Below are 56,490 nucleotides of genomic sequence, written 5' to 3'. Positions count from 1 at the left end.
TGCACCAACACTTCAAAGATTTCCCTTAAGCTACTCGGGCAACCATCTTCATCTTCTTGCTATGAAAGGAATTAGAGCACCTATAATTTCATACATAGTTTGAAAAGAAATAAGATGACACCTAGAAGAGCGAGGGATCTTGTATATGTTCATATCAATCTTTTCCCATTTCAAGAAATTCCTCAAACTACAATGAAGAGGAAAATAGAATGTGAGATATTGCAAGAGATAGGTTTTCACTTAGTGATGATGGAATCCTTGAAATAGCCAATTTATCTCTTGATGAACCAATTTTAGAAGTTGTCTTTTTCAATGCAGATGACCAAGGGCTTTGGTAGACTAGTATTTAAACTTTTTGTTAGACTTGATGCCTCTTAGTCTTAGTACTTTTTCTTAGATTTATTATCATATGAATATATCAATTTTATTGTCATGTTTGATCATATTTAAATATTTTTCATATTGATATTGATCATATTTTACACACACACACAGTACACACACAGGTGTTCGTCGTGTCCCCATGTCCCATATATTTTATTATAGGCATGTCCTTGTGTCTGTGTCCATGTCGTGTCTGACATTGTATTCGAATCCATGCTTCTTAGGGCTGCATTATATTGGAGTTACCAAAATATACTCTCCATCTTATGCAATGGAGGCCTACCAAAAAGATGAAAAAAATTCCTAGGTAAGTCAATCAATCCCAAGAAGTCAACTACTCAAGCACCTATGTATTTGAGAGGGAAAAAAAAAAGAAATGGGTAAGTCACAAAGACTTAGTGAGAGCATAAAATACAAAGTAGAGAGAAAAGAAAAACTAAAAAGCAAACCTAGCACAAGTTTTTACATTAAAAAAGAATTTAAATGATATTTAATAAAAGCAAAATAAACACAACTCACTTCTAAAAACTATTATTTACTCCCTTGGAAACCTTTAGAAATACATTTAAAACCGTAATCAAGAATAACAAACTTTATAAAAAATTTGATTCTACTATGTGCACATACATTGCATTATTTCTTTGTTGTGGCGAACAATAATTATAAAACTATGACATTTAGCTCGTAGGCTGAATTCTCTCTTCGCTGCAGTGAACAAATCTTATAGGAACTATGGATATTCAACACATATGTTGTATTTTCTCTTCATTGCAACAAACGAAAAAATATATATCTATTATGAGTATTTGAGTCGTAGGCTATATTATCTCTTCGTTGTAGCAAACAGAAAACATATACATTATGAGTAATCAACTCATAAACTACATTATCTCTGTTTTAGCAAAGGAAACCAATCACAAACTCATAGTGGGAAAACCAATTTCCACCTTTTAAATACATTATCAAAACTATTGAGAATCTTCAAGAATAAATTCCAATCAAGCAAAATAAATATTTTACTTCATTCTTAAGTACTTCTAGAAATCAAGATCACAAAAAGAGTATATTTTGAAATTTACTTGCTTTTCCTAAAAGAATTTAAAAGTGTCACTAAGTAGATTAGCTACGCACAACCAAAGAGAACACAATGTCTTCCACTGTTGTTGGGTGGATTAACCAACATTTTTTCCACAAAATCTAGGCATTAAAATAAAAAGAATGAGAAGTTGGTACTCCCCAAATTTAACATGCCTAGAGTTTTGAGGAAATCACAATAATCCTACTATTTAATTGTTCCAATCCCTCTCATACAACTCATAACTAACTTGTGTCATAAAAATGTATATATCTCAATGGGTTATGGATTTACCTCAAGGAGCTCAAGTAGAGAATTTTAAAGTGATGAGTATTTTTCCTTTTACTCCAACCACATTCACTTGCTTGAGAGTGTTACAAGAGTGTAACAAACTTAATGAATTTTGGAATAATAGAGGAAAAAAGTGCAAGGATAGGAGAAGAAAATGATGCAAATGGGGATGAAGAGGGAGGGCTCGAGGGATGGGGTGTGGGTTCTTAAAAAAATAGGGGACGGGAGCTTTATGATGTTGTTGTTATTATTATTATTATTATATTTATTTATTTATCTTTTAGTATACAATACATTTTAATTTAGCGGCTAATTATTATTATGCATTCACTCATAAATTGGTTTCTTGTTTATAATATAATTTAAATGGTAAAATTGGTAAAAGAAAGGTAAAAATTATGAGGGATAAAGAATGAAAATGAAAAAATATGATAATGTTTATGTTAATATACATGTAATATAAGAATTAATTAAAAAATTGGAAGTGATTTTATAGACCAAAATGACCAAACGTCATTAAATTTATGAACGAAAATGTTAGGAAATAGTTAAGTTTAATGAGAGTAAATTATTAATTTTAGATATCAAATTGAAAAATCAACTTTTAAAACACATAAGTATTACATAACAATCACATAAATAATACAAAACAATCACATAAACGATGAATGTCAATCATAAACTATCATAACATTACAGGTGTCATGTAGACACGTATGTTAAAGGTTAATAAAGATGAGTTAATACCATGACTAATTTGTTATAGTATTTGTACACTTAAAAATTAAATTTAAATTTTTTATTTTTTAAGATCAATTTATCAATATCATACACTTTTTGAGAACCAAAATAAATATTTATTCTTAATCAAAGTAGAAATGAATATCACTATTGTACCGTCATTACATGTAGTAGTGCAGTACTGCCTGGTCTTATGCTGTAGTGCTGTACTAGTGTTACGCCCGAGTAGATTAGGAGAGCCAAAAAACTTTTGAAACAGCTCACTCGGAAGCAGAGCAGAATAGATGAATTTGTTATCGCAATCCACTGCCCCTTCTACTTCTCTATCACCTTCCTGTTTTCTTCCACGCCACCCTCATGGTTCCACCTGTATCTCTCTCTCTCTCCTCTCTCTTCTCTTTTTCTCTCTCTCCTCTTCCTCTCTGACTTGGGTTTCTTATTTGGTTAGCAGGGTTCTCTTCTGGTACCTTCAAATTCTTGAAGAAAGAGGTTTGCTTTCCAACCATTATACCCAGCACACAATTCTAACATTTTAAGAATTTTTTTTTATTTTTTTTTATATTTTTTTAAACAGAAGAAGAATAAAGTTAATTAATTTTTGTTATATAATGTCATGTGCCTTTTGCTGTTGCTGTTTTTACCAGTGGTATGTTTGTAAGAACCAGAACCCATCTTGAAATTCAATTCTAATAACAGTTTTTCCTAATTAGATAGAGCGCCCCTTTGGTTGAGGTCTCATAAATAAGTATAAACTTGAAACCCTTTATTTCTGAGCACAAGAGAAAGGGTTAGGAATAATATATTTGTTGTTGTTTTGGGCTTCTTAGTCATGAACAAAATGCTTAAAAGATTCCCAGTTGGTTTGATAATGATATTTTAAATATATTAGTGTGGGATGCTGTAGGAAGAGCATTTTCTTTACAATGACATTCTCATTACTTACTTAAACCTGTTAAGGTTCCAACATTTGAAAGAGGATATTGGAATTTTAACCTAGTGGTATTACCATTGGTCTATTATTGTCTTCCAGAATGTATTTTAAGGGTTTTCAAACCCTCTTCAAAATACGTGTTCATTTCTGGGCTCCAGATAGGCAATGTGAAATTTGTGATGCTAGAATAGATGTTGGTTTCTTACGCACTGATGGTGGTTTACAATCCCTTGCCTACATCTATTCATGTGAAACTCAAATCAGTTAGCACTTGTTGGCCTAGTATCCTTTTCTGTCATATAGTTGTTATGTTGTGAGAGGAACACTTCAAATCTAGAAACCAGATTGAGTCTATAACTAAAAGGAAAACTTCCAAACCTATGGATGCAAAATCGGAAGTAATGTGATAGGTACCTGTTGGTTGAGGACCTTGGTTAGTTAATTGTTAAATTCAGTTAGTTTATTGTAATTAGGGGGCTGGATAATAAGCATAAATAGGAGGAAGGATTGAGAGAGGGGGTATCCTGTTAATTGAGAAGAGTTAGGGCCTTTGGGCATTGGGAGGTGCAGACCCTCAAAGCTCTACGATCGTACTGAAATCAGGAGATTTTGACCACTGTCTCTATAATTCTGACCCAGCTTCTATCATAAGGTGGAAACTGACCTATTAGCAAAATGAGTTATCGAAAAGATGTTAAAAAATGATATGTTGAATGAGTGATTGAGAATGACAGTTTATTTCTCAATAGTTCAACGTAAACCTCAGAAGGTAAACAAAAAATAATCTTCAATAAATGGCAGAATTCTGCACAAGTTTTACTGCCAATATAACCTTTTTATGGATTACTACTAGATTTTCTGATTATAAGTTACTAACAATGTCTGTGATTTATGGTATTTATGAGATTGGACATTTCACTTTATTTTACTGGCTGGAAAAGCATATCCTGTTTAAAAATTTGCCTATTTAAGTTACTCCTCTCCCACCCTTTCATGTCTTTAAAAGAAAAAAATTGTAAGGATAATCTTGTTTTCTTGGCCTTTTATTTTAAGAAAATATGTTCAATACTGCAGAGTAGATGTCTAAGGAAAGCTGGACGTACTAAAATCACTGCAAAGTTTGAGCTGAAGCCACCACCATATCCTTTGGTAAGATCTAAAATTTGCCCATTACTCCAATTATTACCTGTTAGAATTAATTGTGCTAGCTTTGATGGTGTGGTTCTCCCATTCTTCTTATCAAATTGTCCTTTAAGTTGGCTAATTTTTAATGGGACCTATGTTTCAAATGAAAAATGCCAATTGCCATAAAATTTGATTTGGCTTGGCTTTATCATTTTCAAATTTATATTAGAAATTTTTTGTTATGTATTCTTTCATCAATATAGAAAGTTAATAACTCTAGAAATGAAGAACTCAGGCATATCGGTTTGATTTATTGCAAGTGCACAATGCTTATAAGTTTACAGCTCAACAAAATGTCATTCTTTGAATGCAAATTAGGAAAGTATGAATTTTATATCCTTAGGTATTATGACTGTACAATTGCTATGAAATAAGACTAAGTTTTACAGAAGTAAGACTTGGGTTGCTTTTGAAAACTCAGTTTGCAAACTTTAATCCAAGCATGGACTTAATAACATGTTTTTGGTACTGTAGATTGTATAATTAATTACATATGCAACACTCACTCTAACACTTTCTTTTTAACACTTCATTGTCTGAAATTTATTAGAAATTACAAATTTTAGTGGGTCTCACTTCTAAATCAGGAAAGACTCGATAAATGAGAAGTGGGACACAAAAGTTTGTGATTTCCTATAAATTCCAGTCAACAACAGAGTATTAGAGAGAGTGTTGATAGCATTCTTGTATATACAATATACAGACTGCATGTGAAAGGTTATCAGTTTGGAAAGTATGAATTTTTTGAACCTGTGTTAAATGTAATTACTTTGTGCTTACTGTTTCTTGGTTATGTTTATACCGCTAAGATTTTTCTGAACCTGTGTTAAATGTAATTACTTCCCCATTTTTATTTTACACAACTAGTACTGTACAAGTAGCCATTTAATTTCTTTCTGTGCAACATATCAATTGCACCGAACTAATTATTAAACAATGCTACTGAGTTTCATGTACTTTTTTGTAATGACCTACTGTATGTCTTGTACTTGTGGAGATTTGGATGTTTATGTTGGACTGGTAATGCATATTTTCCCTATACTGTATGGTGAAAATTCTCAGAGTGCTTTGGAGCCAATTATGAGTCAGGAGACACTCGAATACCATTGGGGGAAGCATCATAGGACTTATGTAGATAATCTGAACAGGCAAATTGATGGAACAGATCTAGATGGGAATTCACTGGAGAACACTATAGTTATTACGTACAATAAGGGTGACATTCTTCCAGCTTTCAACAATGCAGCGCAGGCATGCATGCTTGTAATCATAAATTCTTATTGAGGTTTCTAAACCATTGCTTAGCAATCTTGTTTAACTTATTGCAGGCATGGAACCATGACTTCTTCTGGGAGTCCATGAAACCTGGTGGTGGTGGAAGGCCATCTGGGGATCTTCTAAATCTGATTGAAAGAGACTTTGGTTCATTCGAAAAATTCCTTGATGAGTTCAAGACTGCTGCTTCAACACAGTTTGGTTCAGGATGGGCATGGCTTGCATGTGAGTAAATACCCTTGTGACCATACTCTAATTTTCTGGCATTCATTTTTTATTTTTCTTGGTATTTCTAACCTAGCAAGTGGCTTTTACCCTTCCTTTTCCCTTTCCATTTTAGATAAAGAAAGCAGACTTGACGTGGAAAATGCTGTGAACCCTCTTCAATCTGATGAGGACAAGAAGCTAGTTGTGGTGAAGACTCCCAATGCTGTAAACCCCCTTGTTTGGAACTACTATCATGTAAGTAGTAAAGGATTACTTATAATATCCATTATTCATTTTATGTTTTCAAACATGAGTGCTAGGGTAAGGCTGAAGCATCATGGTTAGAATGCCTGACAAGGTTTCATTTTTATTTCTTGCAGCCACTCCTTACCATTGATGTTTGGGAGGTACTAATCAAGTTTACTTTGTGTTAGTGGATTTGAGGCCGTTAAAACTATTATTTCATTTCATTGATAATAAATTGGCTGACTTTGTAATTATGTTTTACTTTCACTTTTATACAGCATGCTTACTTCATTGACTTTCAGGTGAGATGTAGTTCAGATTATTATATAGTGACTACTATCTTTGATAGTTCTGTTCAATAGATAAAATATATCTATGACTGCTTTGTTATCTTTGCTTCTTTTCAGAACCAGCGCCGTGATTATATATCAGTTTTCATGGATAAGCTTGTGTCTTGGGATGCAGTCAGCTCAAGACTTGAGCAAGCCAAGGCTCTAATCAAGGAGAGAGAGAGAGAGGCTGAGAGGAAAAGAAGAGAGGAAGAAGAGAAACGGACAAGCAGTGAAGCCATTCCTGAGATATATTCTGATGGTGATGCTGACTTGGATGCAGAATGAGTAATTTTATTTGCAAATAGATGTAGTTTAAAATTATGTATCCTTTGCACTAGCTAGGTGTGGTATAGAGGCTCAATCACTTCAAGCTGCAAATTTTGTTTTATGATAAATGTTGTAATTTAGTGTTTCTTAGTTCATTCATGCATTGATGGCATAAAGTCTGATTTTATAGATTGTGTTTCAAAAACCAATTAGACTTTGAGGTTGTCAGAAAAAAATTTGTATTTCTTTCTGAAAGGAAAAAAAAAAATCTTACTCAGTTGAGCATTGATAGCAGATACCTCTCAAGCCTGTCGTATTTCATTGCCACCACTTTCTCCTTTAGCCAAAAAAGGAGCATTTGCCGAAGCCTGTTAATGCTGTACTACTAGTAATTGTCCTTTACTGAAACAGTTCATACTATGTTCAATTAATGATGTCATGTCTATACTTCAAGGACAAAATACAGATTTAGTAGAGTAAATTAAGAATAAACTACCGACTTCATCTTCTAAGTATCATCCTTTTTAAGTGGTTCTTAAAATAAAACAATTATCAATAAATTAGTTTCCCATTAATATTACAGAAAAATCAAAACCAAGAGCTACGGCAAACAGAGAAGCAACCTTCATGCCGGTCGGCTTGTAGAAATTTCAAATCCAATATTAGAGCAGAAGGAAGGAAAACCACTCGCAAACATAATTTTTAAATACAAATATTCAAAATTAATAATTAGTTTGAGTTTTAAATATTTTTAGCACTTATAGATAATTAATTAGTGTACTAGATATTTTTTTAAGAAAAAATAAACCATTTATTATTTTATAATTGAAAAAAATGTTTTTAAACACAATTATTCAAATTTAAAAATTAACTTTACATTAAAAAGTAAACATTAAATAAATTTTTAAAATACATATTTAAATTTTTTATTAAAATTTTTAATATAACTTTTTATTAAGTTATTGAATTTTTTTTTTGCCTGTACTGCCCATAGTAAATCTTAAGCATATATAAATATAAAGTTTACATCATGAATATATTCCAAATAAATTTATATAAATATGTAGTGTTGCATCAATATTGAACAGATTTTTAAAAACAATGTATATTGGTGTGTATAAAGAATACATCATGTGGTACGTTTTATGATTAAGTGTTACTTAGGCAAATACTTTTGTTATTTTATCAAATATTTGTATCATTTTGGTAAAAAAATATAGAAAATTGTATCATTATACTGTAGAGGAACTAAACTCGTTACCAAAATGAATTAAATAAATAATAGAACATTCTTTGCCTTACATAAAATTTCTTTTATTTTTACGAAAACCACTACGAATTTGTTAGTTGTTTATATTTTTTTTTCTCTTGTAAACATTGAATGTCCGTCTTCCAACTTTTTCTCGATTAGAGTGAAATCTCATTTGGGGTGAAACAAAATTTATTGCTTTAACTATCCTGAGAAGTCCTTTAGGTTGGTGGCGCCTTGTAGCTATATATGGAGGTCAAACAAGATAGCATTACTAAAAGAATAGTAACAATTAACAAACGCAATGTGTCTATGCAAGCAACTATGTATAACAGTCCCGCATATTTTCTTTTAGCTCCTCCAAAAACTTGATTTCAACTTATGCATAAATTAATTTATAGGAAAAACTTATTTTATTTTTTCTTGTGCTTAAGAAGAAATTTATCCAAGACCTTAATCAACACCTACCTATATATTTGTACAATATTCCTTTCTCATCCACCAAACAATATGGTAAGCTAGTTTGAGTGAACTGTTTCAGTTTCACTATTTCACTATTCTTTTGCCATATAACAAATACAGGAATCTTTCTTCACCAATACAGTATGTACTTCTCTTTCTCTGAGTAAATCTTATACAATGTTACATAAAAAAAATCACTGTTATATTAAGATCAATGTGACTATGTGAACATTATCTTATTGGGGACATCTTGAGTGACAGAATTGTCTTGTTTACACAGAAGAATATAATCATGAGTGAACAAAATTGTCTTGTTTCCATCATCTTATTGGGGACACCTAGAGAGACAGAAGGTTATCAAGGTTTGAGATCTCAGAAGTATTATTGACAGGTGGCCCAAATACATCCGAAAAGCGAAGAGTTTTATCTGCCCCAACTGACACCACCGTTAACCCATCTGGACTCTGCAAAACATAAGAAGAATCTAGTGTCATTTGGAAGAAATAATTGCCTGGTCAAAGTTGAAATTGTTTCATTCATGTTTATATGTTGACCAAATTTGGAGCCATCAACATAATGTTATTGATATTGCTATTTGCTTGCCTTACATTGCTATTACTAATTGTGTAGAAACAAAAATCCAAACACTAACATCAAATGCCATATAGCTAATTGCATGCCATACATTACAAGCTTAAAAAATTCACATTGGACCATGGGAATTGGTGGCTAGAGTTTAAATTGTGACTTGCAGCATACCTGACATAGATGGAGGACTCTGGAAGCGTGACAGTCCAAGCCTCCCACCTTAGTCATGGATGGATGCGTCCACATACAAAGTTGGTTGTGATGTGCACTTGTACTAAATCCATGACCACTTAAAAGCTCCTTGTGATGTCTATTCCATTCTAATCCACAAACCTGCATAGAATACTAGATTACTTACTGCAGATAATTAGGTGATCTATCATTCAGCTAAAAAAATTTGATGCATGACGCCAAAGGACTAAATATTAAGCGATTAAAAAAATGATGACTAATTATTTTTGGCTAATTACAATTGCTTAATTCATCAGTCCAAAGGACTAAATACTAAGCAATTAAGAAAATATGTTGATTAGTTCTTTTTGGCTAATGACAATGCTTAATTCTTAACAAACTAATGTAACAGATAAGGAGTTACTGAAACAAGGAAAGCAAATAACTATCTTGCCAATGCTTTGGGGTCTATGCTGCAAATGATGGTTCCCTTTTTTACATTCCATAACTTGATACTTCTATCTTCAGTGCCACCTCCAGAAGCAAGTACACTTGAATCATAAGGGCACCAGGAAAGGGCCTTGACTGCGGCACAATGGTCCTTAAAACAATGCAAAAAATTGGATGAACTCCTTTTAGCCAAGTCCCATACATAAACATGATTTTCATTTCCACCACTTGCCAATATGTTGCCCCTTGTCCATTTCAAACCACAAACTTCTGCTTTGTGTGCTTTTACCCAAGAAATCACGTTATTTGTCGCTCTAACTGCTTACAAGAACATGAAACATCAAGATGTTATATTATCTCATTTCAACATCAGTATCTTGCTATACTCTCAATACATCTAAATGATTAAAAGGAAAGAGTAATTACATCATGATTGATTATATATTTGTCATGGCTTTGCTATCCTATGTCCATGACCTTGCAGGATCCTTATCTGAAACTTAAAAACAATGAATTATGTACACCCTGTATTACTAACTACTTGCTGATCTTAAAGAAGCCAGATAAATACAAAGATGCATACTGGTTTGGAAGTTTCTGCATCCCAGAGTTGAAGTTCTGAGTTCATATATCCTATTGCCAAGTAATTGGTATCCTCTGACCAGGAAACACTAGTAGGAAATTTGTTGTTAGTGGCCTTAAACAACTTAAATACATTGCTATTCTCGGAGTTCCAAAGGGTACATGTATGAGTCAAAAGCAAACAGCCAGAATGTTGTTTTCCCCCCAATCCATGATGTTTGAGTAGAAATCATTTCTAATATTTTGTGCATCCAATATCCTTGATTCTTTCTGCAAGTGTAGTTATTCACTTTGTTAATCAGAGTACAGCATGAGATCATGGATTTGTATATTCGATATTGTAGTTAATTTGAGGTAAATACACAAGTTAGACTTCTTTCTCTCCCTAATTTTTTATAGATGGTTTATCATCAGCAATTATTCCTCTTATCACTCATTACGGGTTTATAAAACACAGTCATATTAGGATTTACTTGTAACATGATAATACTAATAGGGCCTACCAGAAGCATTAAATTATCTCAAATAAAAAACAAGAAAACTAGAATCAGAAGACATCAAATTCAGCCTTCTTTAACATCAACTCCTTTAGCCAATGCTATAATGTCTTTATCTTCATTTATGATGTAATACTATGACTTATTAAACTGATATGATTGCTTTACCCCAATCCAAACATGAATGTTCATATAGTGAAAAGGAATTTAATAGTTTTGCAACGGCTGGCAGTCATTTTATTATAATATTATCTTGTGTTTGGATCAGGAATTTCAAAATTTCAAGGAATTTGAAATGTCTAGAATTTGAATTGCTTTGATTTTAATTTTCTTCATTTTTCAAATGCTTTGTATGGATAAATAAATTCAAATTTCTTCCATTTTAAATTCTTTGTTTGGATAGGGCAATTCAATTTCCTCCATATACAAAATTTCAATTTTATATTTTAAATAGATGAAATTTTAATATTAAACTTTATAGAAAATAAACACAATCTAATTTTGAAATATTAATTAAAAAATATTTTCAATTTTTAATAATTTATAAATACAAAATATTGATAATTTTAACTAGGGTTGTTTTGTTTGACCACAACTAGTGATGTTTTTAAACCGACATCAATCAAGGCTATTTTTTGGTCGACATCAAATAGAATTTCTTTTTGTCAAAGTATGCTAGGAATATTTGTCAGTTGTCGTCAGTCGGGGCTATTTTTTGGCTAATGTTGGTTGAGTCTATTTTTCAGCCGATGTTGGTTAGATTTTTTTAATGACGTCGGCTAGGGTTTGTTTGGCCGACACCGGCTAGGGTCTTTTCGAACGACATTGACCAAGGCTATTTTTAGCCAACGTCGGCCTAAAAAATCCTAGCAGGTGTTGAAAAAAAATCTACCCAATATCAACTAAAAAATAGCTTGGTCGATGCCGACCAATAGAACTTACCTGATGTCGGCTGAAAAGCATCATTGGTTAACGTTGGCCGAAAAATCTCTAGTCGAAGTTGGCTAAAAAATAGCCCTGACCAATGTCGGAAAAAAAACCCTACCCAACATCGGCTATAAAATAGCCTTGGCTAATGTTGGCTAAAAATAGCTTTGACCGATGTCGACTATAAGAACTAAAAATAGTCATGTCCGATGTCGGTAAAAAATGCCTAGCTGGTGTTGGCAGAAAAAACCCTAGCCAACATCAACCAAAAAACCTAGCTAATGTGGTTAAGAAATAGCTCTGGTTGATGTCAGCCAGAAAACCCTAATCGATGTCAGCAAAAGAATACTAACCAATGTCGGCTAAGAAAATCTAGTTGACATCAGCCAAATAACCCTAGTCGATATTGGCTAAAAAGTAGCTTTGACTGATGTTGGTTGGAAAAACCTAGTTGACGTCGGCTGAAAAACCCTAACAGGTGTCTACTCAAAAGTTAGTTATGACCAATGTCAGTAGAAAAAATCTAGCCAATGTTAGAAAAAAAAATCATTGGTCAACATGAACTGAAAAAACTTGGATGACAACGACAAAAAAAATCCTTGGCTGACGTTAACAAAAATTTCCTATGACTGACGTCAGTGAGAAAATAACCCTAACCAACATCATATAAAAAAAATCTTAGCCGATATCGGCAAAAAATAGCTTTGGTTGACATCATACAAAAAAATTCTGACTGAAAAAACCTCGACCAACGTCAGTGAAAAACAACTTATTTTTGTTACATACATGCATATCCAAGGTATCTTTCTACCTAAACATATATATATATATATTTTGTGAGGTATGACTACCTTCCAAGCTTGTGCTTGTTTTATTTAAATTCCTAGGATCATGAGCAACTAGGTGTGTCCTGCTATGACTTGAGAAACAAAAGTGATCAAATAACAAGCAGAGATTTAAAAGGTACTAGGTTGCCTCCTAGTAACGTCCTGAGCTGGACGCGTGATGGCTTGTCGGTCACAGACCTAGTACTTTGCTTACCTTTGGCTTTGGACTTGGTCGCCTATTGGTCGGCCATGGGTCGTAAGCAACGCTCTAACCTTTTTGTGGATGAGCTGAGGTGAACTCTAGAGGTGATGGCAGTGCGTCTGTTGCCCATTGCCGGCCATCCCCAGGCTGCTGTTGTGTTTCGCCCTGCGCCTGCCTGGGGACGCAGTACTTCTTGATGAAAGCTCAATTAGTAGGGGGCCTGATGACCTTGCTGGGGGCGACATGCACTCCGTAGAACTGACAGAGGCCTGTAATTAGAGCTTGACAACTCCAAGACCCTGTTGGACTTCTTCGGGTCCACTGGGTGTCTTGCGGGCGCGATCCCTACAAACAATAGATGACATTAGAAATTAGTTGAGCGATGTGCATACTTACCTATGTCATGATGACGTGACCTTGCCGGGGGGAATGGGCACCCTGTAGGACTACAGAGGCCCGTAACCAGAGCTGGAAACCCCAGGGCCCTGTTGGACTTCTCCGGGTCCACTGGGTGTCTTTGTGGGTGCGATTCCTGCAAACAATATATGGTATCAGAAATCAGTTGAACCATATGTATACTTACCTATGTCACGATGGCATAACTTTGCTGGGGGGACAGGCACCCTGTAGGACTGACAGAGGCCCGTAACCAGAGCTGGAAACCCCAGGGCCCTGTTGGACTTCTTCGGGTCCACTGGGCGTCTTGTGGGCGCGATCCTTGCAAACAATAGATGACATCAGAAATCAATTGAGCCATGTGCATACTTACCTATGTCATGACGGCGCAGACCAACTAATACATCTGCAGGGGGAGATTGGCATTGTGGTCGCTGGGCAGAATGTTGCTAAATAGCAACATCATCCATATCCATGTAAGAGTGGTCATGTTGGTGCGCATGATCCGCACTCGTCTTTTTGCAGCGACACGGGTGAAATCTTTCCCCGGTATGCATAGTAGATGCGTGATAGCCTCCCTCTCTGGATGTGCTCGCACAGTTGGTCGCCCTCCAATATCAGGGGGTGGCCTAGGAACTGATAAAAGGAAACTACTGACCCCTTAACCGGGAGCACAAGTCTCGGTGAAGCATCTAAGGGCAAAGGACCTTATATTCTCTTAAGGTGTGGATATGGAGCACACTGAAAATGAGGACGCGTAGCCCTCTAAAGGCGAGGGCGTGCAGCCCTCTACAGATGAGGATGTGCAGTCCTCTGATAGCGAGGACATATAGTCCTCTAAAGGTGATAGGTACTAGTACCCAAGGGTCCACCTTTATGAGAAAGCAAGAGATCGACTCATCAAGAGGGTCGGTCATCCAAAAATATTGGACACGAGATGTAGGAAATCTATGCAGTTAACATGATTTTTAGGGATGCAGATGCATGCAACCTTTGTCGTGAAATTTGGTAATGTTGACCTCATATGAAACAATGCAATGCAATGGAAATTTTGTACAATGTTCATGACATTCTTTCCTTATTTTGTGATTTTGATTTTGATTTAATTTTTTTGGAAAACACAGATTGACTGTCCTTTTGAAAAAGGTGATAATTCATGCAACCTTATCCTATCTTTTGCAAATCTCTCCGGGAACTCTCTCAGAGTGTATGTTTTGTTTGATTTAGTCACTTGACCATTTTGGAGTGACGGCAATGGAGCCGTTTGACGTTTAATCAATCTATTGAAATTTCAGGGTTTGTCTCCCCCCCCCCCCTTTTTTCTTGTTTAAAAATATTGACGGGTGAGAACTTTTGATCTGCCCCTATGTTCACTTGAGGCTCATGCACGATGCCCCTCATTGCCCCAGTGTAAGGCTTTGAGGTACCAATTGTTATCTTTCGTCATGACCTTGTAGCTGGGAACCTATTGGGTGAGAACTTCTAATCTGCCCCTAGGTTCGCTTGAGGTTTTTGCATGGTGCCTTTCATTTCCCCAGTGTAAGGCTTTGAGGTACAATCATTGTCTTTCGTCATGACCTTGTAGCGAGGAACTTATTGGGTGAGAACTTCTAATCTGCCCCTAGGTTCGTTTGAGGTTTATGCATGGTGCCTTTTATTGCCCCAGTGTAGGGCTTAGAGGTACAATCGTTGTCTTTCATCATGACCTTGTAGCAAGGAACCTATTGGGTGAGAACTTCTAATCTGCCCCTAGGTTCATTTGAGGTTTATGCATGGTGCCTTTTATTGCCCCAGTGTAGGGCTTAGAGGTACCAATTGTTGTCTTGTTTTCAAAACCCCGTAGTAAGGAAGAATGAAAGAAGCAGTTGATTCTTGCAAAAAGAATTTTCCAAGGACGAGAAATAGTTGAAGGATTTTTCAGTTGATGGATTAAGTCAAATAACTCCTATGTAGAAGCAAGATGTTTTGATGTCTTGATGATGCTAAAGGATCAAGTGCTTCTAAGTTTTATTCAAGACAAGAATCCAAGAAAATCAAGATATATGATCAAGTTGATCTCTAGAATCTTTAGGAAGAAGTTTCCAAATTGAAAAAACAAAAGGTTTGACCAAAGAATTCTATCATTTCAAATTGAGATTTGCTCTTTGGTAATCGATTACCAGCAGCAGAAAATGTTTATAACAATCACTAGAAATTTGAATTCAAAATTTATAACGTGTAATTGATTACACATGGATGGTAATTGATTACCAGCAGTTTATTGAACGTTTTAATTCAAATTTTTTAAAACCTGTAATCGATTACACAAGTCTTGTAATTGATTACCAGAGGGGATTTTCAGAATATAATTTCCAAGAGTCCCCTCTATTCAAATGTTTTATGAATGGCCATCAAAGGTGACTTGGAAACACGAATTTAAAGAGATTTTTCATTGCCCAAAAAGTTTTATCCTCTCGAAAGATTAAGAGTTTTTCTTAACTGAAATGTCTTGGTCAACCACTTGCATATTCAATAAGGAATTTTGATTGATCTTCATTGTACAATACATCTCTTTTAAGAGAGATTTCTTCTTCTCTTCTTCTTATTTTTGAAAAGGGATTAAGAGACTGTGGGTCTCTTGTTGTAGAGGATTCCTAAACACAAGGGAAGGGTTGTCCCTGTGTGGTTCAGACTTTGTAAAAGGAGTTTTACAAAGAGAGTGGAAAATCTCAAGTGGGTTGCTTGAGGACTGGACGTAGGCACGGGAAGTGGCCGAACCAGTATAAATCAAGTTTGCATTCCTCTCTCCCCTTAAACTTCTTTTATTTATTGCTATATATCTTTTGTTTTAAAGAAGTTTATTTTGAATTGTCTTTTGAGTAATTCATGTTAAGGGTGCATTATTAATCCAAAAAAACAAAAGGAGAGTGAAAGTTTAATTGGGGAATAGTCTTTGTATCTTAATTCAACCCCCCCCCCCCCTTCTTAAGATAACGGAGGCCATTTGTCCCACATCCTATTCTTGATAACTCACTTCTCTCTAAAAGACAAACTTTCTGGAATGATAAAATGAGGTCACATGAACGTTCTGGAAACACAGTCAATCAAATGCTTTTTTTTTCTTTTTCTTTTTGAACCTTTTTTTTATTTTGAAACTTATTTGTTTTGAACTTTACTCGTTGTTTTACGGCACCCCCACCAACGTGCAAGACGAGTAATCTCTTATTGAACGGTCTTGGAAGTCCAAACTCAGGAGCACAGGTCGCTTGAGCAAACAGACCAATGGCTTGCACCCACATTCCGGAGAAAGTTGAATAAGCAAAGATGCGTTTGTGAGAGGATGAGGGACAAAGATATCAACTTTATCCATTTCATTTAACATTGTAACTGTGGTTTACAATAATGGTACAAACTTGAAAATCCTGATGAGTCATTAGAGACATCTAACAACAGCTTTCAAAATTTCCCCATGTGTGGCATCTCTTGTCAATGTCAGGATTTACACGCGATTCTTCTCAAATTTCAGCCAGCCCGCATCAGTTAGACCTTGCACCTTACGCTTCAGAGCCCTACAATGCTCAATGGAACGCCCTGGGGCTTCTCCGTGACAAGCACACGTTGCGTTCGAGTCGTATTCTCGGAGAAATGGAGGTTGATGAACCTTGGCTAGGGTTATGGCTACCATTGAATTATCAAGTAGATATGGGAGCAAGTCAGCATAGGACATTGGAATTGGGGTGAATTCTACAGGCTTTCTCGCTGCAAAATTCATTTCTTGGTTGGTGTTTTTGGTTTGTGCTAAAGGTGGTGTTCGTCATTGGAAGTGTGGTAGACAGACTTTGTGGTTGATTTAGGGATTGCCTTTGTGGATAATTGGGCGATGGGTAAGGAGAAGGTTTGTTATTGGCTGAGTAATGACACTGTTGGGTTGGTGGGACACTTGGCTGTATAGGAATGGCAGTCACAGCATGGGCTTCTCCCTCATTCTCACCCTCTTCATTTGCCCTAGTTTTTTTTTTGGCATTTATCAAAGCATGATGATCAGATTTTCCTTTTTTTAGACCCACTTTGATCCTTTCGTCGGTGAAGACCATATCATCAAAGCTTGAAGGTGTGTAGCCCACCATCTTTTCATAGTAGAATACTAGTAATGTGTCTAGTATCATTGTCATCATTTTTTTTCTCCGTCATTGAGGTGCCACTTGAGCTGCCAGGTCTCTCCACCCTTGGGCGTATTCTTTTGAAAGATCCGTGCCCTCTTTTTGCACATGTTATGTAGTTGCATCCTATCCGAAGACATTATACTGACACTGCCTAACGAAGGCAACCACTAGGTCCTTCCAAGAATGGACTCGGGAAGGTTCCAAGTTAGTGTACTAGGTAACAGCTACCACAGTAAGACTTTCTTGGAAGGAATGTATCAACAATTCCTCATCTTTTGCATATGCCCCCATCTTCCGATAATACATCTTTAGATGGTTCTTGGGGCAAGTAGTCCCCTTGTACTTGTCAAAGTCCAGCACCTTGAACTTGGGAGGGGTGACGATATTGGGTACTAGGAACAACTCTTATAGGTTAGCAAAGGCATAATCTTCACCTCCTTCAATGGCCCTGAGCCTTTCCTCTAGATGATCCAACTTTCCCATTTCAGCCATAACATGAGGGTTTTTACTTGTTATGGAATGCAAGAGGTGTAGCTGGGGATGATACTGAGGGCCCTCCAAAGGGTTTTGTAGGGGTATATCACCAACTGCTTGCCCTCCAGTGGCATATCCGAGGTAAGGCTCGAAGTCGGCTAGATTGTGGTGGGGAATTTCATGTGTCTCCCCCACAGTTTAAGAGACATGTGCATGATCAGTTTGGGGTTGTTGGTTCTCAATGGGTATAGGAGTGGAGTTATTGACATTCTTATTGGGAGTGTACGCCACATTGGGTGGCGTATAGTTGAGAGGCAAGCCATATGGCAGGAAGGCGTGCTCGTTTTGAATTTGCACATCATGGAGGCCACCCGTACTTCCCAAATCTTTGCCTACCATAGCTGAGGTTGGATGATTCATTTGGTTAAGGCCAGATGGGGGCATCGGGTTCACCTTAGCAACAGTGCTGGTAGCGGCAACTGCAACCGCACTGACTTCCATTATCTTCTTCATGATCATCATGGCCTCCATCATCGTAGCCATTTGCTCTTTCATGGCCTCCATGTCGGCCATCATCTTCTCTTGTACCTCCTCTATTTCACCCATTACTCTAGCTCTAGCACAGGTTCGATGAGGGCACCGTAAAGCATGTTTTTTTTATAATAATGATTAAGTTCATTTTATTTTATTTTATTTTTCAAGGAAAGAATGTAATGAGCAATGCAACCAATGAAAAGCATGGACGTATGCGAATGATGCATAGTTGAAGTATTGCTAATTTTTACGCAGGACATGGGGTTGAATCAATTTAGATTTTCAACATGGTCCATGACATCTTTGTCAAGGTGAAGCTGGAAGTAACAAGGATATCAACAATCCTAAACGTGTTTGGCAGTAGACGAAGCAATGATGTAACACGATCCATCTTTTGCCCCAATTTTTGCAAGATGGTTACTTTCATACTTCAACTTGACTCGATGAACCTTTTCGTAAAAGCACGAGCTTGGTTCAACCCCATAACCCAGGGAATGGCAATTTTGATCGCCAATACTTCAACAACATTTCATAGGGATGAAAGACTCGGGAATACGCATGCTATGCATGGAAAATGTAATTATGAGATTGAGATGCCCGAAGAGACATCCTTTCTTAGTTAACCACGCATTAGGTACCATTCTCAATCATTTTGTTTTGTTGTTTGTGTTTTTTTTATATTTTAGAAATGGGTTTATGATCCCAACATGGTTGGCTCATGGTACCTAACACATGCAACTAAGAATGCATCATGAATTTTCATGCTTCCCTTTTTTTGTTTTTGTTTTGTAGAAGAAAACACAAGGATCATGTATGAACAAACATGTAGAACAAAAAGTATGTTGAACGCATATGCATGATGATGCAATGATTCATGCAAAATGTGAGGCTGGAATGTGATAACGGACAAATGCAGGAACAATATGTTCATTATGATGCTGAAGAGATGTTTGTGCGATGCATGATATGAATGCATTTACGGACACGAGAGCCCGGAAAATCATCTCTCCTTACATGCGCATTTGGGGGCGCAGTGCCCCATGTGTGCAGTTAAGAAGACGATATGGATCTTCCGACTTCCCACGACAAAAGATGAGACCCACATACAACGCATGTGTGATGGCATGATGCAGATGCGCAAAAGCGCAACAGGGGGATTTACACAGCATGGCAATATCTTCAAATAATCATACAACAAAGGCGTACATGACATTTAGGTTATATGCATGACAGTGTTTAAAAGGCACGCAGCGTGTTCGCTTCGTGCCCCTATTTTAGGGACCTATAGGATAATATCTAGGGGTCTCTAATAACTACTCCCAACGATCCATATCTCACATGGTTGTTTTCTAGAGGTATCATCACTCAAGATAATAATATTGTGGCGATATGGAATACCAGCGACAACACATTATAAAGAGAGAAAGCTCTAGACAAGGTTTCACTATTATCAAGCAAGTCGGAGACCTAGCATGACCATAGATTCACCTCCACTCCTTAAATTCCCATGGACCCGGGTATAGGGCCCCTTTTTTACTCAAACCCGTGGGTGCTTAGAATGCGGTGTAAAAATGTGGAAAAGACAGCATTTATTATATTTACACAGTTCAAAAATGCACACACAAAGTTTCACAATTCCACAATTTCCTAAAATAGGCCTAACTCACAAAAATAGTCCCCAGTGGAGTCGCCAACTGTCGCAACATGCCCTTTTGCGGGTGGGCGAGGCGAGGCTCACGGGTGGGGTGGTCGACAAAAGCAGGGCTTTTGCTCCTACGTACCCTCCATCGAAGAGGAAATCAGACCTACGTAGTTCTTTTAAGGGTGAATCAAGCGATTCTTTTTTACTTGGAAGGTGATCATTTTAAGGCGTTGGACCTTAAGAATGATCCATTTACTTGTTAAAAATGATCCATTTACTTGGTAAGGAAAACTGAGATATTGAACTTTCAAATCTTTTTTAGTGATTTTTTTTTTGTGGATGAGCTTAACTTTGCGGGTTGATTTTAGCCTTAGTTTCACTTTAGTTATTAGTCAATTCAATTAAGAAAGAGAAATCCCAAAGAGAAACGTCTAATTGATTTTTCTGCTTTATTTTACTAAAAGGTATTTTTTTATTATTATATTATTATTTTTACCTCTTTTTTTATTTCCAACGTGGTTACGGCACGACCGAACGGTCGGATTTCATTTTAATAGAAATTAACGGATATTACAAATCAAATGATCGGTGGAAATTTATTTTATTTTTTGATTAAGCGAGAAATGACTTAAATAAATGACTGAAGCACGTCAAAAGAGGGTACGGAAAGTAAATGAAACGAGAATAAAAGTACACGAAACAAATGGGGACCACCACGGGTACATAGAACGAATTGAAAAGCTCGATTTGGGGTACTTACCGGTTGAAGATCGAAGAACAATGAAGAACGAACGATGAATGACAAAGAACGGTTGAAAATCTTCGCGTAATTACCCACGGAAACGTTACGAAAATGTTAAGGAAGCGCCTCAGCCTGGATTTTTTTCATGGAAACAATTTTCCTCATCAATTTCAAGTGAATACGAAGTGCCAAGAAGGCTGAACCCTTTTCTTCTTCACTCCTCCCCCTATTTATAGCAAAATAGGGGAGAAGCTTGTCACCCAGCTCGCCCAAGCGAGCTCAGCTTGCCCAGGCGAGCCAGGTTGCTTCCTCCAGAAGCAACCGCCTTCTGGAGGAAGAATCTGGAAGGCCCAAGTGGGTCTGGTTTCTATTTGCACCCCCTTTTTTACTAAATACACCCCCTTTACTTTTTTTTGTGATTCTTTTTTCGTAACGTTACGAAACTTTACGAATTTCGTAACGATACTTATTTTCTTTCCGTAGGTTACGGAACCTTACGGATCATGAAATTACTCTTTTTTAGCTTTCGAAAAAGTTACGAAAACTCACGGATTGTGTAACAATACTTCCTTTTGATTTCTGTCACGTTACGGAATTTCACGGATTGCGTAACAACGCTTCCTTTTTATTTCTGGCACGTCTCGGGACTTCACATATTGTGCAACAAAGGGTGCCAAGTACTTTGAAGCGGTCAATTAAAGGTTGTATGTCATCAAGCAATAGTCCCTGGACGAAATTAGGGTATGACACTCACAAACCCTTCTTTAGTGGATGTAGTGGTGGAAGAGACTTCCTTACTCCACCCTACTCTTCCTCCACCATAACTTAGGGAGTTCTTCTTTTCCTATCTCCTTCTTTGCTTTTATTACACTTGTTCGATTCTATTTGATGGTTTAATTGTTTTTAATCTTTTAATTGTGCTACATTGAGGACAGTGTGTTGTTTAAGTATAGGGGGGAGTGTTCTTTGGTTTTGCTAGTTTTGTCGGTTTTGTTAATTTGTTAGTTGTGTTAATTTGTTAATGTTGTTAGTTTCGTTGGGTTTCTAGTTTAATATTTTGGGTCAATTCTGTGTGCGTGTACGACTTTGCATGTTTTTCTTTGAATTATAGGATATGTTCAAGAAATGGGTAATTGTTTTGAAAATAAAAGTTTCTTGACATTTTGTGATTTGAAATCCTTGATTTTCCTCTACATGTCATGATAGTTTTGAAAGTTCAATTTGAATGTGATGAGTTTACCTTTGTGAGAATTTGAGCCATCCATCATCATAATCATTTGGTGTGTTTTGCCCCATTGATTGCTTGCATAATAGCCTTGGCTTGATTCCTGTTGATGCTTCCTAATTCACATGCATATTTGGAAATGATTGAGGCAATTTTGTTCTTATAAGCTTCTAGCCAAATGGACTTACCTTGAATTAATTCCTTTGATAGCCCTTTTGAGCCTTGTTTCTCTTTCCTTGTTTTGAAGCTCACTACATATTCTTAAGGAATTTTGGAGCTTTGGAATTGTTTTGGGAATAAGTGTGGGGGGTTTTTGTTTCATTGGATAATATGTTTTGTTGGCTATGCTTCATGATGTATTTTGGATAATATGTTTTGTTGGCTATGCTTCATGATGTAAGGAGCACATGGGGTGCTAATACCTTCCCTATGCATAAACAACTCCCGAACCCTGATTTTCAAAATTTGCAGACCTCTCCTTGGTTTTTCTAACATTTTCCTCGAATAAAGGTTGGTGGCGACTCCCACGCATTTTCTTTTTTAGAAGATGCACCTTTAGCTTTTCGCCCGCACTCCCGTCGTAGGGTAGGTTGTGACACCCCTCTATTTCGTGGCTCTACAAAAAAACCCTTACTTTTTGGCAGTGCATTACACTTGGCCCCCTTGATGTTAGGAACATTAACAGAGAAAGTCTTGTGATTGGCACATGAGTTTTAATAAACTATTTTTTTTTACCAAAAATGGTCCCATCTCCCTCTTTTTAAAATATTGCACTAGTTCTTGTGAAGAAGAAAAAAATGACCTTTACACAATGTCGCAACCTACCATTCGACGGGAGGGCGAGCGAGACTCAAGGGTGTGTCTTCCAAGAAAGAAAAACGCGCAGAGTCACCATCAATGTTTATTAGAAGAAAATGTTAGAAAAACCAAAAAAGGGTCAACAAAGGTTAAGAATAAGGGTTCGAAAGTTGTTTACATGCAGGGAAGGTATTAGCACCCCACGCATTCGTCACAAAGGACGACAACCTTTAATCAAATGTGCAAAACCATGACTTCAATATTATTTATTTTTCCCTTTTTTATGTTTTTTTTATCTTTTGGGGTTGACAAGAGCATGGCTCTTGCTCCTACGTATCCTCAAGTGTGGTGAGAAAATTAGACCTACGTAGTTCTTAAAGAGCAAGAAAGTTACGCGTGGGGTTGATTTTAAACTTTTGAAAGGTTCATTTTAACCAATAAAAGTAAAAGAGACAGTTAAGGCGTTGGAACTTGAATGGATTCAAGCGATTTTTATGGATAAAAGCTTGTTTATGTGTTGATTTTAACTTTGGTTTCACTTATTTACTTTCAAACTCATTAAAAGATGACTTGCAAAGTAAATGACCGATTGAATCTTTATTTTACATTGATAAATCGAGGTTAGGGCACAAACGATCGATTGTGTATTTTACAATGATTAAGTGAGATTACAATACAAATGATGGGTTGAAATTTTATTTTACAGTGATTAAGTGAGATTCCAGCTCAAACGATCGGTTGAAATCGCTTTACACAAAGAAATGAGATCACTGATGGTAAAAGAATGAGATGAAGATATGAAAAGAAACAAGAGGGACCCCTAAGGGTGCATAGATTGAATTCAAAGCTTCAAAATAAAAACTAACTGGTTGATGAACGAAGAACGAACAAAAATGGTGAAGAACGGACGATGAACGATGTAGGAATTGGTCACAGAAGCGATTCGAAAGCGCCTCAGCCTCATTTTTTCTTCTTCTTTCTCCTTCTTTTCACTAATTTCACTAAAATGCTCTTAATGTAAGAAGCTGAACCCTTTACCTCAACCCCCTCACGCCTATTTATAGTAAATAAGGGATGGAGGTTGCACAACAGCTCGCTCAAGCGAGTTGGTTGCTTCCTCCAAAAGTAACATTGCTCTCCCAGGCGAGCTGGTTACTTCAGCCCTAAGCTTTTTGGTGGCCAGGCGAGCCAGAGGCTAGCCTGGGTGAGCCAGGGGCCTGAAAAAGTCACCAAATGGCCATTTTGCCCTCCCTTTTAGGTATTTTCCGTATTCTTTTTCGAAACGTCAAAAAGCCTTACAGATTGCGTGACAACTGGTGTTAAAAAGCTCAATTCGGCTAGCAAGAATCCAAATGTTTGCAAATGATCCTCCCCGAATGAAATTAGGGTATGACACACAACAAAAAGGTTATTTCTAGAACCTCAAGAACACTATAAATATTATGAATCTCAAACAAATCCATATCAATTATCTTTTTTATTAAAAAAAAAAGAAATATTGCAAGGATAACAATTGAATTGGCCCACAATTTGATTGACATTTAAACAATTCACATAATAGAATTAAAAGAAAAAGGTTACAACAAGAATCTTCTAAATGTCTTTTTTCTTTATGTCTCAGCATAAAAGAACTGAAAAGAAAAACATAGATTTGTGATATCAATTGAAACATGAATTATCGAATTGTGCAAATCAATTTTTAATTGTTGAAGATCACCACAATTGAAATCGTAGTAATTATACAACACAAAAGTAGTAATCAAGAGTAATTGCTATTGAACAAAAACACAAATTGAGATTTAACCTAATTTAGTTCATGTATATATTCACTAAATTGAAATCAAAAGAATGTATAATAATTAGCAATGGTGGCTTGGGAGGTTTCAACGGAGTGACGACGACAGCGGCTTGAAAGCTTTTGACAAAGTGTCCAAGGCAAATAGTGCAAGGGCCCCCCAACCAATGGCGTTGTGACGTCGAAATCATACGCCATTGGAATCGTGACATGCAACAAAATAGTTGTCGTCCTCCCTCTTCTCCTCCTTCTTTGCTCCCTTCATCGTCAAAAACCAATTTTATGTTCTCAGATCTAGGTTTTGTTGTTAGAGATCTAAATGAGGATAAGGAGAAAGAACATGTCATTTTGGTGGTGTTTGGGGGAGAAGAGAGGGGCAATTACGGGTTATGACAAAGCTATATTTTATTTGATTTTTTTGTTGTAAAAATTTAACGGAAGTTAGACATCATTTTAGATAAGGGGTTAAAAGTAATATTTATAAAACAATGGGATATTGAGTGTAATAAGTCCAAATGCAGGGGGATGATGTAATTAACTCAAAATAAAATTATAAAACCTCAACTTACAATCCGTGGGTCTCATTTGACCTAGTAGAGTCTGCTCCTTAATCGCGCCTCCATTGAAGAAACCATTCATTTGACCTAGCCTCGGTCGCACCTTCACTGAGCAATGAAGAATTCTTGGTTGCACCTCATTAATCTGTAATCACACCTCCCTCACTTGATACAAATTAACTTGGTCTTTCTCAGCATCTCAATTGGTTTCAATCACTTCCAATCCCTAATCGCGCCTCCAATCCTTGGTCTCAACATTCTCAATCACTTTCAAACTTGGTTGTTCTCAATCACTGTCAGACTTAGACGTTGCTGATCGCTTTCATCGAACATTGAAAAGGTATGTCTTTTGTACTATGAAGGAAAATGTATGAATTTTAGAATTGAGTTTGTTGAAAAGGTAGTTTGGAATGTGAATTTGTCTTCTCCCTTTGAAATTGTGGACAATTTTTCCAATGTTTCATTCATTGTTATTATGATTTTTACAATGAAGGAAGGGGTGTTCACAGATTTGATCAATTTTGAAGAAAAATCATTCGATCCAATCACTTGGGTTTTTATTTTTAATTTATCATCCAGTCAGTTGTGTTCAAAACTTTGATTTGATCCAATTTGATCCAATTTGATGCACTTTGGATTGGATCGATTTTTGGTTTTAATTATGCTTTTATTTTTCTGATAAAATATTAAATAAATGGTAAGATATATAATAGATATAATAAAAATTTGTTTAAAATATCAAATATTTTATTTACATGTCATTATAGAAATATATTTATGCATCTTAACTCAAATAGTTAGTAAAAAATGATCTTTTATTAAATCTATTTTTATAAATAGACATAAGTTAATGATAAATTTTACAAATATATAAGAAATAAAAATATAAACATGATTGATATTATCCAATTATGAATAAATTCGGTTTGGATTGGTCAATTTTGAAAATTAAATTCGATATAATTCAATAAAAAATTAATTTTTCAAAATCCGTTAAGTTTTCAATTTTTTGATCGATTTTTTTCAATTTTCATTGTATTAGATTGGTTTATGAACACCTCTAAATAAAGGCATGCCTTTTCTTCCTTTGTATTCCTTAACCCCTTAGTTGCCTTTTTTTTTAACACAATAATGACAATGAAGTTTGAACTTAGATCCTAATGAAAACTATTTGAAACCCTCATCATTAGGTTGACCTCAGGATATTTATGTAGTTTTTCCTTTTAAATCAACCTACACTTGCGTATGTAACCATGTTGTGCTTATATTTGTGTTTCTTATGTGGCATTTCAATGTTGAAATCGTTCCTAATGGGCTCTAGTTCTACTATGGTTAATTTGCCAACAATGGTCAACTTTTTAGCCCAATTGAATAAATAAACAACCCTTTTTTGATACATTCTAATTCCTTTTTGATACCTCTAAGGAGAATTCTGAATTGAAGTAACTCTTCAAGTGATTTGTTAACCTCTATTTGTTGAAGCACCAATATTAATGTGTTACTTTGTGAGAGTTCATAACCTACCACAAGTTATTGTAAACTTGGAATGTGGACATTTTCTTTGTTTTCGATGAACTTTTAAAAGGTTTGATGTGATCCTCCAAGTAGAAAATTGTATGAGTAAGACAAAATTATTTTCATCTCTTAAAAAAATTAAAATAAAACAATTTTATTTTAAATAAACATGAATTATTTTCAAATTTTCAAATTTAGAAATAGAAATTAAAAGTAAAAATTCCTCTCAAATCAATGTGATCATTCTTCTTACTACCATTACTATTTAAAATTTCTAGGTCCATCACTAATGATTGTCTCCTTAACTTCTTTCTTAAACTCTTAACAAGCCATGTGTTGAATATTAAAAGATGATATCAAAGAAAAATAAAAGTTAAAGAAGTACTTGATTTCTTTGTATGATCTAGCATTACACCATGTGTCACCAACCTTTAGGAAAGACTTTTGAATCTATATTGTTTTCTGCCGCCATCAGATACTTTGTGAAAGAATTTCATATTTCAATCTTTGAATCACATTATTTTTTTTTTTGGAATTTTCTATGAAAGTAATTATTGCAATTCTTCTAATAGTATTGCACTTTATTATATTTACTATGTAATTGCCTTTTCAAATTAATTATAAGCAAGAGGGTCACCTATACCACCATGTTTGATTTATGTTTTTTGTTATCTATAACTATTAACAAAAATAATTATTCCCTTTAGTGTACGCATTTCTTTATTTCTTTGGTAAATCTTCGATATACTTGATGACACTTTTTCTAAAAAATTGTTATCACTACATGTTTTTTTTAACTATTTTTATTTTTTAAAAATAAACATAGAGGAACATTTTTTTTCATTTAAATTCCATACTAATAATGAAAATATGACCTCATAATCTCATCACAATTTTTTTTTCATTTAAATTCCATACTTAAAGAGAAATAATTTACATTTCTCTCTACTCCACTGGCAATCAGGTTTCATAATTAACAAGTTATTTTATAAGACTTATATTGAAAGTATACTTACGGTATATTCTTTTATATTGTTTTTTTTTTCATTTTTAATTTTTTTGTAAATTCTTTTTATTTTATTTTTTATTTTAATCCATAACCTTTCCAAAGGATTAAAATTTTACTCTTCCACTCCCTTGAGCCATAGATCATAGATGACATTATGTTTCCCTTTTTCGAATTATCTTGAACAATCTTATGATAGTCATTATAATAATGTAGTAATAATTTTAATTTCAAACGACATTCCTTGTATAACACTATAAATTGAAATGTCGAATTCCAGATTTTCACTTGCTAATTCACTGACTTGATAAGATAGTTCCACATTTTACCACCATCCGTGGTCCAATAATCGATTGCCACGTAGCAAAAAGAATTTAAACGCCCAAAACCCATGCTCTTTCTATTGGTGGTGACGGACACCTCCTACACCACATGTAATCTTAATGAAGCCGCTAGTTGAAAAGCGAAAAGGACAAGGATGAATTATACCCGGATTTAAGAATCGTGACTTTACTTTCTCTCTCTAAGCACACATTTTCTATCTCTCTCTCTAAAACCTACGCGAAACCCTGAGCATACTTTTCACTACAACAAACACAAGATCTAACCCTGGTACTCACTCTTTTCTTTTTTGTTGTTCGTTTCTTTTTTATAGGTATCAAAGTTTGAATTTTATGTTATTTTCTCTTCTGGGTTGCCAAATTGTATTTTTTTTGCACCCTTTCTATCTTTGCACTCGCAGTGGAGAAATCTGTGCAGTTTTTTTTTTCAGCTGGGTCATTTACATTTTGCCAAATTCTTGGGGTGAAAAGAGCGGTTATATTTTTTGTGTTATTGAATGTTTGGAAGTTTTAAATTTTGTTAGATACAATATCCATGGAGGAACAAGAGAAGGGTTTGTGTGGAGCATCAGAAACCACAGTGACTCACGAGGAGAAAGTGAGGATTGAAACCCTAGAGGGGTCTGTGGATTGTGGGGGTGAGGTTCTGATGGAGGGTTCATTCACTGAAGACTTGGTTGGGGAGGGTGGTACATGTAATGGGAAGGATGTAATGGTGGAGGTTTTGGGGTCTGATGTGTACATAGACGGTGTTTGCACTCATGAGAATGGTGCTGAGTTGAGTGGTGAAGTGGGTGGTGGTGGATCAGTTGAGTGCGGGGAAGATTTGGGTAAGGATTTCAGGTCTGGAGGAGTAGGTTGTGGGGACTCTCATGGTGTGGAATCTGAAGAAGGTAGGAGCGAGAATGTGGCAATGAAATTGGATAGTGTGGTGTTGGGGAGGGAAGATAGAGATGAAGCAGTAGTTGGTAGTGGTGAAGTTGGTGCCGCATCTTTTCAGGGGGAGTCTCTTTTGGATAATAGAGCTCATAAAGAAGTGTGGATTGAGGTTAGCAATGTTGAAGATCTTATGGTGGCAGATGTTGGGGTTGAGTGCACAAATGCACCGGATGCTGAGACCACAGATCACAAGGTGAATAATGCTGTAGGATTCCCGTTAGGAGGAGAGAATGTACAGGTTAGTTCAGATACAGGGCAGGGAGTTGATAAGGATTCAACAATAGAAGAGGAATTAAACAAGAATGTTTTTGATGCTGAAAAATGTGATTTGCGTAAGGGGGTAGAAGTAGAAGCCGAAGGTCAACCAGAAGCAGAAAGTACTAAAACAACAAACCACACTTCAGATATTGAAGGTAAGATCTCTGTTGATCTCATAACTGCTTATTTTCCTGCTTGATCAGTGGTCGAAAATGAAATTGTAACCGTAAATAAAAAATATCTTTTGAGATGCTAATGTAATTTTGTGATTGTAGGAGAAGACACTCAAATTGCTGACCAGGATAACCTTGCACTGATGGATGCTGGACAGGAAGAAGTCCATGATGAGTCTAATATTAGGCAAAATGTTGAAGTACATACTGGCATTTCTGAGCAGCTTGGTTCAAATGGAGGTCAGGAAGTTGAAGAGTTTATTAAAGCTGAACAGAGAAAACTAGAGGGAAGAGTCACGAGACGTACATCATTAATGAAGTCAATGAGTTCGGAATCATTTCATCATGCAAGATATTTGCTACCAATAGAAAAGGAAGGTGAGTTTTCTGTGTCTGATATGGTTTGGGGAAAGGTGAGAAGCCACCCATGGTGGCCTGGACAGATATTTGATCCCTCAGATTCATCTGAGAAGGCAATGAAGCATTATAAAAAAGACTGTCATTTGGTAGCATATTTTGGGGATAGAACATTTGCATGGAATGAAGAATCCCAGCTAAAACCTTTTAGGACACATTTCTCCTCTATTGAAAAGCAGAGCACTTCAGAATCATTTCAGAATGCTGTAGATTGTGCTGTGGATGAAGTCACAAGACGAGCAGAATATGGGCTGGCATGTTCTTGTATACCTAAAGATACCTATGACTCAATTAAATTCCAGAATGTAGAAAACACTGGGATTCGACCAGAATTAAGTGTCAGACATGGGGCGGATGAATCTCTAAATGCCAACTCCTTTTCACCTAGTAATCTTGTAGAATACTTGAAAACACTATCTGCATTGCCAACTGGTGGGTTTGATCGTTTGGAGCTTGGGATTGCTAAGGCTCAACTGCTTGCATTCCATCGCTTTAAAGGTTACTCTTGCTTGCCAGAATTACAATATTGTGGAGGCTTTGACGATGACATGGACTCCTTAGTTCATCATGATGAGAATAATCATGCCGCTCCTGTAAGCAAGAATGATGGTCCAGCTGGTTCTGCAAATTTAAAAAACCAAAGCAGCTCTCGTCGTAAACGGAAACATAATCTGAAGGATATTATGCATGAAAAGAAGGAAAGAAGCTTGTCAGAACTAATGGGTGGGACTCTAGACTCTCCTGATGGTGATTATTGGTCTGATGAGAAGGTAACTGATAATCTGGTTTCACCTGGCCGTTCCAAGAAAAAGAGGACTGTAGATCACTATGCTGATGACTTTGGGAAGCCAGATGGAAGAAAAACAATTTCGGTCGCAAAAGTTTCTAATACCACAAAGTCGTCATTTTTAATTGGGGACCGTATTCGTAGGGTTGCTAGTAAACTTACTGGTTCACCCTCTATGGTGAAGAGTTCTGGTGATCGGTCTCAGAAGACCGATGGAAGCGCTGATGGTTTTTCTGGGAATGGACCTGATTTTTCTTTTGAGGAGGCTCAGAGGTCAAATATGGTTGCCCCAACAGAGTATTCATCTCTGGACGATTTGCTATCTTCACTTCGTTTGGTGGCTCAAGAACCCCTTGGAGATTACAGCTTCCTGAATCCTATTGTAAGCTTCTTCTATGATTTCAGGAATTCGATAGTTGTGGCTGATGATTCTGTAAAAGATATATTTTGTAAAGAAAAAGTTGGTACTAAAAGGAAGAAACCGCTCACGGCTGGATTGCCCGAAACATTTGAATTTGAGGATATGAGTGACACATATTGGACAGACAGGGTCATTGACAATGGTAGTGAAGCACAACCAGCGCAACCGTGTCAACCACCACAACCAGCACGGAGAAACCGGAAAAAAGACCATCAACTTGTTCCTACTGAGCCAGGGAAGCCTGTTCAAGTTAGTCGTAGGCCATATTCCAGGAAACAGTATTCTAACAACAATCACATTGAGGCTCCTGCAAAACCTCCTGGTTATATAGATGAGAATGCCCCTGCTGAACTTGTTATGAACTTTGCTGAGTTGGGTTCTGTTCCCTCAGAAACAAACCTTAATAAAATGTTTAGGCGTTTTGGACCTCTAAAGGAAGCAGAGACAGAAGTTGATACAGTAAGCAGCCGAGCAAGAGTGGTTTTTAAAAAGTGTGTTGATGCAGAGGTTGCTTGTAGTAGTGCTCAAAAGTTCAACATATTTGGCCCAATACTTGTAAATTACCAGCTTAATTATACTCCTAGTGCATTGTTCAAAGCTTCATCTGTTGCCACAACACAGGACCAGGAGATGCATCTTGATCTCTCCAATTTTGAGGTTAATATAATTGGTAAGTAACTTTAATTGCTATTTCATGCACTATATGTTGATTGGTTCGCTTGTATAGGTTCACTTTTCGGCTATAGTTATTTTATGCTTTTGTGATGGGGTATGCACTAGCTTCAAGAAAAAAATATGCTTGGGGATCCAGTTATCATGTAAAAGTCTACTTTAAGTGAGTTTGTTTGTAAATTGAGAGAGTAATGGTGAATCCACCCATACTTAGATCTAAGTTGCTTCTGATCTTAATATATAGCTGGATGCATCCTTGCTTATTTTAAAAGACAGACCCACTTTAGACTTAGAGGAGCCTTTATCAATCATCTTAGTTATTCAACTATAGTTATGATTTGATGGTTGATTGAATTATTCCATAACCTTAATTGGACAAAGATATTTAGGGAAAATAGAAACTTATAAAGAAAAAAGCCTGCAGACTATCAAAATAGAACACAATCAGGAAGAGGATCAGGATTTGAATTTAATTTACATGCATTTGTCAGTGTAAAACTTTTATGCAGGAAGCCAATTGAAGTTTACTATATTGCCATATTGTCCAATTGAAATCCTATTGGATGTTTGTAAAAAAATTTACATTGACAGTGCATATAAATTAAGCTCACAAGATTTTACCCACCTTGAATCATTTAAGGAAAGAAATGATTGTCTTGTGACAATCTGAGACCACTGAAGAAAAAACTTTCGAAAAGAACAAGGGTCTATTATGTGCTTGGAAAATTTGTTCATTACTATTTGACTTTCTTGATGCCAGTGCATCCTATGAGTTTGTTTTGTTTGGGAGCAGGCATTCTTGGAAATTTTGATGAGTAAATAAACTGGTTTCTTTGGTAGAGAAAGGAGTTTGAATTGTGTTGTCCCTTTGTTTAGCTGCTAGCATGGTTAATGGTAAATGATACAATTGTGACTGCTAAGAGTTGGGATTACTTTAAAGTTAAACTATAAAGGGAAAAAATGTGTTTTATTTATTTGCACCATTCTTGTGTTTGGTTTGATACAAACTGTACATTTACTTGAAATTGGCAATATTCTATATAACAATAAATGATATTTGTAATTCTCATTCCAGGGAGTGTTGACGATGATGTGGCGGCTAAGTTTGGCTGAATGAATTGCTGAAGCAAAATTTTACCTAGTGGCTGCTGAAGTAGGTAGGTAACCAGAATGTTAATTCATCTGGTCATCCATTTTTCTGTTAAGAGATATTTTTGGTTGTAGGATTCCTTTAGTTGTAGTTCTGGTAGTTTTGTAATTCATTTTCTAGTTTTCTGTATAGCCTTGTCAACTGACCCTCTTTTGTAGTTGCCATCATTCTCCATCCGGATCATTTTGAATTCTCTAGTCTGAACACTGGTTCTATATCAAGATCTTTCGAATTCTCTAGTCTGAACACTGGTTCTGTATCAAAATCAATAGTCATTCGGCAATTATAGTTAACCTTCAGAGGGATAGTAGTTGATGCTAGTCATATTGGTTATATGTGTCATTGTGTTAGTTTTTAAGCGCAATAATAGTATGTTAATCGTTAGCTTATGCTTGTCTAAATTTTCATATATAAGATATTCTAATACATTGATGAGTGGTAACTGTGCAATAGGAATGTGAGAGAATCCAAGTACCTAGCAAATGTTTGGTTGAGATTATTTTTGATGAAGTGATGGCTTATTTTTCAAAAGCTTTCTCTAGAAGCTAGCACAATTGAGTAATTTTTTTTCTGTGAAATAAGTTGAACCTAATATGTACTTGTTATAGTTAAGTGTAAAATGGTTTTTCAGATTTCTCTTCCTTTTTAGTTTGCTGAAAGTTTGTGCTAATGGATCTAGTGTATCCTCTATCCTCCCTATAATTTCAGTTGCGTCTAGGACTTTTCCAAAAAAATTCCATAAATTCAATGAAAAAAGTAAGATTATGTTATGTGGTGTTCAGAGACCCGTTTAGATGATTTTAACAATTACAGTTGCCTGTGAATGCCTGTCATGAAAATTGATGTGCAATGGACTCGAAACTAGGTATTTGAAGTTAAGATAATGTGCACTTGTGATTGTGGCATACCACTAGGTTGAAAGTTAGTGTGTTTTGAAATTCATTGATTTCAGCTCACCCTAAATTTTATTATTCAGTCCTTTTACATTTGGTGCATTGGAATGTCCAAACTTTTTTAAGGATCCACATAGATCTCCAAATATACTCAGTTTTTCACAAAATTAAAATGGGCTCTTCGTACTTATTTTGTTTGGTGCTCCATGGGATTAGATCAAAGTCAATTTCCTCTTGGCAGTTGCGTTTTTACCCCCTCTTACTTGAACAATCCATATTTTTTAATATATTTCAAAAATTAGTTTTTGAAAGTATGATTGTATTAGAAAATAAAGCCCTTGTTCGGTAGGTGAGAAATTAGGGGGAAAGGTGGATAGAAATAAGGTGGTGTTTGTAGGAGGGAAAATAAGGTGGAAATAATTTTTAAAATAGAGAAATAAGGTTACATACCTATAGGAAGTACCGGTGCTTATTAGGAAAGCTTAAGTTCCAAATTGATTAAAAATGTTATTTGAATATTATAAGTTGGTGATAATTCTTATCCTATAATATAGTTTTTGAAATTAAATTAGGTTCAAACTCAAATTTAAGTAAGGGTGAGCAAGAAATGACACCCCTTGAAAACGGACAAATTTGAATTAAAAGAGGCAAAATGGGCGGGTAACTTCGGGTATCTGGTTAAATAAAAGAAAAAAAAAATCTGTTCTGTGCGGATAATGTTGGGTGGGTGCGGGTCGTAAAAATAATTCTGTCGAAACATGCACCCGGCTGAAAAAGGAAGCAAATAAAATAAACCTGACTTTTTATTGAGTACAATTGTATGTTGATTAGTTCAAAAATTACAACTTAGGAAGCTAATTACTGTGAAGCTTCAGACTGCATGCGTACCACCATTTCTCTCTCGTGAGGGTTGTACACCCCAAATACGAAGAGAGAGAAGAACCTTCTCAAATGTTAAAACCTACTCAACTTCCCTCTCACACTAACGTGCCTTAAATTTCTTCTTGCCTCAACTTTCTTCTTCACAAACCAACTCCATTAGTTAAAAGAACAAAACTATACCTTCTCAACCCCCAAATGTTTGAGTGTTTTGTATAGTGCAAATACTACTACTGATAGAGAGAGAAAAGAAACAATCGAAGTGGAGAGGGTCCAACAAGAATCCATGTTTCTAGATTCATCGCACATGAACAACGCAACATCTCCACTTATAAATCTGGGAAAACAAAAGTAAACAAAAGGCTTATTCTTTTCTCTCCCATGCACTGAGCTCCCAACCTCTTGCATTCTCCAAAGCCTTCCACGCCCAGAAACCCACATTTACCCATTTGAATAACTCGCCTTCCATCAATCTGCCACTCGACTTAACTGAGGATGCAAGCGGAGCCTCACGATTTTCATGTACAATAAAATCTTTTATCACATTACGAACGTCCAATAAGATCTTTACTCACATTATGATTTTACACGTAAAGATTTAATTGTACATGAGATTCGTTGCTACATATATATGTTCTTCGAAATCTTAAATTTTTTATTTCTTTAGATTTTTTTGCAATATAATTAATTAATTACAATTGAAATCATCTTATTATCTTTTGATTTTGATTTTTTCCCGTTCTGCATATAAAAAGGTAATTAACCAAATTTTGATTTCAGCAATCTTCAAGATCACCTAACATCTGAAAGGACAAGTCTCTCGGATTTTCCCATTATCCTTTACGTAAGCAATATCTTTCGTTTATAAATAATTCAAGGGTGAGTTTAGTAAGTAGGCAAGCTAATCTTGTGCCTCATAAACTAGCCAGAGTATCAAAATTTCATGCTTACATCTATGATTATGATTGTGTTCTCAGTTTCGTTTACAATATTATTCTTAATGAAATGAAATAATTTTGTTTCCTGTAAACAAAATTTTATATTATGGAGTAAAGTATCAAATTAGTCCCTCACTTTTGGAAGCACTGTCAATTTGGTCCCTGAGATTTAAAAAATGTCAAAATGATCATCGACTTTACATTCTGTTTGTCACGTTAGTCCATGCTGTTAATAGTCCATGCTGTCAAAATGTGTGAATTTCTTGATGTGGATATTGAGTGTTGTTGAGCTAAGTTGAAATTGTAAGATTTCAAATTTTTGCCGAAACCTATCTCAGTAAAATTGTCATCTTGGATTCGTTAACCGTTGGATCATCTTCAAAAATTTTCTACAGGTTTCCAAGACAATTATCCACAGTCTAACCGTTGGGATTTGTAAAATAACATCCGGAGCGTGATATATGAATTATTTTCCGAAGCAGAAAATTTAAGTTGTGGACAAGCTCGCCCAGGCAAGCCACACTCGCCCAGGCGAGTGTTCCAGGCTTCAAATTACGAACCAGCAGCGGAAAACACCCTTTCTTCCTCCTCCCTTCCCCCAAAACCCTCCCCAATGCCCCCAAGCTTCTTCTCCACCACCCATGACCACTGGTGGCCTTCGCAAGCCGTCGTTGTGTGCCGTTAAACCCCCGCACCAAGAGGAGCACTTTAATCGGAGCGGAATCCTCAAAATCCTTCTCAAGGATTTGGTGGAGAAAGTTCCCCCAATCCTCCATTTCGTAGCTTTTCTAAGGTAATCTTGATTTCTAAATCATTCTCCTAGTTAGTTTGAGTTCCCCTTAGTGTCTCATGTGTGTTAGGTACTGTATGACATTATGATGAGAATCCTGAAACTGGCCAAATACTGGCTAAAGGCCCAAGTGGAGAAGGACCAAGCCCCCAAGTGGAGAAGTATGAAGGCCCAAGTGGAGAAGGATGAAAGCTCAGAGGCAGAGACACTATCAAGACTATTAATTTTTGCTGAAGGCCCAGATTAATTTGAAGGCCCATAATAAATATGTTCTAATTTTTTTTTATAATTTTTTTTTTGCCCAAACTGTTTTGAAGGCCCATGTCTATTTTTATCTTTTTGTTCAGATACACTATAAGTATTGGTTTTTGTTTTCAATAAAAGGGACTTTTGGCATTTTCATAAAATTTGGTGAGAGTTTTTCTCTGGGTTCCTTGTTGAACCAATCTTAGACTTATCAAGGTAATCCTTGTGGCGTCTACCCTGACTTATCTTCCTTCACCGGAAGTGGCGTCTACCCTGACTTATCTTCCTTCACCGGAAGTGGCGTCATCCAAATCTCCATAGCCTGTATCAAGCGATCCGCTCCTAGGCAGGATCACATCATCTGGTATCAGAGCTTCGGCTCTTGATACAGGTTCTATCTTATCCTATTTTTTTTCTTTGTAATTTGTCTTGTCCTTGTTCTGTTATTTGAATTCTTGTTTGCGTCTTGTTTCGTTCTTGTTTGGGTCTTGTTGTGTTCTGGTTTTTTGTCCTTGTTTTGTTATTTATTTTCTTGTTTGCGTCTTGTTGTGTTCTTGTTTGTGTCTTTGTTTCATTCTTGTTCTTGTTCTTGTCACATTTTTGTTCTTCTTGTTTCTTTCAGACTTTGAGTAAAAAAAAATTTGTTTGAGTTCTGGTTCAAGTTAAAAAAGAAAGTTGCAGAAATTTTGAAAAAAAAAAGAGAAGAAAAGAAAAAAAAAGTGGGTGTTTGATATTTAAACACGAAATTGAGGTAGTTAGAGGCATTTTTTTTGTTTGGCAAGTTTGTTATTCAAATCTTTTTTATTCTATCTATTATCTTATCTATTATCTTATTTGTTATCTTTCTTGTTTATTCTATTTGTTATCCAAATCTGATCTATTATCCAAATCAAAATTTGTTATCCAAATCAAATCCAATCTGCTATCCAAATCAAGTCTAATATGTTATCCAAATCAAATCTAAATCCAAATCAAGTCTACTCTGTTAACCAAAATCAAATCTGATTTGTTATCCAAATTAAATCTGCTACACAGTCTGTGATAATTAAACTGTCTTTCCTTTTATATACCTTGTGTGTCTAATTTGATTCATCCAGGAACTTAAAAGGGAGTGAGTGGTAAAAGGCAAGAGTGAAAACATCACACAAAAGCCTATATTGAGAGCATCAAACACGAGTGAACTACCATTAAAGAGAGAAACACGTGAGTAGAGTGTGGTGAGGTCCTGAATCTTTTTTTTTTAAAATTATTGCAAAAAATTTTGTTCCTTAATCATGGCAGGAGTTGGTGATAATGGTGGTGTATATCATCAACTGGACGGATCTCAGTGCTTATTACTGGACACGATGACTACACAAATACAACGTTTGTTGAACCGTAAAAATGAAGAGCTCTACAAGCGAATAGAAGGACTAGAGCACCAAATGAATCCAAATGTTGGGAGACCTTATGGTGGCAACAGAAGGGTCAATGATGGATCAATCCGAATAGAGGGGCAAGACAGAATTGAGGGAGTAAAACTCAATGCTTTTAAAGGCAGGAGTGACCCAGACGCCTACCTTGACTGGGAGATGAAGATTCAACATTCATTCTCCTACAATGATTATCCTGAAGAGTAGAAGGTGAAGTTAGCAACAACTACATTCTCAGACTATGCCCTTGTTTGGTGGAAGAAAAATCAAAAAGAGATGAAGAGAGAAGAAGGGCGGGAGATAGATACATGGACTGAGATGAGAAGGGTTATGCGAAAGAGGTATGTTCCAACTAGCTATAGTAGAACCATGCGACAGAAACTCCAAGGTTATCCCAGGAAAGTTTGATTGTTGAGGACAAGGAGATGGAGATGACACTAGTGAGGGCCAACATTGAAGAGGACACCAAAGCAGTGCATGATGGCTTCACCAACAAGATTTCTTTCTAGCACCATGACCAGAAAATTATTCTTAAACCTCTACCCCTCAAAGAAGTGTGTGATGACCAAATCATAAGGAGAGAAAAGAGAGAACAAGAGAGAGACAATAGTGAGGCACCACAGAGGAATAGAAAAAGGAGCTTTTGGGGTGTCGCTCTTATAGGTCTCCTCCCAGTCTTCCTGGTACATGCTTCCTTCCTTAATGCACCCAGTGACTTGTGCGATGGTGTCCATGGACAACATAACCTCTTTTCCAAGAACCTTGGACACAATAGAAACATCAAGTCCACTGTCACATAATTGACTTATGCTAATTAGATTTTGTTTAAGCCCTTTAACAAACAATACATTATCAATGTGAGGATAGGGATCAATACTTATCTTTCCTACCCCTGCTATCTTCCCCTTCTGATTTCCTTTGAAAGTGACTGTTCCACCATGCATGAGAGTCAAGCATTGGAACATACACTTTTCTCCTGTCATGTGACATGAGCAACAATTGTCCAAGTATCATGATCGATGTGTTTTTGTTGTGGTTGAATGTATTTGCAATAGGAATTATTTTCTCTTTAGGTACCCAAATTTTTTTGGGTCCTTTTTGGTTAGTTTTGAAACCATTGACGATCTAGTCTTTGGTAGATGACTACATTTGGATGTCATGTGCCCAACCTTTCCACAAAAGTAAGAGACTATGGTTTCTTCATCATGAACATACTTCTTTCCTTTATATCCATTTCCAAATTTATTAGTTGGACATAACAAAGAAAATTATTTGTTGTTTCATTTCTATCTACAAAGTCTCACATTAAAAATGAAGTCAAGTAAAAGAAAGATTATGCTACACCTCCATCTCCAAAGTCCCACATCGAAAAAAAAATGCCCTCCCAACCTTTTTTTCCTATATAAAGAGTTATTTATTAAATGTTTATGTGGAGAAAAAAAATTGGATATCAAGAGTTGTAGCTCTCAAAGTAAATATATCATTTGATTTTAGTTTAAATTCATAAAGTGTCTTTACAGATGAACCTTGTACACAATGATGGCTATAAGCATTTATAATTTGTTTTTTGTTTTGCCTCTATCTTAAAAGTCCCCCATTAAAAAAAGAATAGACTTAAAAGTGAGATTTATGTTACATCTTTATCACCAAAGTCCACTTGAAAAATAAACACTCATTTAGCTCTTTATTTTTTTTCCTATATAAGGAGTGAATTATTAAGTGTTTTGTTATGAAGAGAAAATATGAACTAAGAATCCATGTTTTGAAAGCCTGGTCAGTCATCGTTTCGATTAAGTTATTGAATTGACGGGTCATTGATAGAACTACTAGATCAATAAAAATTACATGCACTGGTATAACTAACGTCATGTTTAAATATATGTATATTATATGTTATATATTTGATGAAGAATGAAATTGGTGAATTGGTAAGTTGTGATACTAAAGATGCACATGTCATGGGTTCAATTTTCAATGAATGAAGTTTACATTTTTCTATTTAAATTAACTAGTGAAAGTCCATGAAACAACAAGAGCGTTATGAGGGCACTACTATGCGTATCCAGGGAATTTCACAATTTTTCCATTTTGTCCTTTTGTAAAAGGATACGAATCAGTTGATCCGTAAATCTCTTATAGATTAATTGATCCGTATGAGGCCCACGGATCAGTTGATCCGTATGAGACTTATGAATTAGTTAATCCGTATAAGTCAAATCCGAAAGTTTTTTTTATTTTTTTTCAAAAATATGTGTTACAAATTAATTTAAAATTAATGGCCCAAGCAAGAATTAAACCTGTGACTTTTAAGCTCTAACCAACTGATCTAATAAGCCAATTATGTTATAAAATAAATAATATTGCTATACATAACGCTAAAATTTCTAATGTATATTTAATGCACATGTAAATTTAAATAATAAATTTTGTGACAATTAATTTTAATATAACCCATACGAATTATTTAATCCATATATTTTTTATAAATAAAAAATATTTACTATTAAAAAATTTAATATATTAATAAATTAGAAAAAAACACATTTTTGAAAAAAAATAAAAAAAACACATTTTTGAAAAAAATTAAAAAAAATACTTACGAACTCATACGGATTACGTGATCCGTATAAATCATACGAATTAACTCATAAGGATTACGTAATTCGTATGACTCATGGATTATGTAATATGTACATAATTCGTTACGAATTACGTAATTTGTATAAGTTAATTCGTATGACTCATACAAATCACGTAATCTGTAAGTATTTTTTTTATATTTTTTCAAAAACATGTTTTTTTAATTTGTTAATATATTAAATTTTTTAATAATAAATATTTTTTATTTATAAAAAATATATGGATTAAATAATTCATATGACTTATATCAAAATTAATTGTCACAAAATTTATTATTTAAATTTAAATACTCATTAAATATATATTAAAAAATTTAATGTTATATATAACAATATTATTTATTTTATAATATAATTGATCTATTAACTTAATTGGTTAGAGCGTTATACTAATAATATGAAAGTATATGCAAACGGGTGCCCGTAACAGTACCCAAGACTGCGATATGGGATAGAACCAATTAACTATGGTGATAGCTCACTCTACCTATTTTGTTACTGGTATTGCCAGCTGCCCTATGATTAGATACCATATATCTTGGGCGAATATGTGATTCAGAGGAGTTATATCTGGGGTAATGACTTATGGAGGAAATCAAAAGAGGGTTTTGCATTGAATTTGAGCATGTGGTCCAATGTGCATGATTGGCTTTTGGTTTATGTGAAAAGGCCCTTCAACCACATACCACAAAAATGAAACACGTGATTTCTTTCTTCGTCTGCCACATCCTGCGTCTCATGGAAATGGATTTGAGGTACAAATTTGCACATTCAAATACTCATCGAATTATTGGATGAAAATTGAATAATTTTATATATTTTAAATGTGATTTATTGAGATGTGGTTTAGACTATATAATATATATTTGATAGTTTAGTTTATTGAATGTGAATGCGACAGGAAACTATATGCATGTGTTACCAAATATTTCTCTTCCGATATTGGGCATCTGTTGTCAATTGTATATCATATTTTAAAATATTTTTATTACTAAACCAGTCTATTAAGCACCAAATGTCATTGGATTAAACACCAAATTTAAATTAGACTGCTACAAAATATTAACAGTTGCTTAAATAATTCTTTTTGTAAATATTTTAATCTTTTATAAAGAGAAATATGATAATAATTTACATTTTCATTTACTTATTCGATGATAAAGTATTTAAAATAATGTATCGATATTTAAAGCACCTAATAAAGAACCTCTTACGTCAATTTCTGTAGTCACTTTCCATTACTGAGGACAGCTATACTATATTATAGCTAACAACATTTGATTAATTTTGTTTTATTCATTCATTTTGTTATTTTTAGAACCACATAACATCAAAATTGCCCATTTTTTTTTATATAGCTCATCAAATAAAATCTCCATGTTGTTAATCGTTTAAGATAATTTAATTAATACATTTCTGGGACATATAGCAAAAATAATTTTTTTTCTCCCCTCCTCATAAGCCGTTAGCCTTCCCTGCAATCTTATCTACTTATCTTTATTATTGTTCTTAATATCTTTGCTTTTGAGGCCAATCACATCTCTGAGTCAGTCTCAGCCAGGTACTTGTTTGTGCCTTATTCCCTCTGATTCTGGAACAAGTTCCCGTTCTTTCTTATCTTTCTCCACTGTTTTATTTTCTCCCTGATCTTCCTCTACCTTAATTTCAGTCCTATTTGTTCTTCTGACAGATACTCTTTTACCTTCACCAGCTCATTCTTCTTCTATCTTCTTCTGCTATATATGCTCAACCTTTAAAGGGTATTTCTCTCTCTCTCTCTCAACTAGTTTGAGTTTCATTGTACTTTGATATCACTGCAGAAGTACATGAGACTCTTAAAAGAGGGTATGCTTTAAAGACCAGAATCAGAAGCTGATTAAAGGAGAGAACCTTTCCAAGACATGGCTATGTTTGATCTCAATGTTGACATCAACCACTGTGATGCTGATGCTGACTCAAGCTGTGATCAAAAGGGATTGGTGCTGCAAAGTTTCCCACCTGAAATCTCAGATTCCAGGACCTCCAGCTCCTCTGTGTGGAACCCTGTAGAGGAAGATTCCTCAAACAATTCCTCTCCCTTGATTTTTGACATACTCAAGAAAGAGAGGGATGAGTCAGAGTTTGATGCAGCCACTGAAAGGGTCAATAAGGAGCAAAACATGGCACCACAAGAGGCAGAGATAGTGGCAAGGACACTTTTCCCTGTGACTGCTGCTGTTGATAAAGGAGTTAGAGTGCCTGATTTCAAATTGGGGCTGTGGGGGAAGACTGAATGCTTGAACTTGTCCTTACCAGAGCCTGATGGACAAAATGGACTCAGAACCTTACAGCAGAAGGTACCTCCTGTGAGGAAAAATAGGAGAGGACCAAGGTCTCGCAGCTCGCAGTACCGGGGTGTCACCTTCTACCGCAGGACTGGTAGATGGGAGTCACATATTTGGTATGGTTTATGATTTTGAATCTCCTGTCCAAGATGTCAGTTTCCATATATGTTTCAAATAATAGATGTGGTTAAGGTTTTAAATTGTGGTATGTAATTACCAAGATTTTAAATTGATGTCACAGTTATGATTTTGACACAATCCTTAATATGGTAGAAAATTGCAGACTAGTTGATGGAAATCACATATATGGTATGGTTTATGATGTTGAATTTCTACTCCAAGATGTTATATGTTCCTATTAATGGATTTGGTTAAGGTTTTAAATTATGGTCTGTAATTACCAAGGTTTTAGATTGTTGTGATGATCCTTGATATTGTAGAAAATTACAGACAAATGTAGTTGATATTATTGTAGTTGTGGTAGTAAAGTGGTCTTAGAGACCCTAGAAACCTTGATATTGCGGCGAGAATTGTGGTTGCATATGGTTTTGCAAAAGGAAAAAGAGTTTAATGGATACCCAAACTCTTATAAAATACCTAGAAAGAGAATAAAAATAGGTTAAATGACCTATTTATCCTTTACCTTATTTTTTATTCAGTTTACTCATTTATTTTAATTTTTCTATTCATTTTGGTCCTAGAGACATTCAAAATTGAGGTGGTTCATAATTTAAAAATGAACCTTTTTATTCAGTTTTCTCTTCTTTCCCTCCACTTTATTTTTAACTAAAAAAAGTTCATACTTAAATGGTTAACTAGTGGATCGAATGATAAAACTGAATAAAAAAAGATAAATGATTAAACTAAACAAAAAATAAGATAAATGATTAAATTAAATTTTTTAAAAGATAAAATAACTAAACTGAATCATAAAGAGATGATAGGATTTATGATGTGATAAGAAAGAAAGAAGAAAAAAAAAAAGATGTTGGTGGAATGTTTGAAATAATGAGGGGTTTTTTGATCATTACTCTTCTGCAAAACCTTTGCAATTGTTAATGTTATGGATTTGGGGTCTATTGAAACCACATATAGACCATAGTTGCAGCCGCCACTTTTTGCCTATAATTATGCTAACTACTGTGCAGTTGCAACTTAAAACCATGAATGCAGTAATCTTAATCGTTTTCCTTGTTATCATAATTAGTTGTTTGGTGGTCTAGTCTGGGTTCACATCATTGAGTTTTTGCTTTTATTGGATGCAGGGATTGTGGGAAGCAGGTTTATTTGGGTAAGTGGATAAATGATTTAATTGATTGGTGTTGTTTTGATTCAACTATTGATTGGAAGCTATTTTTTGTGATATTTTTTTCTGTTTTATGTATATGTGCATTTGATTGGCTTAATTATCATAATTTTTATTTTACTTTAGGTGGATTTGACACTGCTCAAGCTGCTGCAAGGTGAGGACAATACCTTTGACTGAAGCTACATTGTGTGCAACTTTTTTTTTCTTTCTGATTTTATATGTAACATTTGTTCACAAACTTGATATTGTTCTCTGCACAGAGCATATGATAGGGCTGCTATAAAGTTTCGTGGAGTAGATGCTGATATAAACTTTAGTTTGAGTGATTATGAGGAGGATTTGAAGCAGGTATTGAACAAAAATATTGTTGGCCCTCATTTTTATTAGAAATTTTGTGTGAAAATTTAATTCATGATTTAATTGGGATGTAGATGAGAAATTTGAGTAAGGAAGAGTTTGTGCTCTTACTTCGTCGACAAATAAATGGAATCTCTAGGAGAAGTTCAACATACAGAGGTGCATTAGCCCTTCGCAAAGATGCTCAAGGAGAACCACGAATGGGACCATTTGTTGGCATGACGTGAGAACTGTTATTTCAAGCATTATGCCTTATTCAAATTATAATCATATCTTATATGCAATGTTTAATGTGAGATGTGAGTAATTCTTGCAAGAGAAGAGGAAAGTGGTGTGTGCTTATAGGTACAATCAATAAAATGCTCAAGATAACATTGAAACAACTTTAGCAAGAGGACTTTGTTGTTCTTTTTAGTTTAGTATATATTGCATTTGTTATTCATTGTGCCTATACACATTGTATTCATGCAAAAATTGCTTCTTTGGTGTAAATATCGAAAGAAATTTGCATACATCACTAGTGCTGCCTTCTTATTTAAATAATTATTTTGCCATTTTGTTTAATTAGGCATTGCCCATAAAAGTTTTACAATTTATACATACTTGTCTTAATAATACTATTTACATATATTAATTAGGCATTTACCTGCTACATACTCAATCACATCATTCATTTATAACACTTTTTTTTTCTTTTTTGCTTCCTGTGTTTTGAGTAAAAGTTGTTACTTAAAAATTAACAATACAATCACCTTTTTTTATCCTACCATGATAAGTTTTCATGGATTTGTGTGCCACTGGCAGGCTTATCCAACAGGGAAAGCTCCAATGTCCTTATCGGGATAATTAATTTATTTTCCTACCATATAGTTAATATATTTTAGAGTATGATATAAGGAGTTAAATCCAACAGAGATTTTCATTTTATATTTCCATGGTGCAGATGTTATCCTAAGCCATCCATCAATTGTGATGATGGAAAAGCGGAGGCAAGTTTTAAGCCCTGTTCCTATAAGGGAGAAATAATTGTGAATTCCAACATGACAGGTATGAACAGATGATGTGTACATTTTGATCGCTCAATTTCTTTTGTTTCTTTGTTTCTTATCTTTATTATCATGTGTGATTGAGAACGCTGACTCGTTAATAATTATTATATAAGTATACTTCCTGTTACAATTGAAGCAGGCACTTGCCATAATCTTGATTTGAGCCTAGGAATTTCTCCGTCTTCTAAAAGATTGAAGAATAATGACTATAGTGGAGGGTATTCCTTTGGATGTATGACTTGTAAGATACCCGAGGAAAGAGGACCAATGGTACTACTCTTTACTTTCCTTGTAGTTGCAATATTTTTTTATGGGTGAATTTTTTCTTGTATAGGAGCAAGTCTTATTTATATAATATGTTGTTTAATCTTTTGTAGTATTGAATTTCAAATTCAATTGTTGAATTTGAACATTTTAATTAAGTATATAAAATGTTTTGCTAATTAAAGACTTTATTTTTTTTTATGTATTATCACTGAAAAACTTAAACCGTAAACCATTAGAAATTCTTATGATTGAAATGACTTTTAAAGTAACTACTAACTAATTAAAAAATCAATTCACTTATGGTAAATGTTATTAGATGACATTATAAAAATTAGTTGATATTTAAAATTAGTTGATATTTCATTATTTGAGTTGTTACATTGAAAGAGCAAAACTAAGTAAATCAAGTATTTGACACATTTGATTGTCTTGGTGTTATTCATGGGTGAAAAGTCAAGATACTAAGATTTATTTAAGGGATTATTTCAATAATTTTTTTTATCACATTTGATTAATGCATATTATATTTTTCAAATTAAAAAAATATTAACTATAAAAATTACATGTTGAGACATTTGAATTTGATGCACATAATTTGGTGAACTAGGCTATTTGTCATATTATATATATTTTTTTTCAAATTTGGTGTACTTAATTATGAAAGATAATATCACATTACGTAATTATTAAACTATTTTATTTATATTCTTAAAAAATTTATTTTTTTCTGTTACTTCTAAAAAAAGTTATTTAGCAAAACTTCCTGTTGTGACATTTCAATTCCTAACTCTTTTATATATATATATATATATATATATATATATATATATATATATATATAATGTTGAAGAATATTCAAGGTTTGTAATGCATAAAACATGATAGTCTTTTTTTTTAACAAACAAAAATTCATGTTATTTCATTCACGTATAAAACTTGCCAATCTTAGGATGCTGCCAAACTAAAGTCAATTTTACAATAATCGAAGAGATATCATTGTAAACATTTTTTTTCTAATGTTAAATCATGTATTACTGTCAGGAGAAGGTCATGGTGGACAGAATAAAAAATGTTCCTTTGCAAAAAATTTCCAACTTGGCTTGGCAACTTTGCAGCAATGGCAGCATTGTCCCAAGGCCATTCCAACCAAATGCAGCATCATCAGGATTCGTCTCTTCTTCTAGCTGTCTCATCACCCGCACTTCCAATCAGCACACATATTAATTATGCCAACAATTTGGCATTAATTGGCTCAACCACAGTACTACTACTAGTTGAAACCACCAGAAACAAAGCATATTTACCCTGCTTTTTTGAAGATTAGATGAGCAAGAGTACTTCATAACCACATGTACCTATAGTATAAGATTCTATTGATTTCATCAAGCATGATGGTATTTAATAATATTGCTAAGCATTGCTTACAATGGCTACCCGATATTTTCTGTATTCATTATCGTGATGTAGAACACAATATTGCCTTGTGTAAAAGACCCTTGTTGAAGTATGTATATATTTGTTGGTTCTTGTTAATCATTAGCTAAATACTTATTTTGGTTCTTGAAATTGTCAATCGGTGATTCCTTAATCCTTAAATGATAGAAAATTTAAATTTAGTCATTGAAAATGAAAAAGAATGACAAATTAGTTTTGTCGTTAACTCTCATGCATCAACGTGTTTGTGTACGTGGCATATGACTAACCTATGTGGCAGTCCATGTGTGTAAATTAGTTGTCATGAGGTTGATTGGTGTAATAAACTAATTTGTTAGCAAATTCATGATAGACTAATTTGTCAGTATTGATGGTTTTTAATTATTTTTTTTATAACAGGCCCTTATTATTGATTGTTGCCTTCCAAACTATCCTTCTTCTTCGTCAAGCATTCCACTACTACCACTCCCTCTGCCATCTCCACCATTTTCGCTGGCAAACCCCCTGCCTCCAAACACACCTCTTAACACATAACCAAACAAAAAGAAATCATTCTCACAACACAACCAATTTTAGATCCCTAACTCAATGACCTCATAGATCAAACAATAGGCAAAATAATAGCAAACAACAGATAATATCAACAAGCCAAAGCACCTTTGATTGTAAGTAACCTAATCTTTGATAAAAGGCCTGGTTTCCCGAAACACAACGGAAGGCAAGTTAGTTGTTTGATTTTCCCTGCAGTTACTTTTTGGTCCAATTTTTCTTTATACAAATATGTTTAAGGGAAATCCGATTCGCCGGAAAGCGCATCGGATCATCAAGTATTTAAAATTAAAATGGATGAATCCGAGTATCGAACTCAGGGAACTAGTATTAGACAGGATTAAATTCAGAAATAAGGCATTGTTGAAAAAAATATTGATAATTGATGGTTTAGAATAGAATTAAACTAAGTCTAGGCTAAAAACAGTAAAAACGCAAGTAAGTAAGATTGACAGCAGTAGGTAAAAGTGTTGGGTCTTTCTAACAAACAAGCTGATGCATATAAGGATATTTCTCTAATCAATCATGCTTTTTTGTTCTATGCTGTAGCCTAAAGTACTAAACCATGATCCCTCATTAGGCTAGCTTAACTCAAGCTTTGTCCTCAGATCCCTCTTGTTGGACTAGGCTTAACTTAAGCGACCCTTGTAGGTTTCGACTAATTTAAACTAAACTTCGTCCTCAAATCCCTCTTGTTGGACTAGGCTCAGCTTACTCAGCTTACGAAATTTTAAACTAATTTAACCTAAGCTTCATCCTCAGATCCCTCTTGTTGGACTAGACTTAGACTAAACAGCATTACCATCACAGCATATTAAGAAAACTAAAACTTAATCCTCAGATCCCTCTTGTTGGACTAAGTTTCAATCCTGCTTCTATCAAGTTCTAAGGCAACAGTACATTTCCCAATGCTAAAGTCACCTAACTAGACATACAAATGGGTGATCAGACCAAGAGCATGCAAAAATTAAGCATTGAAAGAAGCATTGAACACAGGAAACACAATCAATTAGATATTAAAGTAATTACATCAGTTGTTCCTTAGAAATTCCCAACAAGAGTGTTTCGCCAGCCATATAGAAAAATCCTAACACAAATGAGATTAAGAGTAGAGAATAATTGTTCCTTACACAAGAAGGGGGATCCCTCCTCCTCTTCTCAGCATCTCACAATCACTCTGCAACTCACTAATCTCTGTCTAATTACAAAACCTAGGTCTCTCTGCAAAAGTTGCTCCTCTTACTGCCTCTAGAGCTCTTTTTTCGAAATAGGCATTATGGTGTGCTCTGGAATTGTTGTAAGAAAATTTTGTGCCCTTTGTACCCTAATTCTGCACAAGACAAGCTTTAAATAGGCTATGAATCTATGACTTTGCGCTTAGCGCCACCCTCGCGCTTAGCGTGAGTAAGTGGATTTGAGCTTAGCGCCAATCATGCGCTGAGCCTGGCTGAAGATAACAGATGCACTTAACACACTGATCTGGCGCTTAGCGCGCGACCTTGATATTGATGCTCTGCCAGATTCTTCTATCGTGCTAAGCGCGCTGAAGCTGCGCTTAGTGATGGATGCACGCTGAGCCCAAATGGTGAGCTAAGTGCAACTACCACTTTTAGCACTTCAAGATTTAGCCTCATTTAACCTGAAATTGAACATATTTCATCATTAAATCCAATGGAAAGTATTCTAGAGACAACTATAACAAGAAAACAAGATTTATTTACAAATCCCTACAAAATAACTATAAATTGGGGAAACTATACAAGTTTGGGAAAATGTTTATACAAAAGTTAGTCGTATAAGACGACTAAAATTAGCCAAAATCTAAAGCATGATCATAATCATTAACACCTTATTCTCCTTGTCTTATAAAAATGGTTTAAGAAAAAGTTGTCCCTTGCCTCATGCAATTTGTTGTCTCTCGCCACCAATACCAACCTCTTGTCGAATGCATAGTTCCCATCTCTGAGTTTATTTCATTGCAAAAATCTTAGTGCACATAGAATTCAAATATTTCAGATTTCGTCTAAAAGGTCAAAATCAGAGAAATAATATCGTTATCAAATGATTGGGGATGCAAATCAAAATAAATCCAAATTAGGCAAAGCAAAGCCCTCTCAAATTAGAAATCCAAAAAAGCCATAACAATAGTTAGAGCAAAGTAGTGCAAGCAAATCGAGTCAAAGAAGAACAACACAAATGTGATGATCCTTTCGTGAATAACTCGATGATAGCATAAATGGCGATTGGAACCACATGGTTAGGATTGGGAAAGTTTGGTTTGGGTGAGAAAAGTTGGTGGAACACATGCTTGTAGTATTGAATCATCTTCATTGTTGCCATCTTAAAATTCCTCTAGACATAAGAAGCACGGACTCAAACATAGACACAAAGACACAACAAAATTAAAAAACATAGGACAGGCGAACACGACACACACACATATAAAATAATCAACATGACAAAAAAATTGATAATTAAGATTTATATATTCATCTTAAAACAACTTAAGCTTTATAATTTGATAATAAGTATCACAAAAAAAGAAATACTATGAGAAACCATCATTGTAAAGAAAGATCTAAGCCATTCCCCTTCCTTCTTGTTCAGCATCATTGAAAGACACAAATTCTAACTCTGGTTCATCAATATATAACTAAGCAACCTCAAGAATTCCATTGTCATCAAGTCAAACAAATTCATCTCCTGCAATGTCCCACATTTTAGTTTCTCCTTGTTTGTATTGTGGGGAATTTCTTGAAAGGAGGCGAAGATTATTATGAATAAATACTAGATCCTTTGCTCTTTGGGGTGTCATCTTATTTCTTTTAAAATAATGTATGAAAGAGTATGTGCTTCAATTCTTTTCACATCATGAAGATGAACATGTTTGCCCAAGTAGCTTAAGGGCAATCTTTTGAAGTATTGGTGCATGAGCATCATGAACTAGCCACCAATATTTTGCATCCAATATACCTCTATCCCTTAAAGAGTAAACATCATAAAAGCCTTCTCTTCCATTAGAAAAATTTGCAAACTCCACATTCACGTGTCTCCTTACATCCATCCACATCAACAAATTACCTTTTAAAGCATTTCTTCCTTTCTAGAGTAAGTTCCACATCTTAATGTGGAGGAAGTCTATGTGAATCTTCACTTAGCCATTCATGACTATAATATCTACAATATTAAGAAATATAATCATAAATTACTCTAACCAACTATAGATGTAAAAAAATGGACTTTGGAAATTAATAAATAACATTTAAGAGTATAATGTATTACCTTGGATTTAAAGAATGAGCTAGACAATGAAGAGGCTACAACTCTTAGTCTAATGATCTATTAATATTGAGTGCACTACCTCATAAAAGATTGATTCTTCAATTTATGTCTTTCTTTCATGTCAATATATGGCCTTTCTCATGTTCTCAATCATTGAATCCCACAATTCATATACCAAGTGAAGAGAAGCCACATTTGTATATATTTTTCTAAGAACATGATAGATAGGAGCAGTGAAAGAAAGTGTGTAATCAACATTATCCCACCAAATATCACTCAACAAAGTTCCTTTCACAAATAAAGCCTTGTCGGCATCATCCTTGTTGTAAAAAGACCAATGATCACTAATGATGTAAGCTCCATGTGGAGCTTGTAGGCCTAGGATCTTCTTCATCAATGGATTCCTTTGCTTCTTGGAAGATGAATGACAGCAGAATGGAGAAGGAAGAGAGATAGGAGACGCCACTTCAAGGAGAAGATGAGTCTAGAAGAAGCTTACCACCATAGAAGGCAATGGATAAGAGCTTGGAGGAAGGAGATGAATGAAGGGAGAGAAAGAGAAGAGCACGAAATTTTGTGCTCTAAAAGAGCTTTGAAATCTGAAGTTTAATTTTCAAATGATCAAAGTTCAAAAAATGCACACACATGACCTCTATTTATAGCCTAAGTGTCAAACAAAATTGGAGGGAAATTTGAATTTCAATTCAAATTTCACTTGAATTTGAAATTGAATTTGTAGAGCCAAATTTTGGAGCCAAAATTTCACTAATTATGATTAGTGAATTTCAGTTATGGTTCAGCCCACTAATCTAAGATCAATTCCAAGATTCTCCACTAATTGTGCTTAGGTGTCATGAGGCATGTAAAGCATGAAGGGCATGCACAAAGTGTGACTATATGTTGTGACAATGGGGTGTAGCAAGCAAATGCTCACCTTCCCCTCTAAAATTTAATTGGATTGGGCTTCTCCCAATTCAATTAAATTTATTTCCAACCACACATCAAATATTCACTTAATGTATGTGAAATTACAAAACTACCCCTAATACAAAAACTAGTCTAGGTGCCCTAAATTACAAGGGCTGAAAAATCCTACATTTCTAGGGTACCTTACCTATATTGTGGAGTCCTAAATACAAGGCCAAAAAATAATGAAATCTTAATCTAATATATATAAAGATAAGCGGGCCCATACTTAGTCCATGGGCCCAAAATCTACCCTAAGGCTCATGAGAATCCTTGGGCCTTCTCTTGCATCTCTGGGTCAATCTTCTTGGAGTCTTCTATCCAATGCCCTTGTAAGGTAGTATTGCATCAACTAATAACCATCTCTTGGAATCCTTTTTTCAAACTTCTAAACCTCTTAAGCATTACTGTAGTAGAAGCAAATCTGGTATGAAAACCAGAAAGCAACTTTAATGAGTTGAAGTTGTTGAATATTGATAACCTCATAGAGTGCCCCATGATAAAAATTTTAATATAACCATCTTCTATAATTTGTGTGATCCAACAACATTGTTGTTAAACAACATTGTTTCTTTCAGTGTTCTTGATTGAAGATATATTTTTCAATGCAAGGTTCAAGGTGTGCACAAACAAGGAGTCCAATAAATGGAAGGAAACTCTACTTCTACGAGCAAACTTTGGGGCTAAATTACTTACAATTTGTGTTTATTATTGTTATTATTATTATTATTATATTGACATTTGAATATATCAAATGGATTGTCTTTAGGGATGACATTTCTATTTTATTATTGTGAGAGTTGATCATTACATTCCTGGTAGGAATGATGGTGTACATTCTATTCCAACAATAGGATGAGAGATATTACCATCCTAGATGGAATATCAAATTATTGAAAATATCCACATTTTGGACGAGGTATCTATTTACTAAATATATCCCCACCTGGGATGAGATATTAGATACCTTCATTTGGGATGAGGAAGGTAGTGGGATGTCATTGCATGAATATGAGCTCATTGTGTATGTGATATTGATTTGAATGCTCCAGGTGTTAATCTCACTTATTGATATATTTTCTTTATTGAGAATGTTATGTGAATAAGTTGTGGTTGAATTAGTTTGACTTTATTGGTGTATATATTTATGATATTTTATAATAAATTCATTGTGGGCACCATGGTTGAGTTTTTCTAGTTACCACGCCGGCTGAGAACAACACTATTGATGAACTTCTTTTATTCACTGGGATTATATCTCATTAGAAGTGTTATTTTCAGAGTATGAGGAAGAAGTTGTTGAAACATAGGAGACTTGAAGACTTTGTGTTAGTGCTTAGCTCTACGGAGTTTTAAAAGATTGGCTAAGATTTTGTTAAAACATAAGCACTTAGACAATGAAGGAAAGCTGGAGTTGCTGCACATGATGTCCAACGTTATGTCAAGGAATAAGATCGGGCTGCACAATGCACAAGGCAAGATAAAATGTCAAATGAAGAATTGAAGTTGCAGGATCCACGATGTCGGATACAATGTCCTGACATCCTGCCCGAAAATACTGGAGTTGCTGCACAATGCATAAGTCAAGATAAAATGTCAAATGAAGCATTGAAGCTGCAGGATCCACGATGTCGGATACGATGTCCTGACATCTTGCCCGAAAATACTGGACACATAAATCTGTTATATCTTTAACAGATTATTGTGCAGTTAGCAAGAGATTAGATGATCTATCTTTAGGAACGAATTAAAAGATAATTAAAGTTCGAATTTCAAAGTAGAAGAGTTCGTTCAGGGATTAAAGATTAAAGATAAAAACTAAAAGATCAAACTGTATCTTTTAGATCTTTAAGTGCAGATTTTCAGGAAAATGATAGATCTCATCCAGCACAAGCAGTTGCAGCCCAGAAACGCACATTGCTATATAATCATGGAGGCTGCACGAGTTCTGCACCAAGTCCGGGATTGAAGAGTTATTTTGTGAGTTTTGGGACTTGAGTGTTTTGTGAGCCACCTTGATGGTACCCTAACATCAAGTGTTGGACCTGAGTGTGTAGAGTTGATCTCTTGTGTGTAGAGTTGATCTCTAGTGTGTAGAGTTGATCTCTATTGTTCAGAGAGCAATCTCTGGTGTGTCTTTGATTTGTCTGTAAACACGGGAGTGTGATTGAGAGGGAGTGAGCGGGGTTTCTCATATCTAAGAGTAGCTCTTAGGTAGAGATCGCACGGGTAGTGGTTAGGTGAGAAGGTTGTAAACAGTGGCTGTTAGACCTTGAACTAACACTATTTTAGTGGATTTCCTCCCTGGCTTGGTAGCCCCCAGATGTAGGTGAGGTTGCACCGAACTGGGTTAACAATTCTCTTGTGTTATCTTCTTGTTTAAACTGTACACACTGTCAAATATAATCTGCATGTTCTGAAGCGTGATGTCGTGACATCCTGTACGACATCTGTCCCCAGTATCAGAATTTCAATTGGTATCAGAGCAGGCACTCGAAATCACTGAGTGAGATCTAGGGAGATAAATTCTGATGAACATGGAGAAAGAAGGAGGACCAGTGAACAGACCACCAATTCTGGATGGAACCAACTATGAATACTGGAAAGCAAGGATGGTGGCCTTCCTCAAATCACTGGATAGCAGAACCTGGAAAGCTGTCATCAAAGGCTGGGAACATCCCAAGATGCTGGACACAGAAGGAAAGCCCACTGATGAATTGAAGTCAGAAGAAGACTGGACAAAAGAAGAAGACGAATTGGAACTTGGAAACTCCAAAGCTTTGAATGCTCTATTCAATGGAGTTGACAAGAATATCTTCAGACTTATCAACACATGCACAGTGGCCAAGGATGCATGGGAGATCCTGAAAACCACTCATGAAGGAACATCCAAAGTGAAGATGTCCAGATTGCAACTATTGGCTACAAAATTCGAAAATCTGAAGATGAAGGAGGAAGAGTGTATTCATGACTTCCACATGAACATTCTTGAAATTGCCAATGCTTGCACTGCCTTGGGAGAAAGAATGACAGACGAAAAGCTGGTGAGAAAGATCCTCAGATCTTTGCCTAAGAGATTTGACATGAAAGTCACTGCAATAGAGGAGGCCCAAGACATTTGCAACATGAGAGTGGATGAACTCATTGGTTCCCTTCAAACCTTTGAGCTAGGACTCTCGGATAGGGCTGAAAAGAAGAGCAAGAACTTGGCATTCGTGTCCAATGATGAAGGAGAAGAAGATGAGTATGACCTGGATACTGATGAAGGACTGGCTAATGCAGTTGTGCTCCTTGGAAAGCAGTTCAACAAAGTGCTGAACAGAATGGACAGGAGGCAGAAACCACATGTCCAGAACATCCCTTTCGACATCAGGAAAGGTAGTAAAAACCAGAAAAGGTCAGATGAAAAGCCCAGTCACAGCAAAGGAATTCAATGCCATGGGTGTGAAGGCTATGGACACATCATAGCTGAATGTCCCACTCATCTCAAGAAGCAGAGGAAAGGACTTTCTGTATGTCGGTCTGATGATACAGAGAGTGAACAAGAAAGTGATTCTGACAGAGATGTAAATGCACTCACTGGGAGATTTGAATCTGCTGAAGACTCAAGTGATACAGATAGTGAAATCACTTTTGATGAGCTTGCTATATCCTATAGAAAACTATGCATCAAAAGTGAGAAGATCCTTCAGCAAGAAGCACAACTGAAGAAGGTCATTGCAGATCTGGAGGCTGAAAAGGAGGCACATGAAGAGGAGATCTCTGAGCTTAAAGGAGAAGTTGGTTTTCTGAACTCTAAACTGGAAAACATGACAAAATCAATAAAGATGCTGAATAAAGGCTCAGATACGCTTGATGAGGTGCTGCAGCTTGGAAAGAATGTTGGAAACCAGAGAGGACTTGGATTTAATCCTAAGTCTGCTGGCAGAACAACCATGACAGAATTTGTTCCTGCCAAAAACAGCACTGGAGCCACGATGTCACAACATCGGTCTCGACATCATGGAACGCAGCAGAAAAGGAGCAAAAGAAAGAAGTGGAGGTGTCACTACTGTGGCAAGTATGGTCACATAAAGCCCTTTTGCTATCATCTACATGGCCATCCACATCATGGAACTCAAAGTAGCAACAGCAGAAAGAAGATGATGTGGGTTCCGAAACACAAGATTGTCAGTCTTGTTGTTCATACTTCACTTAGAGCTTCAGCTAAGGAAGATTGGTACCTAGATAGCGGCTGTTCCAGACACATGACAGGAGTTAAAGAATTCCTGGTGAACATTGAG

General features: G+C 35.3%; 3 protein-coding genes across 10 annotated transcripts; all 3 read left to right on the top strand.

The window, feature by feature from the left end:
- Nucleotides 1–2,652: 2,652 nt before the first annotated feature.
- On the top strand, nt 2,653–7,228 carry LOC114384778 (superoxide dismutase [Fe], chloroplastic-like). Of its 4 annotated transcripts, none has more exons than XM_028344582.1 (9): nt 2,653–2,851; nt 2,940–2,980; nt 4,497–4,571; nt 5,670–5,858; nt 5,936–6,107; nt 6,223–6,344; nt 6,470–6,496; nt 6,614–6,637; nt 6,743–7,228. In XM_028344582.1, exons 1-9 carry the CDS (start codon nt 2,776–2,778, stop codon nt 6,950–6,952), a joined length of 936 nt encoding a protein of 311 aa, XP_028200383.1. In that variant the 5' UTR covers nt 2,653–2,775; the 3' UTR covers nt 6,953–7,228. The 4 variants fall into 4 exon arrangements, with proteins under 4 accessions (XP_028200383.1, XP_028200391.1, XP_028200377.1 ...); XM_028344590.1 differs by having other exon boundaries at nt 2,654–2,851; nt 2,943–2,980; XM_028344576.1 differs by having other exon boundaries at nt 2,654–2,860; nt 2,943–2,980.
- A 20,971-nt stretch (nt 7,229–28,199) lies between these two features.
- LOC114384768 lies at nt 28,200–33,197 on the top strand. Its single transcript, XM_028344557.1, has 4 exons — nt 28,200–28,327; nt 28,581–29,408; nt 29,529–31,721; nt 32,799–33,197. The coding sequence occupies exons 2-4, from the start codon at nt 28,592–28,594 to the stop codon at nt 32,834–32,836; spliced, it is 3,048 nt and encodes a 1,015-aa protein (XP_028200358.1). The 5' UTR covers nt 28,200–28,327; nt 28,581–28,591; the 3' UTR covers nt 32,837–33,197.
- An 8,931-nt stretch (nt 33,198–42,128) lies between these two features.
- On the top strand, nt 42,129–47,515 carry LOC114384744 (AP2-like ethylene-responsive transcription factor TOE3). Of its 5 annotated transcripts, XM_028344536.1 has the most exons (10): nt 42,129–42,231; nt 42,361–42,430; nt 42,491–43,110; nt 44,260–44,285; nt 44,427–44,457; nt 44,564–44,651; nt 44,735–44,883; nt 45,604–45,707; nt 45,849–45,979; nt 47,018–47,515. In XM_028344536.1, exons 3-10 carry the CDS (start codon nt 42,572–42,574, stop codon nt 47,198–47,200), a joined length of 1,251 nt encoding a protein of 416 aa, XP_028200337.1. In that variant the 5' UTR covers nt 42,129–42,231; nt 42,361–42,430; nt 42,491–42,571; the 3' UTR covers nt 47,201–47,515. The 5 variants fall into 5 exon arrangements, with proteins under 5 accessions (XP_028200337.1, XP_028200319.1, XP_028200346.1 ...); XM_028344518.1 differs by having other exon boundaries at nt 42,361–43,110; XM_028344545.1 differs by lacking the exon at nt 42,361–42,430 and having other exon boundaries at nt 42,131–42,231.
- The last annotated feature ends 8,975 nt before the right edge of the window (nt 47,516–56,490 follow it).

This window comes from Glycine soja, chromosome 2 (assembly GCF_004193775.1).
Source record: "Glycine soja cultivar W05 chromosome 2, ASM419377v2, whole genome shotgun sequence".
NCBI lineage: Eukaryota > Viridiplantae > Streptophyta > Magnoliopsida > Fabales > Fabaceae > Glycine > Glycine soja.
Note: the sequence above shows the minus strand (reverse complement) of the source record. Positions and strands in the feature narration are given on the sequence as shown.

Excerpts from the sequence above, each read along its gene's own strand:
- LOC114384744 (XM_028344536.1), top strand. The coding sequence starts at position 42,572 with ATGGCTATGTTTGATCTCAATGTTGACATCAACCACTGTGATGCTGAT. Across the intron at positions 44,286-44,426 it reads TGGGAAGCAGGTTTATTTGG|GTGGATTTGACACTGCTCAA; the intron begins GTAAGTGGATAA and ends ATTTTACTTTAG. Across the intron at positions 45,980-47,017 it reads CCGAGGAAAGAGGACCAATG|GAGAAGGTCATGGTGGACAG; the intron begins GTACTACTCTTT and ends TATTACTGTCAG.
- LOC114384778 (XM_028344568.1), top strand. The coding sequence starts at position 2,776 with ATGAATTTGTTATCGCAATCCACTGCCCCTTCTACTTCTCTATCACCT. Across the intron at positions 2,981-4,496 it reads TCAAATTCTTGAAGAAAGAG|AGTAGATGTCTAAGGAAAGC; the intron begins GTTTGCTTTCCA and ends TCAATACTGCAG. Across the intron at positions 6,497-6,613 it reads TTACCATTGATGTTTGGGAG|CATGCTTACTTCATTGACTT; the intron begins GTACTAATCAAG and ends ACTTTTATACAG.
- LOC114384768 (XM_028344557.1), top strand. The coding sequence starts at position 28,592 with ATGGAGGAACAAGAGAAGGGTTTGTGTGGAGCATCAGAAACCACAGTG. Across the intron at positions 29,409-29,528 it reads CCACACTTCAGATATTGAAG|GAGAAGACACTCAAATTGCT; the intron begins GTAAGATCTCTG and ends TTGTGATTGTAG. Across the intron at positions 31,722-32,798 it reads TTTTGAGGTTAATATAATTG|GGAGTGTTGACGATGATGTG; the intron begins GTAAGTAACTTT and ends TTCTCATTCCAG.